General features: G+C 39.8%; 1 long non-coding RNA gene across 1 annotated transcript; it reads left to right on the forward strand.

Moving 5' to 3' along the window:
- The first annotated feature begins 297 nt into the window (after positions 1 to 297).
- On the forward strand, positions 298 to 45,373 carry LOC118213719. The gene is made up of 3 exons (XR_004762498.1): positions 298 to 573; positions 40,739 to 40,860; positions 41,993 to 45,373. It is a non-coding gene; the product is annotated as an uncharacterized LOC118213719 (long non-coding RNA).
- Positions 45,374 to 72,089: the final 26,716 nt, after the last annotated feature.

Here is a 72,089-nt window from a genome sequence, read left to right on the forward strand (position 1 = left end):
ATTTGGGACCGGGTGAATGTACTGTACTCATCCAGGCCTTGTCCCCCGTTCACTTCCGTCACGAATAATTTTCCGCTTAGTATGTACATTGCATATCCCCGTCATCTGTCTACTCGGCAAACAGAGTTTAGCAGTCGTGGCAGCGTGGGCATGGACTCCAGGCCCCGGCTGTGTTTTCGAGTTGAGCGGGTTGACCTCCGTACCCAGCGAAGGATCTGCTGGGGCGACGGCAGAGACTCAAAGGGGCGCGACGGAAAGACAGGTTTTTAACGTCATTAAGAGGGCAGTGCTGGGAGGCTTAAATGACTGAGTAGAAAAACAAACAGCAGGTGAATCTCGTGAGCCACAAGGGCCTGGGTGACCTCTGAGACAGGAGAGCCGCCGTGCTCCTCACGCGCAGTTCCTGGGGGGGAGCAGGGGGGTTCCAGGAGAAAACACAATCCTTGTTTACTCGTTTGCAGGAGGCTTATTGACCCTGCAATGTCATCGAACGGCTTCCTCGGAGGTCTCCGGCTCAAGGCGAGGCGCCATTCCCTCAAACGGTACACAATGGCTGTGCAAATAGGCAGAAAGGTAATTGATTTCCTCATTTCCAGAATTGATTTTTTTTTCTCCCCCTCCCAAAATAAATACATAAATGAAATGAATAAACAATAGACTTTGGCTGGTCGAATGAAAATGCAGTAATGCGGCGTGACGATGAGCTTGTTGCGGTGGCAGACGCAGCACTTGCAGAGCACAGTTTGGCTGGTGCTTAAATTAGATGACATTTGCACAGGATATGAGTTCTTCAGTTCTTTTAACGAGTGCAATTTGAAGTGAGTGGCAGTAATGAAACCCAACTCTGAGAGCGACAAAACAGGAAGGGCATGTTATTGTGCCGTTGCTCAGAACACTCTGCAGCAGTGCCTTGCGACATGTCAACTTCAGATGAGCAAGCGCGGGGGGGGGGGGGGGGGGGGGGGGTTGTGGGTTGTGTCCCAAACCAATCATTCATTGATCTCTGATCAATGCTTGGCTGTCAGTAACCTCATGACATTCTCTATGCTGATCCCAGATCGGTGTAGTTGATGGAAGTGTGGCACATGTGTTTGAGTAATCATTTTGATTAGGGGCTTGTCAGACGCTCCACATGATCAAACCAAATCAAATCAAAGGAGTTCCTGTTCTTTTTTCAAGGGCGCTATCATTTGAAAAACTGACCTTTTAGTACGGCGAACCAATTTATTCCATGCATCTTTGATTAGCTCACTGAACTGAAGCTTGCTTTGTTCATCAACATTGCACAAATGCATAGCTTATACGCTTGGCATGCCTGCCTTTGATATATCCCGGTTACATCCGTTGACTTTTCGCCTAATAGAAGGATCATAGATTTTACATGGTGTCCATGATTTCTGCATCCTGCCATCACCTGGACAGTACGTGGAAGCTTGAATAAAAATGAAAAAGCAGAGAGAAAGATTTGCCCTCACCAGTGTTGATTTTTACACGGAATGACATCACTCTTTTTTTACTCTTTCTTTTCGAGCAGTCTGCTTCATGCCCGTGTCGGCCCTTCGCAGTGTGGCCCCATTGACAGAATGCATACTGGCGTGAAAGGCCAGTGCTCTCCTGTTACTCCTCCAGACAAAAAGGACCCCCATTCAGCCCAGATTCCATGTTGGATCATGTTGCGGGTCCATGTCCAAGTTTGTTCTGAAGGTATCTGTAGTGCGACTGACAGGCTGATGGGTAAACAATGGCTGCTCTTACAATGTTCATGGCCTCGCGTCTCTCAGATTACACGAGCCTGCTGGAGTGGCACCGTCTTTTCAGTGCAAATCAATGGGTGTCTGTCAGCTGAGAAGCAAACTAATTGCAGGAATGTACTTTTGACAGATTTTCTCTCTTTTTGTTGCTGCTCCCTTCAAATCCCTTTTCAGTCTTAACTTGGCATCCGTTACGATGCAGTGGTTGGTTTAAAGTTTGATATTCGAAATAGGCGAGGACAACTTGAACATTTTAGTTTGAGAATTTTATAGTGGAAGGCTCATTCTTGCATAAAGTGGATTGATCCTCTAACTGCTTGATGAATTTAAGGTTAATTAATGATAAAACATTGACCTTGAAATCATTTCTTTTGAAAAAGACAATTTTTGTTTAATACTGGTCCCTTCCTGTGAAGATAAAACTTTTTTAATCCTGCTTATTCCACTGGTATGAAAGGAATGCAGCATCTTCCAGTCCAGATGGTAAACCATGCTGCCTTTGAACCATTAAATTTCTGGGGGTTAGAATTGTGTCATGGGTGGCAAAGCTGCATCTGGTAGCAGGAAGCAGCACTATATGGACAGCGTCAAGGTCCAATGACCGTATCAAGAAATACTGGAGCAGAAAATTATCCCATGTGTTTATGAACGCGGTGGTTCTGGCTGGATATTCTCTATCTAAGACTGCCAGCATTTCTTCCTGAGGAAGCATATCAGGTTTTTTTTTTTTTTAATTGTAAGAAAATTAAACAGGTTTAAAGGGTAACCATGGTTACAAAAATATGTACACATATACATAGATTAAATACATAATGCATACCTGAGCCTGAAAGATTTCACTTGGCTTTAGATCATGTGGGGATATCTCTGCCAGTGTCGGTGACAACATGTGCAGAGAAAGATTTAATCAGAAACCCCTGTTGGCTACATCTGCCTCAGACAACCAACAAATTTGTTAACACAAAGGCCGAGATAAAATTATTTTCTGTTTTTTTTTGTTTTTTGCTTTTCCCCTGCAAGTTCTGAAAACCTGCAGCTCAACCTTTATTGAGGTAAATGGCAAGAGAAACATTCCTGGACCCATGTAGTGAGCAGATTTACTTTTCCTGCAGTGGCAGTAACGACTCGCACGTTTACGGCCATCAAAAATTCTCTTAAATTGAAAATCCTGCAGTCCTGGCCTAGGAGGGGAATGTATTACTTGCAGGCTGTTTGAGATGGGTTTTGCATCAAGTCTGAGGCGTGTAGCTCAGGGTACAGAGCACTCAGCTTTCCCTTGAAGAACATTGTTTCTTTATAAATACTGCACCGTAGGGGGGTTTTCACTTTGTTCACTGTATCTATATTTACTGTAGGCCGCCGCACAAAGCCGCCATCCCGCATGGCTGTCTGCACACTGACAGTCCCGCACTTTCCCAAGCATCGTTTTGAATATTTAAAGGCTTCCCGCTTAGCTTGTAAATTGTACCATCGCATAATTCCTTACACGAAAGAGCATTGAGTCTGCTTTAAACTCCATAAGTTCAAATATGATCTGTAGTGTCACTATTCACTTGTGATTTATATGTATGTTAGGGGTCAGCATTTTGCACAATGCCACATTTAATACAGGGTATGACTATCTTAGACTTGAAAAGATGTTTGCTTTGTTCCCTGTCAAAATTAGGTGCTACTTTTTTGGAATGCAGGTAGTATTCACGTTTTACTATCAAGGTGCTCAGCGTGATAGGCTGCCAGGTATAAATGGATGTAATTCACACAAAATAAGTCTGACAGTTCCAGAAAGTGATGTTTATGCTGAACGCACACTCTGAGAAGTGTTTACACAGCGGGTTCAAGGTGAGCTGGCTTATACCTAATATCACGGCTTATTTGGATAGAACGGGAGAGCGGGAGAGCGACGGGGTGGGGGGAGCCTCCTCTCTAAGACCCAATTTACATAAAACCTTTGATTCACTCAGATGAATGCAGGGAGAAAAAACAGTCGCTTTGTTGAGATTAAAAGAGTTCATTTGTCACATTAAGCAGAATTACTCATGTTTTGTCATTTATGCCTTAGTGGAGAAGGGCAGGCCTTCCTCAGTCAAAGGAACAAAGGATGAGAAGGGATGAGATGGGAAAGGAGGAAAGAGAGATTTTTTCATCTGCATGGAGGCTCAGATACCTGCATTCCTCCAGGAGTCTGATGCCCTCTTTCTTTGCCCCTGCTTGATGTTCCCTGACTCTTTGGAAATCCAGGGGGAAAAAAATCTTAATTTAACTAAAGACTGTTATGAATAACCTGCAAATTATGCGCTCACCTCCTCCATCACACCTGGTGCAATGTGGAGTTGTAATCTCGCCAGGCTTGGCTGACTCTACTTCCGCGGCAACCCACTCATCATATACAGTTTTGGTTTTAAAAATGGCGATATTTCCATAATATTGCAACTAATTATTTTTTACTCTAAATATTTTTCCTCCTTTTTAATGTATTTTTTTGAATCTATGGCTGTCTGTGCCGTGTGTGCATGCAAGAGGAAAATGGCACCATATGTCAGATCTGGCACTCTCTGCCACCTCCGCTGCTACCAATTGGTTGGGCCAGGTCATGTGATGAGGACGGACGGAGGTCACTTTGATGCCACTCGTAAACAACATTAGAACTGATGGGTTTGCTCATTTCTGCGGCATGCTATATCTCTGTCTGCTGCCCAAGCAAATATTGAGACAGGAGCAAGTGTGGTCAGGTTGCGCTCACGGTCGTGGTATTGATGGGTGTTAGAGGACTTGGGTCCGAATGAGTTGGAAGGCCTGCCGTGGAATGCAAACCCCCCCCCCAGCTCATGACCGCATATTATACTCATAACTGTATAATTTGTCATTTTAAGTGCCCATACAAGTAAAAGAGGATGTTGAGAACATAAGCCAAAAAGCCGAAAAACCAAAAATCCTTCTCTTCCAAACAACTTTTTCCAGTTTGCTCTCAATGTGCCAGCACTGCTGTGCCCTGTAACAAGCAGAAAAATAAAAAGCCTTCCCCATACCTTGGCGGTCCTTTGTGGTTGAAGGTCTGTTGGATGACCATGCTGCGCTGGGCTTCCTTGACAAGCGTTTGTGTGCAGGGTACAGAACCTGCATGCTCACTGGCAAGAACTCTCCTAGATTTCTGTCCAAAATTCTCTTGGAAGGCCTGAAAAGCCAAATATATCGAGCAGGACTGTGTTGCTGCCTGAATTCCACTGCTAACTCTAAGTGTTTCAGCAATCTGCATCTGAAACTTTACCACTTGGAAACCCCTGTATTTTGAAAAAATGTTCTCACTGGAGCTGTTTATTAATCTGATATTAATGTGTGCAATCGCTTGAGGTCAATCAAAATCCAGGCCCTCTCTTGTTGTTCTTTCAGTTTAGAATGATGACACGCATGAATGCACATTCTGAGCCAAATTCTCTCAGCCATTTGGAACTCCACCATCCTCCATCAGAGGCAGAAACAAGCTGGCCTGGGTACCAACCATTTTTCCAGCGAAATTTAAATAATTCTTTTTAAAAGTTCTCAAAGGTGCCCAGGTAGTGTTTTTGTTTTGTTTTTTGCTTTTGTTTGGTTCATCCATGGATACCTTGTTTCTCATTTCATTTGAACATGTGAATGTGTTGGATTGGTGCACAGAGAATTTTTACTGAGTGAACTGAGTGAATGGCTTAAGAGACAAACAAAACAGAAATAGAGGGAAGTGACGCGGACACATTCTGTCCTTCATCGGAAGCTCAGTTTCTTGCCACACACCACATATCAACAGGCCAGCATGAAGTCCGTAAATCTCCCAGTGTGAGGATTTGTGCTGCCAGTCTCTCTGTTTAATTCCATGATATTTTTGATTCTTTGATCTTTATATATATATATATATATAATATATAAGGACATATTTGTCAACCTGGGCTGGTGTTCATAAAGGGCTTCAGAATAAGAATGCATGCAAGGCCAAACTGACCCTGAATCTGAGCTCTTTGTCTGAGATGCTTTATGGATATAGGCCCAGATTTGCCTTCGGTCCGATTCTTCGGAGGTTGCATCATCCGAGGCGTTTGTTTGCCGTTTGTGCTCAAATGTGGCGGTGGGGGCGGTTGGGACTGGCTGCTGTCTAAGAGAGAGAGCGAGTAACAATGCAGATTTTTGCCCGGTTTGCAATACAAACATAATTAATCACTCTTCTGAAATGACACAGGCCCTTCCACTCCACGAGCTGCTGTGCTAACGCAGCCCACAGCTGCCACTGCAGCTCTGTGCAATCTGTGTTCCCCGTCACCGTGACCAAGTATCAGTCTTACCCTGCTTCATTTTGTAGGTCAGTCATGTTGATCAGCTTTTGGTGATATTGTCTTAACATGAAAAATGCCACACAGAATAAAGGATTCAACATGACCTGCTCTGTATTTTATGTTTTCAGTTTTATTACTTGAACTTAGCCATTGATGGGGTTATATTGTAAGTGTCTTTTATCTGTGCAGAAGAAATTATAATTATACATTTTACAGTTATATATATATATATATATATGCATATATATACATATTTATATATTTATAATTTCTTCTATATTTATACCTTTGAGAACCATTCCTTCCCAGTCAGGACCAAATAATGGTTGAAAAGGATGTAGCTGCAGATATAGCTCTACATTTGTGTCAGTCATTGCATCTCAAATAATGCAGCTAACACACTTACAAAACAGCAGTTTCATCACTCAAGAACTTTGGTGGGGCTTTGGGCTTTGTTTAAAAGTTTACATTAAAAAACTGAAGAAAGTTCCTGCATCCTGTTAGCAGACTTTAAAAAAAAGTATTGTGTCTTGGAATAAACTAACGACTTTAACACAAACATCTACTGCTCCTGAAATGGCTATAAAATAATAATGAATTAGCTCAGATTTGGGAAACTGCCATTAGCTTCCCAAGGCGCCACACAGTAGGAAGCAGGTCATTATTCAGTTTATTTAATTGATAAAGGGGTTAATGAGCTCAACAGGCTTGTAATGGGAATCTACTGTTCTTTTTTCCCATTGTGAAAAATGATAATGATGTATTTCATTGTAGCCAGTATGGGCTGTGGCCAAATTAACCAGCTAGGAAGGGAATATGAATAGGCTACTTTTGGTGCTTTTTATACAGTGTCATGCATGTCTTGACTCCAAATGGCAGGGGCTGGGTCAGGGGGGAGGGGGGGGGGGGGGGGGGGGGGGGCGGCAGCAAGGGTTGAGTTGCGAGTTGCTCAAACAATGTGTGGATTCAGAGAGTATGGGCTTGTGATGTAGTCGCCGTCTGTAAATAGCACCGGCCAGGACAGTGTGGGTCCAGATGTGACATTGTGCCGCGTCTAGCTGTGCAGGGTGGAGGGCGCTGGGAAGCAATGATTGTGGGACAGCCAAGCATTTAGAAGCTAATCCACATTTGAATAAACGAGCGGCGAGCGCGGCGAGGGCAGCCAGTCAGAGCGGCGGGGCCTGAATGCATGAGCGGCTGACGTGTGAGATATTATCCAAAGCGGTCACCCTTACGGGGAATTAGACAGACCATGCCGCGTGTACAAGGGCAGCCTGGCATGGCGGGCTGCCCAGGACAAAGGCAATGCTGACACGACCGCTGCTTTTCTTTGTGAGAGATGCTAAAGAGGAGTGCAGTGCAGGAAGGTACCTTCAAAGGAGAACTGCAGCCTAAAACACATTATTGGAATATGCATGTTAGCAATGTAAAATGCAACCCTGGTCCTATTTTCTTATTTTGTGTAGTATTTCAGTTTTCCTCTGTAGATGATCTGTGTTCTGTAGATGCTGTGAGATCACATAGTGATATTGCCACAGCAGGCAAAATGGCGTTTAATAGGAGAGTGTGTCTTGAAATCGCTATAGTGCCAACAATAAGTATCAGATATTCATTTTGGCCCATTAGGGACAAGTCAGGGGTTTTGCTTTACATTACATTACATTACATTCATTTGGCAGACACTTTTATCCAAAGCGACGTACAAAAAAGTGCATTTCATGGTCGTAGACAACTGCTAAACACGGGTTCAGTAAGGTCTTTGAATCACCGCCAATCAATTTTCTGCAAAACTCCTACTGAGAGAAATCTATCATTTATCAAGAGGACATATCAACTTCTTCTGTGCTAGCAGACTCCAGAATGCAACAGCATGGCTTTGTGGGGGACTGGGGGCATGGTCACAATATCCAACTTTGCTTTTAGTGTTTTAGCTAAGTGCTACTGGTTAGCTAGCTGATGTTAAAGTCAGTCTCGCTGGCTGTGTATGCCATGGCCTTTATCACATAAGGGGGTGTTTAAAGCAGGGCTGGGACCACTTTTCAATTTATTGATAATTAATGCTGTGAAATCTATAAGCAAGATAACTGTTTTTCATGCAAACATTAACGTTCTGCACACAAATCACTTCCAAACACTAAGCATCAGTTTCTAACAGGATGTGGTTCCCTAATAGTCACCACAGATGTATGGACAAGGCTATGCTAAGAAGCATATTTGTCCCTTCCAAAATAGCATTCAGTAAGGCAGGACTGATTGTAAACAAATTCAGGTCTTATTTGAAATCGAAGAATGTGGACACAAGTCTCTTTCTGAACAAAAATGCTTAGTTGCGGATATGACAGTGAAATTTTGTTGTTACTTTGTTTTTATAAATGTGATTATGTCAGAAAGATGTTGTCATGTCATGCTATTATCTGGGTTTATGTTTGATTGTAAATGTTCTGTGAGTTATTGTTGACTTAATTACCATAGGCTATTTAAAAATGTATCATGGCTTAGCCTCATAGCACCATACAACTCTAAATGCTAATAGAACATGGATAAATTGAATATGTTAATTGAATACATTATTATTTTAAGGAGATTTATTCTAGTTTCACGTTAGTAGTAACTAATGCTTAAAAATTTCATTATTTCAATGATAGCTATAAAACTTATTCAGCAAAAACAAAGCTGTTTGGTTTTTAGTGGTACTAATTATGGTGTAATTAGATTTTTTCCTGCCAAGCCACCAAGGGAAAGACAGCGGTAGTCATCTGATGCAACACATTCTGCATCATGCAGAAGGTGCTGTTGTTTTTACTCTGAAGCTGTTCCTTCTTTCTCACACATCCTCTTTGTCTGTGAAATGCTTCTCTCCTCCCCGCCATGCTGGGAAGAGCTCTGGAGCAAAAAGATTAATGATCCTTTTCACTAAACTGTCCATGTTTGTTTTTGTTGCTTTTAATATTGCTCTGTTATTCAAATTTTTGAATTTGTGGGTGTGCATGTTTGCATACGTGCCTCAATGAGGATGAATTGGATGGAAATGGAATTTTCCTCTAATGGAAAGAGTATGAGGTTACAGTCAGTTAAAGAAGCAGCAGAAATACAGAAATAATTCTGAATTTCAATTCATTTCCATAACTGACTGAAATGAAATGGATCAGATCCCAACCCTGCACTAATATATCATATATTAGATATCAGTGACATGCTGATTTGAGCCAAACATTGTACTTTGCTGTGGCAAGCAAAACATTTTTTTTTTCTTCTTTTTTTTCTCAGTCGAGTAAGTAATTGACAGGTCATCATAGTTCCTCTTCATATGAAGTTTATGGGGGGCCTCAGTGTCTAGCACTCTCGTCTCACAGCAAGAAGTTACCTGGTTTAAATCCCAGCCTGGACTTCTCTGTGTGGAGTTTGCATGTTCTGCTCATGTCCACATGGGTTTTCTCCGGGTACTCCGGTTTCCTCCCACAGTCCATTGACATGCAGGCTAATTGCAGAGTCTAAATTGCCCATACCACAAATATGAGTGAGTGAGTGTGCCCTGCGAAGCATGGGCAACCTGTCCAGGGTGTATTCTTGCCTCATTGCATGTTGGGATAGGCTCCAGCACCCCCTGCGACCCTGTCCAGGAATGCGTGAGTTAGATAATGGATGAACGGGTGGACGGATTGAGTTCATGAAGCCTCATTCTTCCATCACCAGTTGTGAGCAAATGTCACTGCATTCGCTCAGCCTGCTGAAGAATCCCACCTTTATTACCAGGTACAGCTGACCTGAGGGGACTGGTGGAAACCTGATCACCGAGACCATTTGTGGTGTCAAGGTGTAGATGTGTTTCCAATAATTATTTTAACAGGTTGCTATTTTTTAGTTGTATGTGCTTCTCCCTTTCACCCCCTTGACTGGTTGGTGAATTAGAAAAATAATTGGTTTGGAATGTAGTCCACATACAGTATGCACACACTTGTACATATACACACAAGCATATATTCTCAAATTCACAGGAATCCTTCCTGTTTCACAGTTTCTGCATATTTTGATATTCCCAGTGTCATTTCTTCCCCTTGCACTTATCTCCGCGCAACATGATTTCTTGATTTAAAATGATTATCCAATCAATCACCCATCTCCCCGTAAAACATGTTTTTTACGAGGAGATGACTCCAGCATCGCATGGCCAAGTCCCCTTCTCTTGACAGGAAAAAAGGAAACTCCTTTACTATACATCTCCACACAGGAAAAGCTGCCTGCTCTCTGAGAGGGCCCTCGGGACTTGATCAAGTGCATTATATTTAGCTCTTTGTGGTGATGTTAAAATCTCTTAACAGAGCTGGTGATGTTCCCTTCCTTAAATTCATCTGGACCTGGCTTATATATATTTTTCCTCAGGGCACCACTAGGAATTTATCATTTTTTGTTTCTGTAAGTCTGTAACCCTTATCACATCGGATTACCATAAACCATAAACCCAGACACAGCATCAACTGTGTTTATTTCAGAATAGTTAGAAGCCCATAAGTGAGAATTAGTGTAAAAACAGTAATTTACTGTAAACATTAACATTTGAATCTAGCTTTCATATACCATTCTTTTCAAGATATAGCACAGGACTCCATACCTATCCAGAGAGTTAATAATCCCACTTCGAATCATTTTTATAGTGTTTCATAAGAGCAACCCTTTACAATAATGTGGGAATGTATCCCAGATGCTCACCTTCAATAAACCGAGGAATTGACCCAATATCCCTTGTTCTTCCTTCATCAGCACTTTGGGGAGTTGTTCCTGAACTTTACTGCCGCATGCTTTTTTCTGGACAGCAACAGACATAGCACCGTTTCAGTAGCTTTCTGAGTAATAAAAGTGGGTTGACGGGATGGTGGAAGCGGGTTGTGGTCATTAGCAGGAACACCCCCTTTCCTTAATTTGCATATCATTGACACAATTCATAGAACTAAATCTGGGTTTATAGAAAAAAGAAAAGTAAAACACCAACTCAAATGTGATTTGAAATAGGTGGTGATGCAATTTTTTGTAAATTGCAGTATAGAACTTTTTGTTGTGTTTTGCTTTAATCGTTTTCTTAATGATTGGATTATTATGATCTCTCAGTGATCATGACAGATTGTCTTTCTCACTGAAGTTAATGGATCAGAGAATCTACATATGACGCAGATCAGTCGATAGCTCATAGACCACGCCTAGGTAATTTGGACATTGTGACATTTTTTCAAGGCATTTTCAGCAAAGGCATCTGAACAAGAACTATAAGACTGCCTTTTGTCCACTATGGTGTTTTGTTTTCAATTTCTGGAAACTTACTCTGTATTTTTTATGTTATATGTGTTTCAATGACCATCCACCTCCTAGGAATGTATTGGTATCATGGGTGGGGGAAAAAAAAGAATAGTGCTTGTTCAGATTTATTACTCAAAGGAAAGGACAGAACATTAGTGGTTGCTTGATTGAATCTCCCCCAGAATCAAGTTAATCTACCATTACTTATTTCCAATCGACTTCCAGAAAACTCATCAGTCACACAACCATGCAGACCATACTGCTTTCAGTTCATTGCGTAGTAGTCACATTTTTGGTGTTTTTGGTGTGGGACTCGCAGGGACCGTCCATTTATGCAGATTGTCCGAATTATTCATTTTCTTTGGTTCAGCTCACCAACCAGGACAAACAATGGAGTAATGGGGAGAAATCGGCATGTCAACACCATTGACTTGTGGCATGAGTGGCCAGCTATGGTCCTGAAGAGCTGCAGGGTGGGAGTCTTTCATGAGCACATTAAAATCAGCAACTATAGTTCATATCCAAGCAACAATGTGAGGTGAAGTAACCCTACTCAGCTGCTTTAAATAAGTGCTGAGTAACAACAAAAGCCCACCAGACCCTGCAGATCTCCAGGACCAGAATTGGAGACCCCAGACTTATGGTCTAAGGGGGTGGTTGCCATAGATACTAGTTTTTTTTCAGTGTGAGCAGAGAGGCTTCAGAAAGAGAGAGTGATCATATAGGTGGATATATCAGAGTACGAAAACAAGGGCCACTTGAAACGAGGGCCCTGGATTACGTTCAGCACAACTTGGGGAAAGCAGCCTGCTGACATAGGCCCATAGCGAAGGTCAGGTGATGCGGAACAAGGGTTCTGAAACTGCAGTTTTTCAGGAACAAAGAAAGGATAAATGGCAAGTCACCAGAGCGTGGGAGAAGGGACACAGTTTGAGCAGATTTTATGATATTGCTTTTGATTAATGGATGGATTCTCCTTCATGAGCGTAGAATGCGTGGTGTCAGAAAGATGTATGACCAGTTGAGAAAACGTTGTGCTGGTTGTGGGGTTTTTATTGCTTACATTTTGATGGACGATTAGAGAAATGCATAGAAGTCGTTCCATAAATCAGACTTGGCTCAATCTTGGCTGAATATCTATCCAATGTTTATGTTTACTAATTTTCCACATGCTACAATAAAAATGTGAAAGTTAATGTTATCGGCAGTAGGCTGGCTTGCCCCTGTTAATGGCAGACTTCACATGCAGGCACAAAAAGACATCAAAAGACTATTAACCTATAATGTGCACAACACTCCACTGGCTAAATTGGTTAAAAGAAATAATACACAATTGCGATACATTTATTTTGTTTCAGGTTAAATTACTCTGCATTTTTTATTTTTTATTTCTACTCCAGACAGCTCCTAAAAAAAAACAGAAATCATCCAATCACTATTCATTCAGACTCAAATGAGTTAATTACCAAGTAATTAATCACCCATTAAGTAGTCCAACAAAATAGGTGAATACACATTACCCAGTGAGGCTTTTATTTAAACACTGTTTCCTGGATTGTTTGATTTGGACGCATTGCATCAAAGCCATCAGGACGTATACAAATGAACAAACGGTGCAGACGCTCTACACTATGAATCATCATCATACAGTCCAAAGTGAAAAAGAAAAGCACACCTTGTTTGGCGAGGTGCCATATTTTCCAACTTTATATTTTTTAAATCATGAAACAAGAACTTTTCAATCATTTTTTTCATATATGTTTGTGTTATTTTTGAACGCAAGTGTTTCTATCTAGATTTCAAAGACATCACATCATACTGTAATAGTAACTGTTCTATATTAAGGTTTGTATACATCACGTGATTTTGATTGTCCATCTCACAGGTGAATTTAATGTTAGCAACCTATATGTATGTGTGAGATAATTGTTGTGTTAAAGCCCTGACAAAGGGAGCGTGCTGCGGGAACGTTGGCTATTATATACAGCACCGGAGAAAAGAGTGCACGACCTTACTTTCTTTCGACCTTACAGTTTTCTGATCATCATACACTAACATTAATGAGGCCAGGATACAGCTGAGTGAACACCCACACTGTGATCTACATCCAGTATGAAATGCAGACTTACATATTGTCATGTGAACGTCAGTAGAAATTGATGTACAGATTTTTTTTTCATATTTATCTTGTTAACTACCTTAGCCCCTTCTCACAAGCCTTCCTACTCCGTAGATTAGAAGCTGCTGTATCAAACAATGCCATGGTATCCATGCTGAAGCTGTGTTGCTCATTAAAACAGTGTGGTTGACCACACTAAGAAGCATACACATTTACTGAACATTTGAAGAGTAAAATGAATTTTTAATTCAGCTTGTAACAGGGCTTATTGAAAGTCTAGGCAGGATGAAATGGGAACAATTAGCTCGACATGAGCCTGATTCTGCTCTGCAGCTAGGAATCATGTGTTTAGAATAGAAGTAGAGCCCAGTTCCAGAAAAGCAGAAATGTACCCTGCAAATAATGACGCATTGGTGTACTAAATTAAATACAAACTGACACAGACATGGACAGGCTGTGTGTGTGTGTATGTGTGTGTGTGTGTTTGTGTTTGTTTGTGCATGTGTGTTTGTGTGTGCATGTGTGTTTGTGTGTGTGTGTGTGTGTGGGGGTGTGTGTGTGTGTGGTTGTTTGTTTATGTGTGTGTGTGTGTGTGTGTGTGTGCATGCCTAGTTTTGTGTGAAGTGAAGCCACACAGGGTTTAGTGTCACTTTGAATGGTGGGAAGGCATTATGGTAACAGGCAGTCGGTCATACATGGTGCTGTGTCCTTAATTTGTTTTGAACCTGCAACCTTCTGGTTTAAGTTTGATTCACTGACCATCTTTGCAATGCACCACAATACCATTGTAATGTATAGACTTTGTGGTACTAACCCTGGGAGTCAATAACAGAGCATGACTTCTACTTACAGTTTGTATAGAAGTGGAATGTTAAAATTGCATTTATATACACAGCTACTGAATAACTTGAATCCAGTATTAACTATTGAATGACAGCTCTCTTGTCTTCAGTGTTTGGTTATTGTGTGTAAATATACCATAGTTTTCAGCATATTCTGCAGAAACAAAGAAATGATCAGTACAACACAAGCCTTATATTCTGACTCTGATTGCTGAGCTGATGAATAAGGATTTTCTTTCATTTATTTGGGGACTATTTTCTATGGAACCTTAAGGTTGGAAAAAACAACAAAATAAACATCTTCCTTTCTTTGAGCAGAGGGTAAAAAATAATTGTCTAATAGTTTGTTAGGCACTCGTTAACATGTTTAAAGACTAAGATGTCCTCTGCTCATTGGTCGTAACTGAAATTTGAATATGAATGCCGATACAAGATTTTACTGATGCTTCACAGGTTAATTTGAAACATGAAACAAGGTGAATGGTGGCAAACTAAAATACAATACATTTTTTAGGTTTTTGCTTAAAACTGTTAATAAACAAATGTCATGTGACCTATCAAAGTAGGACTATCATTTCCATTGAGAATGATTTAAGGGAATTGTGCGAGAAGCACGGAACCCTCCAGTTCTCCCTTTCCGGAGTACACTGCTGTGTTTTGTGATTGCAAACCTGCGTGTGATTTTGCACTGACAAACAGGCTTTGATTTGTTGCAATCAGACAGCACACAATAGACAGCCAGAGTGACTGTACATTGCCAGCAGTGAAAAAGCTGTGGACCTTGGGATTGTTCTTTGGTGTCTTGTTTTTTTTTTCTTCTTCTTCTTCTTCCTCCCCTCCACCCCCCACCCGTGCCAGCAGCTCCTGTTCTTGGTGCCGTACCATTTGTCAGCAGCGGCACTACCTCATTTGCATGTTACGGTGAACTCCCCAACACCAGGGAACATACACAAAAAATGTTATACCTTTCAGAACATTCACTCCTTTTTAGCTCTGTGGAATTGACTGTACTCATATTGCAGGTAAATGGTATACATGACGGGATAGTGCAGGGTATTATGTGTTTTTAAAATTTAACCTGGACAGTCTGAGATGCAGATGAGCAGTTTGCACACCAGTCCCAGCAGATCCAGATCAAATAAACAAATAAATTGGATTGGGCTAATTAAATAATTGCCCACAGATGTTGGTGTGAAATCTTGAAATCTTTACAAACCCCCAACTTATCCTTTTTAACTGGACAGCCCAATAAAAAACCATCCTTAGATGAGACAGAACAGAACTCATAGACATAGTACCTTGAATAAGAGCATGTGGTATTATCCGATCAATACAAACCTGGACTTCACCGTTTTATAATTAACTAATTTGTGATATTGCAATCTTATACTCCAATGTATTATTTTTTTTTTTTTGCAAGCATGCCAAAGGCAGTGGAGGTGAACAGCACAGTATATTGATCTTCTGTCAATGCAAAACAATGGACTGAATGGTTTTTTTTTGTTTTTTTTGGGGGGGGGGGGGGGGGGGTGGTGAGGGTTTGCTGAGACTGAGATGGTTAAAGGCAAAATAGAAAAAAAAATATTTAGCTTGGGAATGCCAATTCAATGCCAATGCAAATAAGGGGAAGAAATCCGAGGCTTTCATGGAGGTCCACAGTGGCTTGTTGCGTAAATGTTGACCTCTGACATGCATATCTTTGAAGCAGAGTATTTGATGTACAGTTATGCTTCTGGCTGTGTTCAGCCATGCAGAAACAAGCTGCAGATTGGGACGTGGTATCTTTTACTGTTATTAGGCAGCACATATATTTCTTTATAGGGAGTCAAGACAGAATATTTATTCCATAAAAGTTACTTTACTCACTTTTCAAATTTTTCATAAAGCAATAAAAACAGAAATGAATCCGTTAAAAGTAACTATTCTACGGAATTATTTTATTTTATCCATTTTCGTGTTTTATTTTCTTGAATGCTCATATATTGCAGAGGGTCCCTTGACAAACCTTTAATGAACTTTCTCCTCTGCAGTAAGAAGAATGGGAATACTTCCCTGAGATTATGCTTCTTATTTTTTATATATTCTCCCTGGTGGAAACCTAAAGAAACCGCAACCTAACTAACCTCTTCTTTGTCACAAAACAACTTGGATCCCAGGCAGCATTATTTGGTCAGAAAACAAGTGCACATAAAGTAACATTTACACAAGTGAGAAGCACTGTTTAATTTGAATGAATGAACAGCGACCTGAGAGAGAATCACCTTCGCTGCCGTCAGCATACTCTCTGACTCGGTTACTGGAGAGCCACCATAAACAAAGCTGTCTGCTCTAGCTAGCTAATATAAATTCTGCATATAAACACATAAAGCAAAAAGAAAAAAGAACTGTTTATCAGGCAACCAGACCCAAGCACATGTTTCTCTGTCCTCTGTCTTAATCAGCAAAGATAAATATCTACAGTTAGCAGCTAACACAAGCAATTCTGAACACAGCAAAGCAACGCACATGGACAGGCTTTACATTTCTTTACTTTGACTACATGCTAAATGTAATTAGCTAGCTAGCAGCAACAAATCTGGAAGTCAATAAAAATAGGTTGTTTGACAATGTTTAGCCAGGCACATTTGAACAATGTTGGCCATGGCTGAATGCTTTCAAAAATGAACTTTCAATTTAAACTTATTGCAGAATGTTACACTGAGAAGTATTGTATGTATTTCACTAAATGTAGTCCTGAATGCTGCCATGCTCCTCCCCTAACTCAGTTCCAGTGGTAACCTCAGTGCTCTGTGCATGGTATCTTAGTTAACAGTCTATCCAAAGGCATTCAGACTATGCCAAAACATCAGCCTGCTGGCCGAATTTATAATGTAAAAATTGAATGCAATAAATTTAGTGCTTCTAAAAATCAGCATTATTGGTGGGATTTATGCCTTTTCCTGTCATGCAGGAGCAGAAATGCAGGTTGATTAAAATAGGGCTGTGTGGGATGGTTATCTTAACTATCTGTGTGGATAGGTTATGAGTTTAACCTATGTTATGACTGCATCTAGTGGGCAAAAGTACTCACATGCTGAACTGATATCAGTCAACATATCAACATCAGACATGATGAAAATGTGTCTAGTACTAAATAAATGTAAACCTATATGTTTAACAGGAAAACTGCTTTTTCTCCTTGTTGAAGAAATTTTTGAAAAAATAATTTTGTTTGGAGATGTGCTGGATAATTGAGAGGCTATAGGTGTTAAGACCCCGTGTGTGTCAGTGGCACCAGTGCCTTGCAGTGCTCAGAAGGGGTTTGCTAGTGCAGTCTTTCAGTCACATTTAATCTCAGTGGGCACTTACAGAATTTGACCATCTGGCCCTAATCATGTGCTTCACAAACTGATCTGCGGAGAAGCCAGTGATGGTAGTGCTGTGGTCTGCAGTAGGAAAAGAAATGGATGACTTTCTGCTGTCATGGTTTTTACACTTCAGCTGCCAAATGGGGGAGTGGGGGAGGTCATTTCACTTTTTAAAGCATTCCAGTTTCTTAAATATTTTAACTTGAATACTTGAAAAACTAATGATTTGATTTTAACACAAAAGTAAAAATTTACAACCTGATTATTTTAGCATGATCACATTTAAATTATTCTGTGTTTGCAAGACTAGCTCCAGGTAGATAAAGATACAGTGACAAACTCCGCAAAGGTCCTTTAAATGTCTACACAGAGGTAGGATATATTCCAGAACTCCACCATTCACTCTCAGGGTAAATTGAATAGTAAATTCAATGATGTGACCAGGTTCTATTTTCATAACAGGCCTCAGAGCAGGAGTGGTGATCTAGGATCTGATGTTCCCTGGAAATATCATCATCTATTATGAGCTAAAATGGCGAACCTGATCCTAGATGAGCCGTACTGCTTTGAGGCTCTTTACGAATATTACGCCAGGAATGCGATTTAAAATGAAATGGGAATCTCCTTGGACACGAGTCTAATCATTGTTTTTTGCCTCCACTTTCTGTGGGTGTCTCTAAAGCCATGTTTTAAGAGTTCCTCATAAACGGACGGGGCTACCAATCGCAATAAGCGCCCTCACAAAGGGAAAAGAGACAGACCAGCTGTTCTCTGTGAATGCTGTGCATCATTCCAGCACGTTTAAAGGAGTCAGAGTTCCTTTCACGGCGAGGTGGGAGGGGAGTGTTGCTGCTCTGCTCTTGGCAGGGTTCCTGAGCTTGGGCGATCACCTTCTGTGGTCTGTGTCTTTCAAGTGCCAGATGTGCTCTTCTGGAAGTGGGCCAAGGGGATTGTGTTGGCTCTATGGGGGGGGGGGGGGGGGTGGACAGAGAGACCAGCTTTCTTCCCCCGCCCCCACCAGTTGACTGAGCAACTCCTCCCTTGCACACTCCAGAGCTTTTTCCCCTGCACGCAACATTATATATATGTCTATCGGTGGGTGTTCGTGCACATGCTTGTGTGTGTGTGTGTGTATATATATATATATATGTGCGTGTGTTCGTCAGACCATGTGTATGTGTGTGTGTGCATGCGTGCAGGCCTGCTGTGATGGATGTGTGTTGGTGGATATGAGTGAACTTCTAAATATTAATTCTAAATTTAAATTGATGTGAGAGATTTGTTAAGTATTCATTTGATAATTGATTGCAGCAGGCGCAATACAAGCCTTACTCTTACAATGAGGCCATATGGAGGATGAACATATGAATTATGATCACATATTGTAAATGTATGATATATAGGTATATGGCCATTTTTACATTTCTTTACTATACATGAGTTTGAGTTTTTTAAAGAGTGAGATGTCTTATTTTATTTTCATGTAATTGTTTTTCAAATATTGTTTAATATCCTCAGTTTATTTTAGTTTGGTCTTTTGGTCTCAGGCACAGTCATTTGTATTACTGGAGAATAAATATTTCTTTGCTTGCGGGTGAGCACATCAAAGATACAAACAGAATGGACCACAGAACGTATTCCATTTGGTATGGATTTTCAGTTTTTTTTCTGTTCTGTGCATCTACAAAGCCGCTGACAAGGTCAAATAATTGGAATGGCAAACATATTGGAATGTGTTCTGCGCAAGCTTTAGTCTGTTTTAGGATGCCATATTGGATTGGCTCCATTGTCGGCGACATGTTGCCTTATAATAGTGTAACTGAATCAACAAAACAAGCTAACAATGTTGTCATTGCAATTGCGATGCATCCAGTGATGCAATTTGTATAATACTGACTGGTGACTGAACTCACATGAAAGAAATGCTGACTTACAGCCCAGCTTTTGTTTTTTAATCCAGTAAACTTTGTCGCATGAAACAATGTATTCTTCCAATCAAAGAATTTTGGCAATGAAAAATAAATTCATTTAAAGATAAATGATGAAAGAAAACTTACAAATATCCTTATTGAAAGACTTGGTCAGTTGTTCACTAACAAATTAAGGGAATGAGTGTGCATTAACTTGAGTTGTTTGAGCATTAGTGCTAGAACTTTTAAGAATTTAACTTGTATGTTTTCTTGGAACTGTGACACTAATCATACATAGATACATCAAATAGCATTATCAAATCTTAATTACACGGTACTGGTAAATGGTGAGACTATATAGGCTGAATGACCAGTTTTTCCCATTATGTATTTTTGTGTCCTTATGGTCTTATGTGTGTCTGTATTTGGATTCACACATGAATACAGGTAAATTAATATTTAATATTTACACCTAACAAATATGTGTTTACCTGCATTCATGTGTAAATCCAAATACAGCTTTGTAAAAATACAGCACATAAAAGCATGGCTCCTGTTTAGCACATTTACACATTTGCACAGGAGCAAAAACCACCTTGCCCTGGATTTCATTGACTTTTCAGTTACTTTCTGTCAGTGGATTTGGTGATGAACACACCTTACACTAGCCTGACATCTGTCCTCATCATATAGTCTACGTTTGTAGCTTATGTAAGGGAGAAGTCCGTAAATCTCTAATGTCGTGTTAGGTAAGGAAAATAACTGCAACCTTTAGATTTTTTCCTCTTCCAGAGAACTGAATTTGCTGACGCGCATGAAAAATTGGGAATCATCTATGTCCCAGTAGGAGAAAATGGGACAGCTTGACAGGAAACCTGTTTTCTGACGCATCAGTAAATTTTCATTAATTGCACTTGTCGTAAATGGTTTGCCTGCATGTCATCAACAAATGGCTGAAGCGCATCTTGGCAGTTCCGCGATAGCCGCCTAGATTGACGGACTGAGCCGCACGAGGGATTCTGAGCCGGCTTTCCGTTGACTCTGTAAAAAATAAAAAATAAATAAAAAATGGAAAAGGCAGTAGGCTTGGGGGTGGTGGGGGATACATTTTGTGATGCGTCTGATGGTTTTCAGTCTTAGCATCGCCTTTTTTGCCTATTTTTCTGGAACAGACTTCATTTCAACTATGTAAAGCCCTCTCTGAAGAACAATGGCGCCTAGCTCAAAACCACAAACAATTTCAAAAATAGACCAGTAAATATGTATAATCATTTACTGCACCACATGCTTGTGTTTGGCCTGTACTGTTTCAGGAAACAATTTTGAGCACCATGTAGGTGGAGAGAATCCTGGTTAAAGACATTTGTTACTTAATATTTAAAACCCTGCTTTGTCTGTAGAGCACAATTGCAGCCCAATCCAATCAGAGGATTATTTTTGTTCCAAAAACCAGTTTTTATTTATTTTATTTTTTTGTTCGTCTTTATGTTTTATTAATACTCATGTATTTACTTTCTAATCCTTTTCAAAACAAAAGCGAGAAAACAATTTCTATCCCTTGAGAGGGAGGATTGCTGATGGATGATTCTTCTTTTACTTTACACATCTGTTTCTCACCATTCCTTGCCCACTCCTTCCCTTTATCTATGTGTCCCTGAATGCTCCCTCTTTTGAATTCTTTTTATTTAGTTATTGTTCTTGTTCTTTCCTGTTACCCCCTCCCTTGTACTGGGGAGAAGAGGAATATGGCACATGGGCACAGTCCATACTGGCTGCTCTGAAATTCTTTTTCAAATTTATGCATGACTGTGAATCACATGCTGGTATAGTTATTTGTTCTGTTGTACTGAATGCTATTGCCCACATGGATTTGTTCCCTGTTGACTCTAATAAGCTGTGATAAGCATTTTTGGTAGCACTTTTGAATCCCTTGAGACTCAGTGGAAGAATCTGAGTGGTGAAGGTACGCATGTAGTCTTACCTGGTGCTACTGGAACGAGATTAGTTTAATGTTATCTCGGTTATCTGACTCCGAAATAATGTTTTAACATTTCCTCTGTGCTGGCAGTTATACATAGGAGACTGCAAAAAGCCTATTTCCACCAGTAGTGTGGCTCCATATGCACTGATCTCTATCTTGGTAGATGTGGATGTGCCTCTGACTTGCGTAGCCTACAAAGATACAATTGTTTATCGCGTGACTCCACTAGTGCATATGCAAGTGACTATGAGGTGCAGATATCCTGAGTGCTATGACCTTAAAATTGTCTCTAATGGTTTAGAGTGAAAGTGGGATACCAGGTCCGAGTGAATGCAATTTATTATACAGTGTGTTCAATGGTGCACTGCAAAATGTGAGCAGTGAAATGGCTGTACCCGAATGACGCACAGGTCCTTTAATCATTTCCATTTCCTCCCTATTATAACCAAGGATCAAAGAAAAACCCCAAATCACCAATAAAAGGCACAACCACAACAAAACCACAGCAACATCAATGACCCTGCTTGTGCTATCTCTGTTAAGGCTATCAAACCAAGTTTACCTTTGTAGCACAGCTGGCTGCTGACTCATAGGTAACTTGCATGACCTGCTGTTCACTTTTGAATGGTGTTCCAAGATCTTTATTCAGCACCCACTGTACCACACCGGTGACACCAACTTGTTCCCCGTGACATTGGCTTTCCAACAACATCAAACACGATTGTAATGTGAAATATGTGTCCTCTTTGATGGCTACATGGACCTCTAATGTTTTCCCTGTCCAACATGATGATGAAGAAAAAAGGAATTGCATGGAGAAATCATCCCTGGTACTTTGGCCGGTGCGGCTACGTGAAGCCCGTAATGGGTGGAAATGCCGTGTGCTGTCAATCGCTGGCCTGGTTTAACCAAAAATGCTGCTCTCCAAGGCCAAACACTTCTGGTTTAAATCAGTGACCAACTTATAGTACATGATATTGCCACGTTTGAGGTTTGAGAAGTGACACCTTTCAAGTATCTGAGTCTGAATGGTGAAAAGCTGAATCCCTCCAGCACTTGGTCACTTCCATTCATTAAAGCTAAAATTAATCTAATTAAGTCGTTTGTGGTTTTGGATGGAGTAAAAAAAAAAATTTTTTTTAAGAAATATCTCTGGTACTCCATATTCAAGGCTTAAAGGGATAGGAACATGAGCTGTCCCTTTAAATACATTTTAAGCATCCCACCCCTTCATGGTATGTGAAACTGAGATGACGAATTTAAAACCTCTGAAAACAGTATGTTTATTTACATTACACATTATTTGGAAGAATTCTGATTTTCAGTGGTACAAAATGCTTATACGTTTTGTTAAATTGATGCTGTTTGATGTTTCAAGGTACCCTATGGGCTATTGAAACCAAATAAGCATCACAAAGTCAACAAATTCCACCCTGCTGATGACTTCCTGGAACCCAAAGCTGTTTGCCTTTGGTTTCCACTTTCCCATTGGCTACTTTCATCGTGGGCTTGTTGCATGATCAATATTTATCCTCCCATGTGGGTTCGTTGGCCTGACCCAGTCTGGATCGATGCCGACCGCTCCCGGGGGCATTTAAGGGCAGGAAGAGGTGGTGTGGGGGTCGGAAGAGGTTAGAAGGGGCAGGTGACGGGGGTGGGGATGGAGTCACAGTTAAAATGACCTTTGAAGTTTGCTTCACTGGACTCAGCCTCCTCACCCAACAAGCCCTGACTGCTCCCCTCTAACAAGCACACAGAAGATTATTCAGTATAGAGATTCTACTGCTTTGACACTTCAATGTTTCTTTTTGCTTCTAATTGATTAATATTTTGGACTTTCCAGAGTGTGTAATTGGGGAAGAATTATCAGCAGTAATCCATATATTGGCAGTCTTTTAGCCTTTGCAGTTGGATACAACATGACTCATTTAGTAGATAAACGTTATTTCTGCCCCTCTATTTTCATTTCTGGATCGAAAGACGAGATGTGGCCAGGTTTCACCCGCTGTATTAAGCAATTGTTTAGAGTAAGAATAAATTAGACTGACTGCTGTTTTTTCTGACGTGTGACAGTTGGATTGATGCCTGTAATGTCTGAAGCAATCATATGGTCTCTATCGGATAGTCATTTCTTTTGATTTTTCACAATGTTGCAGAAAGTATCGAAGCAAAAAATGAATTTCGGAGTAACCATGGATGGATGACTTTACAAACTGTCTCAGGATCCAGGTTCAAGGGTAGTCATCAAATATGAAGCTTTTCCCCCCTCTTCTTCATTCCCCCCCTCCATCACCTTATTTTAGACAGATGCTTTTGTGATTTATGGATAGAGAAGTTGACCATGTTATCGGAAGGGCGAAGTTACAATCATCATAATTCACACCCTCAGGTTCACCTTCGGAGAGCCAGGTCCACATAGAAGCCAAATGGGGGGTAAAATTCAATCTGATTGATTGATTTGAGCAAAATGGCAAAAGGGGGATAGAATCTGTCTTCCCTCTCCACAAAGCCACAGATTCCCTGCCACATGCTGGAAAATCCATTAACTCCCCAGCTCATAAATAAATGATAAAATTATGTTTTTTCCAGGTTAAGGATTTGTGTAAAAGATGACATTTACGTCATTTTCCAGAGCTGCTGTAAAACAGTAGAATTATTTTCACCATGTGTGAGCCCTGTGTGATGAGCATAGAGCTCTCTCTGACTGTCAGCGAAGGTCACTGTTTCTGTTTGCACACTCACAGAGCGCTAGCACACATGATGAAATCATTTTGCTCACTGGTTAATTGTGTTCTCCAAATTTAGAATGTGATTTGAGTTGAAGCAGACCGGGGTCAAATACAGTGGGCCTCCTTTGATAAAGATAAACAAAAATGGCCGTTGAAACTGCACAGCTCAGGTAATGTGTTATATTGTATGCTGACAAAATGTTGAAAGTTATATGCTTTGATACAATTAATACAATTGCTTAGAGAGTTTTTTTTTTTTTTCATGTTATTTCCCCAAAAAAACGTAGGTTTCAATATTATTGCCACCCCTGTTTTCAGTGCTTTTGTAGCCTCCCTGTAAGGATAGTGTTTTCATGAGATTGGTGAACATTCTTTGACCAGTGCTTCATACAGAATGTATTTCAAGAAGCTTAATTCTGTGCTCCTCTGTCCTCTTCAAATCGAATGTCTGATCAAGCCTTGTCTATCCATTAGCTGAGATGCCCAATTTAAAACAGTCAACAGTCATACCTGTGTTTAGTTTATCCAGCCTTATTTGCTCATCTTTATCAAGGGAGTTAATTATTTTGGAGCCTGGTATATTTGTTTAAAATAACTGTTGAGGTTCTGGTGATATTAGGAAACTTACAGATCCCTTAGAATCATTCCTAACTAAATACAAATATCACAGTAATCAAGAATTTAGTTCTGATTATTGGTGAGAACACATTCCTTTTGAAAAAGGTCTGAAACATTGGTATCTAAGACATTCACAAAGACATTCACATATTTTATGTGACTGTAACATATTTCAAGTTACCTAGGTCTGATTTGTCAGCCTGTCTCAGTACCACTTGATCAGGGGAGGGTCACTGGTGTGTGATGAGACTAAAGACGGCGACTCCTCCTCTCTGTGCTGCATTATGGCCAGGGCTGTGTCCGAATCAGCACCCTTTCATACTATTGAGTATGCTTGTTAAGTACACTGGATGAGAAAGTTAACATGATTTTAACACAGCCCAGGTCTGCGGGGAACATTCTGCATTGACACGTTCAGAATTCCAGACTATAAACTCCAGAATGCAGTGTCCTAACAAACATCCAGCTGCCAAAAAGTTGGAGCTGATTTAATGCACTTACTTGCCCAAAACACGCTTCATACGCCCATTCCAGTTAACTTCAGCCTTACATTTGTTTGTTAGACATGCTGGTTCAGATGTTCTATTTCTAATGTTTGCACAGATCGGAGTAAATCAGGATGTCCCAAAGCTAGTCTGAAACTATAAATATTAAGACATCTCTGGCATCTCTTCAACATTTTCTCCCAAAATATTTGAATTTTATAGACAAATGACAGAAAATGAGAAGAAAACTGCTGCCTTTTATATGACATTCTCTATCTTGCTGTGATATAAAGGAAAAAACCTGCCACACCTCACAAAAATAAATCCTGATGTATCATCAGGCAGTTAAAACTGTGTTTGTTTTTGTAATGTACCGTACATGTGTATTCTCAGAGGTAAATCTATTGGATTGTGGGACTGGTGATTCATCAAAGCCTTGTGTATGGTGGCACATTGCCTGCCCTGCTGTCGATCACCTCCAGGCTTTATTGGCTGTTCTTTTCATGGGGCGTGGTCATCAAATGGCAGCACCTCTTCCTCAATATCCTTAGGAATACAGAAGGAAAGGCAGACTATTTTGGTGGACGCTTTCAATTGCAGGCCTATGCAATTCAAATTATGTTCCATGCCTAGAAATCTAGATTTGCTGTCATAATTCATAAATAATTATTTTCTGTATTAAATTGTCTTTGTGTTTTTTTAATTATTTATGAATTATTTTATCCCATTTAATTAGTAAATAATATAGTAATATAGTATAAATCTATTTTCTGCTTACAATGGGTAAATATTAATGACATCATATCTGCACAGAGAAGTGTGTGTGTGTGTGTGTGTGCCTGTGTGTGTGTGTGTGTGTGTTTGTGTGCATGTGCATGTGCATGTGCTTGTGTATGTGCATGTGCATTTGTATGTGTGTTTGTGTCTGTGTGTTTGCATGTGTGCAGCAATTTATACTGTATATGTATTGGTGTATATATTCATTTTTTAAAGACTTATTCGAAATACATAGCTATGTGTTGCATATGAAATGTCAGTCTGGATCTCATGGGTTTTCTGCACCTAACCCAAATCCTTCATTTAACATGAAAAATGGCTTTCTGAGCCCACCCTGGAGACTGCAGTGAAACGGCTGCCGGGCTGTATCAGTTTACTTATTAAATATAAGCTCTCTCTTACCCGGGCCTCACGGGGCCACACCGGGGCCCTACCCTTCTCCCAGGAGCACAGAACTGGACTCATTTAGAGCCTCTGCAGCCACGGTGGCACTGTGTAAATGGGATTTCCCAAATTCCATGATGAAGAAGGAAAGAAACTATGGAGGAGGAGGAGTGGATTAAGATCAAACACTCACTCCCTCCCTCGGTTTCCCTTGCCCACTCCCCCGTTTCTTCTCCCACTGTCTCAACTCCTCTTGCACATTGACCCTGATGTCTTGCATCCTGTTCCCCTGTTTCACCACTTGTACCCCTGTCTCTCCTGTTGTGGTTTAGGCACCTTGAGGGTCGGCGGTCCTTGACAATCTTACAACTGCACGTCTTTCCGGAACCCTCTGCAGGAGCACTTCCCCCCCCCCCCCCCTCCCCCATCCAATCGGTGGCCGGTGTCAGCAGAGTCAATTAAACGCTGGTGGCTGCATTTCAGGGGCAGCTGTGGAGTGATGTGGCTTTACTCGCAGCCTGGCAGCACTGAATACAACCCTGGGGAGTCCTGGGGGTGGGGGGGGTTGTTGTGGGGTGGCAGGCTGCTAATCTCAGAGGTGTGGGTCTAGGTAGATAAGCCAGTGGATTAGGAAACCTCTGCGCTGGTCCATCCTTCCCTCTGAGAATTACGGCCGGTACTTTTTCAATAATCAACAAAGGTTGTCCTGGAAAAAAAAGATCTTTGATGACCCCAGGGTTTGTTTATTATATAAATACATATTTAAATACATTATCATTTGAATATACATTTTAACTATGTACAAAATTAATATTTAATATATACACAATGTTTCTGTGTGTATGCATGTATGTATACTTCCCAGGAGATTGGAGGTTGTTATAGCTGCAAAGGGTGGACCAACTCCATATTAATTCCAATAATTTTGGATGATATGTTGGATGTCAGGTCTCCATATACTTTTGGCCATGCAGCGTAGCACGACCTCAATAACCTCACTGCTTTTATATAATGGAGGTAATATCTTTAATGTTATAGCTGAATAGAAAAAAATGTTCAATATGTGCAATCATTTATTCATAAAAAATACAATGCCATTCTTCCGCCAAGCAATATAGTTCTATAACAACATTACTGAATGGTTTCCAAGCAATACAATAACGCAGTGGAAATATTAACGCAAGTTAGCTTGCATTCAAGTTGTTCGATACAATCATACATTAAGGTGGGGCAGTGATTAGAGTAGCTATTTCGTTAACTTTGTAAAGCTATGCTAGATGTGTGGACTGCTTTCTACATAATTCATGTAAGCTTATTGGAACTTATCACACCCTGGACTTGAAGCCATTATCTTTAGTGTGGCATTTGAAAGCAGAGAAGACAGCCCAGGTAGCCTAATATTAACTAACATTAGCTATTTGAAATGCTTGCTTACTAATTTTAGCAAACTAATGTCACTTCTAGTAATGTTATGTCACATACTCAGATAGCTGGTAATGAAAACTCAACAAATTACTACATTACTACATCTTTCTAACTTGTCAACCACTCTGCTACTATAAAATAAAGATGAAAACTAGAAACAGTCTAACTAGCTATCTTCACGTTTGCATAGGTTATATTAATCTGGTGGTTAATGTGCAAAGCAGTGTAGTTTTTGAAGCAAACGACACACCATGTCATATTTTGATATCATTAATGATAAACCATGTTTTGTTCTGGTTTGTAGCACCATATTTTTATTGCAGGTTTTCTAAAATGTAGCTTACACTAACATAAAACATTTTCATGGTAATTACAGTCCAATCTCTTGTTGGTGATATTATACACAGTAAGGTAGCTGCTGCTACAGTATATCGTGTATTATAGCACAGCTGGTTGATTGAACCTAGGTCCTTGAACTTTTACAGAAACTTTGGACTGAATTTTATGATGTCATCATTATGCACAACAGGGCTGTTGTGAAATTAATTTTCACTTCAGAAATGGGTGTCTGAGGGCAGCAGATGGGTCCCTGATAAAAAGAGAAAAAATCATATGATTCCACAAATGAATGTCAAGCCCTTAACATCTTTGTTCTGGAATTGCAAGTTTTTTTATGATTACTCTGATATCTATTTTTAACCAAATACGTCTTATGTTAATAATAGTTGGCAGATGTAGTGATTTTTATAGATTTTAAATATTTCTGAATTTCTTTCGTGGAAGGTGTTCATGAGAGCAAACAAAAATGTATTTATTTATTTATTTATTTATTTACACACATCACAAACTCAAATGTCTGTATATCTGTATGTCTGTAGCTGCCATCACCGTAATACACACACAATTATTTTTGTATTTGCATTTTATCTGAATCATGGATAGGCTGTGTGAAAATGAGAAAAGGATGATTTTTTTCATGATCATGAGACAATGCATTTGGAAAATTTGACAAAAACATTTATTTGTCCTCTGTAACAAAGGTTTTTACAAGTTTCTCTGAAAATTATCTGGGGGAACTTGTGTTTATGCATTTGTGGGGGGGTGGGGTTCCCCATCTGCTAAGTCAATCTTTAAAAAAGAGTGTGAATATTTTGTCAAAGAGAAGACATTGCATTCAGTGAATAATATAATTACAAGCTCCTTCCAGCTTGCTGTGGAGTATTTTACATCTATGCGTCAACCGGGCAGAAAACTCAGGAATCGCTCAGGTAAAGATCAAGTTTGTAGTTGGTCAACATTCCCAAATCATTAATACTGATTGTTCTGCAGTCACATGACAACCGTACCTTGTCAAGCCATTTGTAATTGATGGAACCCCAGGTATGTGATAATTGTGTTAATTCCATGCACAGTAGTACATTAGTATAGCATTTGCAGAAGTTTGCTCGTTCAACTATATTCAAACTTGTGTATTTAAGTACAGAAACGTAACTACTTTTGGCCATATTATTTGACCAAATAGTGCCTCCTCTCTCTCTTTTCCCTCTAAAGCTAGGATATGAACAGAGGAAACCAGATCCTGAAACTAAAAAATATACCCTTAAATAAAAGCTGAGAATGTGCATTTTAACCACATGTGAATTAGTCTGATTACAAATCTGTGGCATGCAGAGCCAAATCAAGAAAAAAAAATGTCCCAAACATTATGGAGCTCACTGTATATAATTTTTTATTTTTTATTCTAACCTTTGTGGGGCATGCCTACATAACTATTTTCCTTGCTCATATCCCAGTCAGTACACAAAAATATCACGAAAGGAAATTTTGCTGAAATGTCATTTATACCAAAAGATGCCAATATTGTGTAAAGGCAGCAACAACAGCAATAAATGTGATTCTCATAAATGGAGTTATGCATCAAATTCCTCAAAGATTAAAAAGCTGCTGTACTCTCTCTTATGGAAATAAGGGATTACTTTTTAAAAATCCATTGCAGTGAGCGCTCATGACTAATCATTATCATAAATATCTGCAGCAATATCTTAGCTTCCAAGGGGAGGTCAAACAGGTTAGCCAGAAATGGAATTGCCCCTCAGTTGTAATTCAGAAATCGTGTATTATCTATTAATAGCACAAAAAAAATCAGTTTTTAAAACTTAATGGCAATAAGAGTCTACTAAATTAAAGCCCTGCCTTATCGTGCTCCTGACGTTTGCCATCCCGTGTAAACATTAGCGCTGAAGGTAGCGCGTAGGCTCTGTTTAGCTTGCGCTTTCTCGGGCCGTGCAGATCGATGCTGAGGGAAAACCTGATACTCCAGCCAACTGGGGCCTCGCCCTTCAGATCCACAGTCACAGTGCTCCAGAAATTCCCTCTGTGGTGCAAACAGGAGATGCTGAGCGATTTCCATAACATGCTTTGCAGGGAGGCGTAATAACCTGTTAGCAGCTAGCCTCGATGTTCTCTTTGCCCTTGCACGCAAAGATTCTTGGCTTTTGCCTCACAGGCAGGTACAAGTGGTCACTTGAATTTTTATGATTCTTATACACACTGTGAAAATGGCAACCAACTGTACATATTTGTTACCCAAACCTTTAGAGGATTAGAAAAAGCTTTAAATGCATAATACTGTTTCAAAATAGTTATTTCTCTGCACAGAAACTTGATGAGCACTATTTGGAATTCTGAGGGTTGGGACTACCTCACACCGTTGACTGTAGCTACACTTTGCTTTGATGACTGCATTTTCTTGGAGGTGTCAGGTCTGTGAGCATGCTTTAAACTCTAGTGCATGTAAAATACAGGCCCAACAAGGCTGCAGCATGTTGCAGGTATAACTCATGTCCTAGAGAGCCACAGTATTGCTGGTTTAACTCCCATCCTGGAGGGCTACAGGGCCTGCAGGTTTACTTCCGGTCCTGGAGGGCCAGAATGCCTGCAGATTTAACTCAGGTCCTGTAGGGCCGCAGCGTTGGTGCGTTTTTGTGGTTTCTTTTCAGTTAGCTTGAAAACAAGATCTCCTGATTCTTTAGCTTATCAGAGATTTAAATTAAGCACTTGTGTGATGACCAGCAAATGCTGTTTGAGATTGCTATTGATCAGGGTGCCTTTTCTATTCTGTGTCTATTGGCCATGGAAGATAATTAGTGGCTATATATTTTTTAATTATGTAATTAATAAAAATGTAATGTGAAAATTACTTTTACTACCCTCTGATTTATAGTAAAATGTTCACCCAAACAGGAATTTCTTTCAGTAATACTGGCATGTTACAGAAAAAAAATATGCATATGAGATGTAATTTAACAACTCGTTGGATAATGAATAACAGTCTAGCACATACTGTACCAGCATTAGCAAGTGTTTGTTGAGTTCAGAACATCGCACATTTCCAGTGCATGCACGGAATGGCATCGACCCACTTAAGGCTGAATTGATGGTGGAAGTAGAATTAATGTCGATCTGTGGAAATGTGTATGCTTTTCATGTGTGCAGAGCTGTTTCAGCAAATGGATCAGCTGTCCACTGTTAATGGATCTTTACCCTATGCTCAAAGGCCAGCACTTGACCTTAATTAGGTTTTCTACAGCAAGATAAACTTGAAAAAAAAAAAAAACTGGCCAATGCCCTTATTACTCTAAGTCTTGTCACTTTATGTGTGCAGAGATGTATCAATGGACTAGCAGAGAAAATTAATATGAAATGCAAATCTTGTATAAATTATGTAAGGTTGCTGCTTCGCCCTCCGGCTGTTCCCAAGTGATTGCTCTGGTTTACAATCACAGGTGTATGTGTGGTTAAAACTTGGTGTTCAATGATATTAATTATTATTATTATTATTATTATTATTATTATTATTGTTGTTGTATTGTTGTTGATGTTATTATTATTATTATTATGATGCCTTTGTCAATCACACTACTATTATCTCACAAATTATTCTTTTTTATTCCACCCATTTTTTGGACCGCTACTCCTCCCAGAGTTTTCGCACCACATACAATATGTCAAATCGAGCGGCTTCATCAGGAATGGTGTGCTATTACTTTGTGGTAAGTTTCGGTGCACGGCTTCTGAAAAATTTAACTCAATGTGGGCAATTATGCCCCATAGACAATCAAATGTAGAATAGTGACACTCGTGACATCACAATGCTGAAGGCAGAGCATTGTGACATCACAAGGGGGAAGATTCCGCCATACATTTAAATTGCCAGTATTGATTATTTCAAAGCTTTTGCACTGCTTCTCATAGAGAGTTGTGGGAAGACACATTGGACATAGTAGAGAAAACATTGTTCATTGGTGAAGAACCCTAACCCTACCTGTAACCCTAACAATAACCCTAACCCTAGCTGTAACTATAAACAAAACCAGAACCCAAGCTGTAACCCTAACCTTAACTGAAACCGTAACCCGAACCCTAGCTGTAACCATAACGCTAACCCTAGATGTAACCCAAACCCTAACCCAAGCTATAACCCTAACCCAAACCCTAGTACTAACCCTAACCCTAACCCTAGCTGTAACCCTAACCCTAACACTAACCCTAGCGGTAACCCTAACACTAACCCTAGCTGAAACTCTAACCCAAACCCTAACCCTAACCCTAGCCCGAACCCTAACCCTAACCCTAGCTGTAACACTAACCCTAACCCTAGCTGTTACCCTAACCTTAACCCTAGCTGTAACCCTAACCGTAACCCTAACCTTAACTCTAACCCTAGCTGTAACCCCAACCCTAACCCTAACCATGGTTGTAACCCTAACCCTAACCATAGCTGTAACCCTAACCCTAACCAGAACCCTAACCGTAACCCTAACCCTAGCTGTAACCCTAACCCTAACCAAAAACCTAACCCTAGCTGTAACCCCAACCCTAACCCAAACCCTAGCTGTAACCCTAACTTTAACCCTAACCCTAACCCTAGCAACAACCCTAACCCTAACCCTACCTGTAACCCTAACCCTAACCCTAACCCTAGCTGTAACCCCAACCCTAACCCAAACCCTAGCTGTAACCCTAACCCTAACCCTAACCCTAGCAACAACCCTAACCCTAACCCTACCTGTAACCCTAACCCTAACCCTAGATGCACTCCTAAACCTAACCCTAGCTGTAAATGTAACCCTAACCCTATTTGTAACCCTAACCCTAACCATGGTTGTAACCCTAACCCTAACCCTACCTGTTACACTAACCCTAACCCTAAGCATAGTTGTAACCCTAACCCTAACCTAAGCTATAACCCTAACCCTATCTGTAACCCTAACCCTAACCCTAGTTGTAACCCTAACCTTAACCCTAACCATGGTTATAACCCTAACCCTAACCCTAGCTGTAACCCTAACCCTAACCCTAGCTGCAACCCTAACCCTAACCCTAGCTATAACCCTAACCCTAACCCTAGATGCAACCCTAACCCTAACCCTAGCTGTAACCGTAACCCTAACCCTAGTTGTTGCCCTAACCCTAACCCTAACCATGGTTATAAACCTAAGCCTAACCCTAGCTGTAACCCTAACCCTAACCCAAAACCTAACCCTAGCTGTAACCCCAACCCTAACCCAAACCCTAGCTGTAACCCTAACTTTAACCCTAACCCTAACCCTAGCAACAACCCTAACCCTAACCCTACCTGTAACCCTAACCCTAACCGTAGCTGCAACCCTAACCCTAACCCTAGCTGTAACCCTAACAATACCTGTAACCCTAACCCTAACCCTAGCTGTAACCCCAACCCTAACCCAAACCCTAGCTGTAACCCTAACCCTAACCCTAACCCTAGCAACAACCCTAACCCTAACCCTACCTGTAACCCTAACCCTAACCCTAGATGCACTCCTAAACCTAACCCTAGCTGTAACTGTAACCCTAACCCTATTTGTAACCCTAACCCTAACCCTAACCATGGTTGTAACCCTAACCCTACATGTTACACTAACCCTAACCCTAAGCATAGTTGTAACCCTAACCCTAACCTAAGCTATAAACCTAACCCTATCTGTAACCCTAACCTTAACCCTAACCATGGTTATAACGCTAACCCTAACCCTAGCTGTTACCCTAATCTTAACCCTAGCTGTAACCCTAACGCTAACCCTAACCGTAACCCTAACCTTAACTCTAACCCTAGCTGTAACCCCAACCCTAACCCTAACCATGGTTGTAACCCTAACCCTAACCCTAGCTGTAACCCTAACCCTAACCAGAACCCTAACCGTAACCCTAACCCTAGCTGTAACCCTAACCCTAACCAAAAACCTAACCCTAGCTGTAACCCCAACCCTAACCCAAGCCCTAGCTGTAACCCTAACTTTAACCCTAACCCTAACCCTAGCAACAACCCTAACCCTAACCCTACCTGTAACCCTAACCCTAACCCTAACCCTAGCTGTAACCCCAACCCTAACCCTAACCCAAACCCTAGCTGTAACCCTAACCCTAACCCTAACCCTAGCAACAACCCTAACCCTAACCCTACCTGTAACCCTAACCCTAACCCTAGATGCACTCCTAAACCTAACCCTAGCTGTAACTGTAACCCTAACCCTATTTGTAACCCTAACCCTAACCATGGTTGTAACCCTAACCCTAACCCTACCTGTTACACTAACCCTAACCCTAAGCATAGTTGTAACCCTAACCCTAACCTAAGCTATAACCCTAACCCTATCTGTAACCCTAACCCTAACCCTAGTTGTAACCCTAACCTTAACCCTAACCATGGTTATAACCCTAACCCTAACCCTAGCTGTAACCCTAACCCTAACCCTAGCTGCAACCCTAACCCTAACCCTAGCCCTAGCTGCAACCCTAACCCTAACCCTAGCTGTAACCGTAACCCTAACCCTAGTTGTTGCCCTAACCCTAACCCTAACCATGGTTATAAACCTAAGCCTAACCCTAGCTGTAACCCTAACCCTAACCCAAAACCTAACCCTAGCTGTAACCCCAACCCTAACCCAAACCCTAGCTGTAACCTTAACTTTAACCCTAACCCTAGCAACAACCCTAACCCTAACCCTACCTGTAACCCTAACCCTAACCGTAGCTGCAACCCTAACCCTAACCCTAGCTGTAACCCTAACAATACCTGTAACCCTAACCCTAACCCTAGCTGTAACCCCAACCCTAACCCAAACCCTAGCTGTAACCCTAACCCTAACCCTAACCCTAGCAACAACCCTAACCCTAACCCTACCTGTAACCCTAACCCTAACCCTAGATGCACTCCTAAACCTAACCCTAGCTGTAACTGTAACCCTAACCCTATTTGTAACCCTAACCCTAACCCTAACCATGGTTGTAACCCTAACCCTACATGTTACACTAACCCTAACCCTAAGCATAGTTGTAACCCTAACCCTAACCTAAGCTATAAACCTAACCCTATCTGTAACCCTAACCTTAACCCTAACCATGGTTATAACGCTAACCCTAACCCTAGCTGTTACCCTAATCTTAACCCTAGCTGTAACCCTAACGCTAACCCTAACCGTAACCCTAACCTTAACTCTAACCCTAGCTGTAACCCCAACCCTAACCCTAACCATGGTTGTAACCCTAACCCTAACCCTAGCTGTAACCCTAACCCTAACCAGAACCCTAACCGTAACCCTAACCCTAGCTGTAACCCTAACCCTAACCAAAAACCTAACCCTAGCTGTAACCCCAACCCTAACCCAAGCCCTAGCTGTAACCCTAACTTTAACCCTAACCCTAACCCTAGCAACAACCCTAACCCTAACCCTACCTGTAACCCTAACCCTAACCCTAACCCTAGCTGTAACCCCAACCCTAACCCTAACCCAAACCCTAGCTGTAACCCTAACCCTAACCCTAACCCTAGCAACAACCCTAACCCTAACCCTACCTGTAACCCTAACCCTAACCCTAGATGCACTCCTAAACCTAACCCTAGCTGTAACTGTAACCCTAACCCTATTTGTAACCCTAACCCTAACCATGGTTGTAACCCTAACCCTAACCCTACCTGTTACACTAACCCTAACCCTAAGCATAGTTGTAACCCTAACCCTAACCTAAGCTATAACCCTAACCCTATCTGTAACCCTAACCCTAACCCTAGTTGTAACCCTAACCTTAACCCTAACCATGGTTATAACCCTAACCCTAACCCTAGCTGTAACCCTAACCCTAACCCTAGCTGCAACCCTAACCCTAACCCTAGCCCTAGCTGCAACCCTAACCCTAACCCTAGCTGTAACCGTAACCCTAACCCTAGTTGTTGCCCTAACCCTAACCCTAACCATGGTTATAAACCTAAGCCTAACCCTAGCTGTAACCCTAACCCTAACCCAAAACCTAACCCTAGCTGTAACCCCAACCCTAACCCAAACCCTAGCTGTAACCTTAACTTTAACCCTAACCCTAGCAACAACCCTAACCCTAACCCTACCTGTAACCCTAACCCTAACCGTAGCTGCAACCCTAACCCTAACCCTAGCTGTAACCCTAACAATACCTGTAACCCTAACCCTAACCCTAGCTGTAACCCCAACCCTAACCCAAACCCTAGCTGTAACCCTAACCCTAACCCTAACCCTAGCAACAACCCTAACCCTAACCCTACCTGTAACCCTAACCCTAACCCTAGATGCACTCCTAAACCTAACCCTAGCTGTAACTGTAACCCTAACCCTAACCATGGTTGTAACCCTAACCCTAACCCTACATGTTACACTAACCCTAACCCTAAGCATAGTTGTAACCCTAACCCTAACCTAAGCTATAAACCTAACCCTATCTGTAACCCTAACCCTAACCCTAGTTGTAACCCTAACCTTAACCCTAACCATGGTTATAACGCTAACCCTAACCCTAGCTGTAACCCTAACCCTAACTCTAGCTGCAACCCTAACCCTAACCCTAGCCCTAGCTATAACCCTAACCCTAACCCTAGATGCAACCCTAACCCTAACCCTAGCTGTAACCGTAACCCTAACCCTAGTTGTTACCCTAACCCTAACCCTAACCATGGTTATAAACCTAAGCCTAACCCTAGCTGTAACCCTAACCCTAACCCTAGCTGCAACCCTAACCGTAACCCTAGCTGTTACACTAGCCCTAACCCTAGCTGTAACCCTAATTCTAACCAGAACCCTAACCCTAACCCTAGCTGTAACCGTAATCCTAACCCAAGTTGAAATCCTACCTCTAACCCTAACCATAGTTGTTACCCTAACCCTAGCTGTAAACCTAACCCTAACTCTAATCCTAGCTGTAACCCTAACCCTAACACTAGTTCTAATCCTAACCCTAACCCTAGATGCAACCCTAACCCTAACCCTAGCTGTAACCGTAACCCTAACCCTAGTTGTAACCGTAAGCCTAATCCTTACCCAAGCTTAAACTCTAACCGTAACCCTAGCTGTAACCCTAACCCTAACCCTATCTGTAACACTAACTCTAACCCTAGCTGTAACCCTACCCCTATCCCTAGTAGTAACCCTAACCCTAACCGTAGCTGTAAATCCTAACAGTAACCCTAGCTGAAACCCTAACACTAACCCTAGATGCAACCCTAACCCTAACCCTAGCTGTAACCGTAACCCTAACCCTAGCTGCAACCCTAACCATAGCTGTAACCCTAACCCTAACTAGAACCTTAACCGTAACCCTAACCCTAACCCTAGCTGTAACCGTAACCCTAACCCTAGTTGAAATCCAACTCTAACGCTAACCATAGTTGTTACCCTAACACTAACCCTAGCTGTAAACCTAACCCTAACCCTAACCATAGTTGTAACCCTAACCCTAACGTAAGCTATAACCCTATACCTAACCCTAGCTGAAAATCTAACCCTAACCCTAAACCTAGCTGCAACCCTAACCCTAACCCTTGCTGTAACCATTACTCTAACCGTAGCTGTAACCATATCCCTAACTCTAGCTGTAACCATAACTCTAACCCTAGCTGTAACCTTATCCCTAACCCTAGCTGTAACCATAACACTAACTCTAATCCTAGCTGTAACCCTAACCTTAACTTTAACCATAACACTAACCCTAACCCTAGCTCTATCCCTAAGACTAACCTTAACCCTAGCTGTAACCCTAAACCTAACCCTAGCTATAACTCTTACCCTAACCCTTGCTGTAACCCTAACCTTAACCCTAGCTGTAGCAACCTCCTAGAACACCCTAGCAATCGCATACGAAACCCTAGCAACCACCTAGAACACCATAGCAACCTCACAGAACACCATAGCAACCACCTATTAACACCTTAGCAACCCAACACCCTAGCAACTGCCTAGGACTCCATATCAACCACCTAGCGACTCCACATCAACCACCGAGCAACACCCTAGCAACCACCTAGAACACCCTAACAACCGCCTAGAACACCATATCAACAACCTAGCAACACCCTAGCAACCGCCTAAATCTCCCTAGCAACCACCTAGCAACACTCTAGCAACTGCCTAGAACACCATATCAACTACCTAGCAACACCCTAGCAACCGCCTGGAACTCCATAGCAACCTCACAGAACACCATAGCAAGCACCTATTAACACCCTAGCAACCCAACACCCTAGCAACTGCCTAGAACTCCATAGCAACCACCTAGCAACCACCTACAACACACTAACAACCGCCTAGAACACCATATCAACTACCTTGCAATACCCTAGCAACTGCCTAAATCTCCTTAGCAACCACCTAGCAACACTCTAGCAACTGCCTAGAACACCATATCAACTACCTAGCAACACCCTACCAACCGCCTGGAACTCCAGAGCAACTGCCTAGAACACCATATCATATACCTAGCATACGAAACCAGATGATTCAGAATGCCGCTGCCCAACTCATCTACAACCTCCCCAAATTCTCCCACGTCACCCCTCTGCTGCGATCACTTCACTGGCTACCGGTCGCTGCCAGGATCCGATTCAAAGCCCTGACCCCTGCCTACACTGCCGCCAACAGGACAGCCCCCATCTACTTGCAGGACATGACTCAATTCTATGTGCCTGCTCGACCACTCCGCTCTGCGGCAGCAGGGCGTCTTGTAACCCCTCCCACCCGCCCAAAGGAATCACAGAGCTTCTCCACCCTAGCTCCCCAGTGGTGGAACGAACTCCCCGTCCCTCTCCGAACCTCCCCCTCACTATCCATCTTCCGCCGTGGCCTGAAGACTCATCTCTTCAGACTATACCTAGACTAACCACCACCACGCTGTATAAATATTTTTTTTTAAATAAAAAAATAAAAAATACCCTTTTTCCTGTCACTTGTTACATGTTGCCCCATCCCTGTACTTCTTGGTAAATTGTATTTGTCCTAATACTGTAGCTTATTCTTCTGCCTAGTTGGCTTTGCAGATGTTAGACCAGGATAGTGTTCATTGTTCTCGGCTAGAAATGGCTGTACAAAATAAGTAATTGTACCTTACTTAACCCGTGTTCAGCAGTTGTCTACGATCATGAAAATGCACTTTTGTACGTCACTTTGGATAAAAGCATCTGCCAAATGAATGTAATGTAATGTAATGTAATATGTTGTCTTCTTCCAAAATAGTAATACTGAATACTTATGTAAGAATAATGTTTGCATATGCTTTTTTTTGTGTCATTTCCCTTTATTTCATAAATGCTAATTTGGGTTTTGGGGACTGAGAAGACCATGATATATGGATGACATCAGTCAGCCTCCGTGGGCAGGTGCCTTGTCTTCTTGAAAGACACTCCTCTCTGCAGGAAGCGCTTTAACGTGGGGTGAAGTTGATCCCACAGTACCATTAGGTGATTTGTCTTTTTCTTCTGTGGGTATCGGTGCACCCAAACCATATCAGGAATTACAGAACTGCCAGAGCCATTATGTGTTGGAACAGTTTCCATTTTCATATTCACATCCTGTATATGCAAAATACACACCATATACTTTAAATGGGAACTTCAACCTAAAATCTATTTTTGATGATAACCTGAATTGTTAATGCCTTATGGTTTAAAAGAACTGCTAATTACAACATACTACTTTTCTAGATATGTATCTCCTTCTAGAAAAACCTGCTCAAGTGATGCATTTTGTATGACAGGGGAAGCCACACCCATTCTCAATGTAATAATGATGCAAAGTTGGGTCAAGAGGTGTACTCTACATGCAGGATGAGGCAAGCGAGACATCTAAACAACCACAACTTATAAAAATGTATGATTTTTTTTTTTTTAAAACCTTCCCACACTGGAAGGATCAATACAATACACTGCTGTAACTTTAAATTAGGGTATAGCCCTCCTTTATCATAAACATATCTGTTTTATATGGAAATGTGCCAAGATCCATCACCATCAACGATGTGAAGAAGTACAAACTGAACCCTGTGTGTCAGTGCCCCCCACCTCCCCCCATACATCCACTCCCACATAGAGCAGGCAGACTGCCACCCTCATTTTACATGAAAATAAAAGGGAAGAAACACTTTGCTTCTCTGCTATCTTCAGATTGCAGCTATCCATATTGATCTGTTGTTCTTATATTTCCTTTTTTCCCCCTGCTTTGTGTTTTGTGGCCTAAGTGTTTTTTTTGTTTTGTTTTGTTTTTTTTTCCAGAGCAGCTGGGAGACCAGGCGAGGACAGAACTGTGTGTGCGTGTGTGTGTGTGTGTGTGTCGGTCTGTCTGTCTGTGTGTACATATGTCTGAGCGCCTCTGGATGAAAACAGAATCCAAGGCTGAAGAGCATACTGACCGTCAGCCATCTGTCTGAGAGCTCAGATTTATACCTTCCCCTATCTTCATATTTCAGCCACAGCCCCTGTTCCCCCCTGAAGAAAACATCGCCTTAAATGCGGGGGGCCATGCGGACAGGAGCGAAGTGCAATGATATCTGAAGGTCCTCCTCTTGCCAGCTCACTGTCTCCCATCTGGGTGAGTGATGTGTGTTTTAGCCCCGTGCATGGCTGTTATTGGAGCCCGGGGAGAACCGGATCCCAGCCTCCTGCAGCCCAGAGCCAGAAGGAGAAAAAGAGAGAGGGGCGGATGGAATGAAACAGATGAGCAATGCCAGTCAAAACAGAGAAATTTACAGATATCAGGCTTTTTTTTTTTTTTTTTTGGAAGATTGCTGGTTTGCTATCTGACAGTCTTCCTGTGATGAAAGAGGCACTGGAAATTAAGTCAGGAGGCCCCCGTGAATTATATTCAATCCATGCTCCAGGCAAAGCACTTGTCAATTTCAACTGCTTTTGCAACCTATTACTTACAAGGTACACGGACAGCAAACTAATGGGTTTCTAATATTGGTGGTGGTGTGCAGGGGGTCAACCCGTTAATAACAGCAGGGAAATGGAACAAAAGACGAGGAGCATGAAACGGACACCAGGATATCGCCGGTCCCACAGCGAGCCTGGCTGTGTGAGCCTGAAAAGAGAGAGGGAGTATGGAAATGAAGAGGGTAAATTAAAATAGAATACTTTTAGAATAGAAGGAGATTAGGTTTAGAGCAGAAATGAGCTTGCATGTTCCCGATGTGGCCCTAAATCTGAATCAGCCCATCAGATGCAGAGGAGGCACGTAGCTTACCTTTGCTTGATGGTTATCAAGTGACCCATTCCTGCCTGTTCTGCATAATTAATATACTGCCAGCTTAAATAAGGATTGCCCATTAGACCTGTAAGTATCCATAAGATTCACCCGTTATAAGTTATTTACTGTAGAGTACATACAGGTAATGCTACTGTATTATAAACTATTAACTGAAAAAGGAGTCGTCAGTAGTTTGTGGTTTGTCCTTATTAACATCTAATCATTTTATTGCATTAAAGAGACTCACATTAAATGTGGGATCATTCATTCCTCTATCCTCTAGTAAAAATTATGATCACATTATTATTCACCTGACATTTAATGTCCTATGATAGCAATATGTGTTCAACATTTTTCAAGGTCAAAAGCCCTAGTCATAACACCTTCAATGACCTTAATAGAGAGAGAACGGTGATTTACAACCAAGTTATTTTTTCCTCTTCATGTTTGTTTGTTTCTTTCATTTTTGCTGCAGTTGAATTTATCTACAATCTGAAACGAGCAAGATATCAAATGACTCATTTCACAGTTGGTGCAGATCGTATTCATTTGTCAGGGGGAGACACCTGAGAGCATATGGCGACAAACCAGAAGTGACGGAACTCCACAGTAAAGTCTGAATGTGACTATATTAAAAACCCACAATGTAAGATGGCAATCTCTTATGAGCAGCATTACAAGATTGGATTACATGGAGACATTCTTAAATCATGTTGAAGGAGTGGGAGGAGCCAGGGGAGAGAGCCCAGTCAGCAGCAGGAGGAAGACCATTTTAATACCAGTTTAGGGGAAGACAACACCTGCACAGAGTTTTAGAGTTCTGTTCAGAATGCTAATCGCCTCAAAGATGACATAAATTAAAGTTTGTTTCGCTAGGGAGTCTGTAAACAGATACTATTAAAATTGTTTTAATCTGAATAATATTTAAATTATAATCTGGTTGGTCAAGATGACATCAGTCGATACTCCAGTGGTTGGTCACGTGTCAAGCTGCTAGGCAATTACGCATACTACTTTATTTCATGTTGTATATGTAAGACATCTCATTAGGTGAAAAAATAAATGTGTGTCCTCTTCGGCAGCCAGCTGAAGCATTATCTCTTTTACCTTTCTCCTCCTGTCAGGCACAAAGCTGGAGTGCAGAGTTAAACATCATAAATCCTGTATTCAAGTTGAAGCATCCAGTATTGCATGTACCTCAAAAAATTGCTTGTATGAGCAATGGTGGAGGGTTAATGCGTGCCGTTCACACAGACATGCATACCACGAGGTGCTTAATACAAATACCTGTGAGTGGTGCAGTGATTAATCAGAATGAATATGAGGAGGGGGTGGGGGTTGGATAGATGCAAGTTGGCATTTCAGTCATAGGGAAAGTCATGTCCCTACAATGTTATTTATGTAAAAATGAGGGTACAAAATGAAAAGGACACAAGAATTATTACCTCTGTTTCACTTAGCAGTTTGCCCCCATAAGACATGATGAAATAAAGTGCTGTCTGTGCAGATTGATTTTCTTTGTTTTTTTGTTTCCTTTTAGTACTGATGGTAAATTAAATTAAAAAGGCCAAAATTTCCGTCTGCAATTTTATAAATAGTCAGTGAATTCCTCGGACCATAAAATGTTGATGATGAGGATGCAGAGAGGCAGATGGCACCTTCCAGGTTCAAAAAAAGACAGAGACATTTTCTGGGTGAAAACAGAGGAAGAAACATTTGTTTTTATTTATTGTTTATTTTACCCCATTGAGATTGACATCTCAAAGGAGAGCCTGACATATACACACAGTTACAATGGCAACATCACAATGACAAGACACACAGGCAGGTGAGAATGAATGAATGGGTATGCCTCTGCATTTCCTCTTGTTTTGTTGGTTCAGAACTGTCTCTGCCACCTCTCTGACCTGTGAGTGTCAATTATTCCCTTGGGGCAATCTCAAATGGCCACCACCTAAAGTCCAGCATTTTTATAGCCCTGGCCTCAGACAACCTCTCTCTCTCTCAACAGCATCTGAGAGTTATAGTTTGTCACAGTTATCGTCTGTGAGATGAGCTTCCCTGCAGTCTGATTGGTTCAACTTGGTTTTAGTCAGCATTACGTGAAATGGTTGAGTTGAGTGGGCTCCAATTTTCACTTCCAGTTGGAGCCTGATTTATGCCAGATCATAGTTTGTCAGAGGATGTACACCATTCTCAGAAGGTGGGTGATCTTATCCTAATCAGCCCATACATATCCTATGGTTATGAGCCTGACAAGAGAGGCTAGTACTTTTATAACAGCAAGTTAATTTCACATTTATGTGCACTATGCTTTTTCCATTTAGAAGGTCACGCAAAATTAGGGCTCAACCTTCTAAAGTTGCATACATTCTTGCTATTGGAAACACAGATTCTATTAAATTGTACCTGACATTATTAAATAAACACACACAGAGTGGAAGGAAAATTTCCCCTGTGAAACGTTTATGTATTCTTTATTTTCTGTCATGCTCTTGCATTATATAAAACACTGTATCCATAGCTCATATTTAATTGTATTCTATATCTCAGGCATAGGATCAAACATTGTAAAATATCCAAGGCAATATACTGATTCTATTTAGACCAGTGGTTCTCAACTCTTTGGACAATATTGTTGGCAGGTCCTGGACAGATTGTGTCATGCAGGCCACAATGAAAAGAAAAGCCGTACACACAAATTTTACCCCCCATAGAAATTACATAGACCGTAAAAATCTGCCTACAAACAGATAAAATGATTAATTTCACCAAGTAAATACAAAGTGCAATGCCTGCATATACACAAATTGTGCTTTTATTTTCCAATCACATGTACGCATTATGAATCTGATTTATTAAGGTGTTCAGGATGTGTTAACCCTTTAAGCACATGCAAAACCAACAAGACAATCAAACATGGGACACATTATTTGTTTTCGTTGGTCGTTGTTTGTGTTATAAGGTTTAGGTGTGCTAAAAGGTTTTGCACATGCTAAAGGTCATAGTAAACCAGGCCCTATGTCTTTTAAGTTTGAAGATAACCTTTCTGTAAAATGATCTGGGTTGATCCAGCACATTGTTTTGGTAGTGTATGGTCTCATTTCGAGAAGAATGCAGATACAAATATTAATCTCACTTTATTAGCTAATGCTTTTGACTAGTTTGCAACATTAAACAAACTGAAAACCATCCAAGTCAGCAGCCATAATAAATCCCTGAGGGCTCACTTTCTAGGCACACGTATAATTGGGTCTCCTCCACACCCGCTCTGCACACGAATGGCTTGTGGCTGAAGTATGAAAAGAAGCTGCTGGTGCCATGTGTTTCAGCGAACCGCGAGTCGTCCTCACTCTCCCGAGCCAGCAGCAGGGGGTGTGCAGTTTGTGAATTTGACATTCCAAATTCAGATGGGATTGAAGATGCCAAATTATTATGATTTTTTAAAAATCCCTGAGGGCTCAAGGCAGGATGTGAGCTTGGTTTGGGGCTTCAGTCTTTTCTCAGTCACGGTTAGCATGGTCATCTACATACAATAATTTTCCAGGTCAGCTGTGAAAGACCAGGTTTACAGTACACATATGTGATCCTGATTATTTTTAAACAAAAGAATCACTGTAAAAAATAATAATAATAAATAAAGGGGAAAAAATAATAACTATTGAAAAGTAGGATTACTCACACTAATGAGACCGCTGACATTCTTGGCACACTTTGTGAAGCCTCAAGCATTACACAGTTTGGTTGAAGGTCAGAGCTGGTGGTGGAGATCCTCATCCATCAGGTGAGCTTGGTAGCCAGACTCATTTCAGCACATTTCTGAAAACGACATTTCACTCAAGTAGGTCGATCTGAAAATTGACAGTATTTTGGCGCGTGTCGTTTGTCCTGAAATACTCGGCCACAAATTCTTCAAGGAATTTGACTGCTCTGCAGAACATGCTGCCGCCTTTGCATGAAGATTAGTGAGTTCATTTTCAAGTTCGGGTCAAGGCAAATTAAAAGTTGTGGAGAGTTGCTTTATTTTGATGATCATGTGTAGGTCCCTCAGGAAATTGCCTGCTCTGTTAACTTTCTGGGAGTCAGTGAAACGCAATAAGAGCATTCATGCAGCTGTCACAGGGCAACAAAGTATCTCTCTGTCTTATTACTCCTTAAGGCTCCCTTTTCAGGTTTCCTTCAGAAGTGGGAAATGAATTAGATCTCCATCCCTGAATAAGGGAGCGTGTAGTTCAAGTTTCAGCTTAAAACTCCACAGCGCACATCAATTTGTCAATATCTTTCAGCCCGTGTTGTTGTTCCAAATTCAGTCTATTCAAATTAGGTCAGCGAGAAATGCAACTTCCTTTTTCACCTGGCATCTGTCAATCCCCCCCCCCCCCCAAAAACACACACACGCACACACCATTGTTAGACAACAAATAAATTATGTGTGGGCGTAATGCCACGAACATAAGCAGCACTTTCCTTCCATTTAGCCACCTTACTTCTGCATCACTAGGTCACCATAAGGCAAGTGATATTAATCCAAAAGTTAAGCAGTCGTAGTAGTAGTAGCCAAAATACACTTCCCATAATGCTTCTCTGGTGTCCATCAGATAACCTACTACACAGGGCTAGCTGATGAACAATAGTGTACAGTGAAGGCATGGTAAATTGGGGTCATCCTTGGAAACCAGCCCGTTATGTTTGCCTGTCATACAGGGAGCTCTATCTGTTCTAATGTAAACAACAGAATTCAGGGGTGCATTTTCAGAGCAAACTTCATGAACTGCCTATATCCTCCATCAAGTTTGATCTTGTGGTGATTTTAGAGAGAGCGAAAGTTTATGTATTCACGTATTTAATCAAAATGCAGAGATGGGCCACATCCCTGTCGTCAGTGGATTCATCTGGAGCCAGCAGAAGTTCTTTTTCTATCAAGTCTGCAGATACTGTAGATCTGATATGTGTCTCATTTCAGTGTCGTTGCTGACATTAATATTTATAATACAATTTAAAAAGCACTTTGCAGACACCAAAGAGTAGTCTTTTACAAGTCCCCCCCTCACAGACCAGCTTCCCTTGTTTCAGTGGCAACCACAAGATTTTGTATTTTCTAAAGTTGCAACTGACCAACAACAAGTTGCTGTTTTATTGTACAGCTTTGCCATTTGGGCAAGCACAACTACACCAACATAAAACACAGCCATAGCAGAAACATCAGTGCTTGTTTGCAAATAACAATGTATTAACGTACATGTTTATACAGTTATTCTCTCTCAAAGTTTGACTGGTTGTGTTCTCATATATTGAGTGAAATGACATTGAGATTTACTTGGGAACAACTGTTGTAATGTTATGTTCTGTCCCAGGTTGTAACATACAATGCTGCTTTTCAAAAAAGCTGTCCCAAATATATGAAATCAATGTAAAATTCACTCAGTCAGTCAGCTGATGCATAAGCCTCTCCTTTCTATAATCAAATTCAGGAATGGAATTTAGTTTCTTTGAAAAAACTGTCAAAACGTCTGTGACTAGTAGCTGTTCATATCTATATATCCACAATTTACTCCACAGACATATACCTGTATATTTGCAATGAACGCTTTCAGTTCATCAGCACACAAATCCCATGTTTGATGCCCTGGAATTCTATGTGCCTTTGCAATTGAGCAGTCCCTTACGTGTAGCAACACATAAATGTTGCATAAGAAAACTGTCCATTTCACTGTCAGTCTTTGTTTTGGCAAAGTGTGTAGGTCCTGCTGTGTCTATTAGAATTATGTACAGGCAGTCTACTGGGCTATGCATCGCCTTTCTGCTAGTCCAAACAGTGCCATCCCGTGTTGTCTCCTGTCTCGACATGGAAAGTGCAGATGAAGAAGGTACATTAGAAGTTTTTCTTGCTATTTTGCGATGAATTGGAGTTGTCACACTCAGACTCGGATGAACACCCCCAATCGTCATAAGCAATTTCGAACCCCTGTCAGCCTCCATTGGGTCTGGATTGATAAGCCTTTCCCATTTTTCCTCAATGTGTTGGTCATTCAGTTGCTGAATACCATTCCAGAAGAGAACGCAACACATTCATACCAAACTTTTTTTGTAATTTTAAAAACAGTTATTTTAAGCGGAAATATTTAGCTGCATTTACAGTGTTGGAGTAATTCACAGTTTTTAATCTAAATGCCCAATGGCATGGCCTTCAGCCTTTTACATGTAAAATGTATATTTCAATAACAACAATAATTATAATAAGAATTCCAACGTATGTATATGACCATACATTTTTATTTCCCCCACCAGGATTTGGCCTTTATCTGTTTTCGACTTGAGCTGTTGAGAACCACTTTTTTAAAATGCTTTCCTACCTATGCAATGTGGGTCCGTGCAAACAAGCATGGCATCCTCTGAAGCAAATGATGTGAACTGCTGCTTTTTTTATAAAAATGCAGTTCACAAGTCGGGCTTGCACAGACATGAGTTGGAGGATGACACTTCCTCAGATGCCTAATCAACCAGCAGGGGTTGCTTGTGTGCAATTAAGACTCTGTCATCCCAGCCAACTGAAACCATCCCTTCCCTGGGTAATGCTAGCACTAATTGTGCATGGCTCTGCACAGCTGCTGGCCTCAGTTGACACTGGCTTCAAAGCCAGACAGTGGGGACCGCCCATGCATCGATTCCGAAGTTTAACTGGAACTTGCTTGCCGGATGCAATTGCAGGTACAGCAATTGCTGGCACATGGGCACATTTCCCTCTCCCGATATCCGACAGTGCGCCAATCCTTAATTTATCCCAGACCTCCCTGGTAAAGAAGTGTGGGAAGGATTAAAGATCGAAGAGGCAGTCACCATTTTCACCATCTGGCTGGATTTACTTTCTACTCAAATGAACCTAATTAGCAGGGTAGCATAACTGCTCTGTGGCTGACTGGCTAGTCTTTGCTCCTGTTGTGCTCTTTGTAATGTGAGGTTACACAAGTCCACTCAGCTCCTCTTTCTCCTTCTTTTTTAACAGAGCATGCTGAGGGCATGGCGGAGGTCATTGCGACTTTGTCCAAATACCTGACTCGCTTTAAACTTTACACAGTGTGTTTTCCGTTTTCTTATTTCTGCACTGGTTTATCATATATGTCCAGGTTTCCACAGAACCATATAGATCCAAGCATGATCAGAACACGCGCTGCAAGAATAGATCACTCGATTCCTGCCACCCTTGAAAGTGAAAGAAATCGGGGAGAAGGCAGCATGCTCAAAAATAACAGCTTGGAAGACAAAAGCCTTTTTTCACATCTTTAGTTACAAACATTTTTTTTTTAAATACAGTTATGAGACTGACATGAACAATAAGAGAGTTTTCCAGTCTTTCTGGGCACAATCTAATTTCATTAACTTTCAATCCAGCCAAGAAGCACTTTTTTGTATGGTTGGCTTGGCAGGATTATAAATGTTACTGTATGATAAATGATGTGCATAAAGGCAGTGAAGATTCAGTTTTCAGTCATATTTTGATGAAAATGCAAAATAAGTCTTGTGGTCATTCTATGATTATGATTTCGATCAGGGCTCCCCAGCCTTGTTACATAGGGCTGCTGGGTATGCACGGTGTTAAACCTATTACACGATTATTACTCAATGAAATCTCCTCTCCTGGTTTCATTTCTCTGTACTGGTCATTGATTGCAACTGTTGTTAAGGTGCACACAAAAACCAGCATACCCTGCTGCTCACCAGGGACAGGGTTGGGGATACTTGATTAAGGGTAAACCCCCAAAAAAGAGGGAGACAATGAGAGAATCATGGGATGAAATGATAAATAAGTAAAATAACAGCTAGTACTACAGGGCTGCTTCCATGGCTTGAACTAAACATCACAGTCTACCAGAAACAGTGCATCTTCAACAGGACAAATCTGATATCCATGGGATCTCTTTTCAGATAAGTATATTTTTAACAATAATATGACATGTTGTCAATACAGCGTGTCTGACTTGTAAAAATAAAAATGCAGTTGCTGCTTTTATAATGAGGAAAGGTGTCTTTCCTAGGGAGCCCATACTGGCTTTTTTCTCTCCCAGGCACATCTAATTAGCACTGGTCCAGCCAGCCTTCTGTAAGAAACATTATCAGTATATATTCACTTCTTTAATTCTGTTAAAGTGCATATTGTTCCTGTTCAACTCATATATACAGTTCTGGAGTTAATTTAATATTAGGAATTTCTTGGCTCCATAGTGTCAAATACGAATTGCGCCAGTTCTACCTGTGGCTGGTAGCTTCATAGGGCATTGTGCAATTGGCGATCAGATCACTCAGGATACAGGAGGGTTAAGTTGGGTGGGGCCACATTTCACCACTATTTAACAACCCCCCTGTTGAGCGATCGGTCACCCGTGGACTACATGCTAAAGTGACGTATGAAAGGTCCTCTGACTTTCCTTCCACTCTGTGCAAGCTTAGCTGGTCTGCAACATAAAAAGAAGCAGTTGGTGACTCCACATTTTTGGAAGCGAACCATGGATGTCTACATTTTCCTGAATCGGTAGTGGAGTTTGCACGTGAACAAAGTGGCAGTTGCAGGTAATTCCAAATTGTCTGTGTACAGCCCCACGTTGGGCACCAGATTTGTTTAAAAAATCTAAAAGAAGGAATTCCTCTTGGTATATACAGCAATTGTGATGTCACATGGCGATCTGCATTAGAGATAACTGAAGAATCACACTTTAAAAAGTGGTTACATGTGTTACATGGGGGAGTGTTGATACAATTGTATTTGTGAGGGGGATTGTGCTTTTTTTGTTCTCCTTCATTGCCCTCATCCCTCCTTTCACTCAGACAGTAGGTGCTATAGGCAATCACACTATCCAGGTATGCCTAGAACCTGCCCTTGCTATCAGTCAATGAGACCAGTATGCCTAAACTACTGAACTCTTTTGGTCATGAAAATCATATTCTTGCGCAAGTACAAGTCCGCAGATATAAAAAAAAAACTGACAGGTTCATGAGTCTGATATTATATTTGCAAAAAATGCCATCATTGTCCATCAACTACAGAGAGATACTGTGAGTTAAAGCTTTTCAAAAACTTTTCCATGTTACAGTTGGTGAGAGGAGTTGCAAACAGGACAAATCAGCCTGCAATGCATTTGCAGGCTTGTGACACATTTTTTTTAATTTGCACAATAAAATTAGCTTTTTTGTATGTTTTCACTGGAGCAAGTTTGCTTGATATTTGTTCAACAGTTTGACAGAGTGGTTAATCTCCCCAATATAGAATCAACCTGTTTTAATTTAGAATGTTTGTACAATATATTTTTAAGCCTCCCATTCATAACCATAAAGTGGAGGTTATTCATTTAGTATGCATGTGCAACATATTGCTTTTAAAAGACAGATAGATTTTAAAAATTTGCCCAGTTGCCAAGTCTAAGTACAAAATATAATCAAAAATATGATTATAATGTGACGTCGCTGTTTTGAACTTGCTGACCGCTGTTCATTATATTTCAGCTACTGTTTTCTCCATTTGTTTTCTGCTTAATTCTCATGGCATTTTTGCAAGCTGTCATTTTGTGGAATTAAAATATAAATGTTTACCTCAGAGATGCATTTTGGGTACAAGTGGAAGAGCTTCAGCATAACAGCATAACAGACGGAGCTAAAAGCAAATGTATTTATACATACGTCCTGTTATTACCAGGACTATTTGTCTCTAAATTCTCAACAGTAAGGACCCATTCAAGCAGTGCATTATGTTACTGCTTTCATGACTCATTGAATGTTTATGTACAAGTCTCTGTTCTTCTCAGATGTTTAGATGTTAGAAAGCATGATCAGTAATAATTTTCCCATAAACAATCCAAGGTAAAAGAACCACTTACCTTACCAAGCAATAATTCAGATAACTGTAATAGTTAGGTGTTTTTGGAGTATACCACTAAACTATTTTCGATATGACAATTTTAGACCGGCTATGTGATGAAGCCATAATCAGGACAGCCCAACAGCAGCTTTGTTGCTGGTTGTCATGGTACTCCAGGGCTGGATTATGAGTCCTAAATCAGGATTTGGAATAATTTGAGAAAACACTGACAATACATGAGTTATTTTGCTGTTCTTGTAGTAGGAACATAAGAGCATTAGGAATGCTTGATGACTGGAACAGGTTGTTCAGCCAGTCTAGGCTTGTCATTCTGCCTACTGTCTTAGGCAGTGGTAGGCAAATCTATAACTGGAGGGCCGATGGGTATGCAGGTTTTTGTTGCCAACAATTACCGAATTACATTTTAGTAGTTTTCATTCTGCACGTTTTGTGAATTGGTTTACTTGTGTGGCTGTTCTCACACGTAGTTTGTAGTTTGTGGTTATACCACATAAAATCAAAACAAAGCTATGTTTCTGTAATCATAGTTAAGGCATTTGGAATGGTAACATACCCTAAATTGAAAAACCTACCATTGACTGAAGTTAGCTAATTAACTAGCTGTGTGTTTGCTGGCATGGTAATTCCGGGAAAAAATTGTTTTTAATGAATGTGTTTAGGCATCTTTTCCTACACAGCTAAATTAACATCACAGTGTTTTTTTACATTATGTTACTGGCTAGCTAGCAAACCAACCTTAACCTTGATCTACATCAGCTTGTTTACTGTAACTTTGTTTGAAGTCAAGGACTCTTTGTTAAAATTGTGGTTATATTCCCCACTTATTCCATATGTGACAATTGTTTGTCTACTGAATACTTTTTTCAAGTTTCTAACCCAATTATCACCATTAAATTGCAATGAACACTATTAGATTATCAAGACCTGTTCAGCAGATAAGGACAGGGTGGGTGCCAATCCAGCACTCATTAATATTCACATCCATAAGACATTAGACTACCAGGCAACATGAAAGAAAACAACATTCTATGCTGTACCATCATATAATTAAACCTGCAGATCATTCAATGTGTAATAATGTTGTAACAGCTACGGCACACTAACAATAGACACAACAGCAGTCGACGTTACCCCCAGATAAAAAAAGGCTTTGAGCCCACATATCTAAGCTGTTTAATTAATGCTAGCTAATGGTAGGCCTACTTACCGATCCATCGCACATCTGTTCTACGGCTACCAGGAGTGTCACTAGCAGCAACAGTTGGGAGGGAGGTGAAGAGAGGGAAGGCGCTACACCATGCACTAGTGCTAGCTTTTTGCAAAGCCACATTGTTTTTGTGGATAGTTGGTGAAGTCTTCCTCACATAAATGGGCACTACAAATTGTTGTAATACTGCAGTGCCCATGGGCCTCCAGAAATGATGCCGATTTCTTGTGGGTCTCTTCTTTTTTTGGAAAAGAAAAAAGCTTAGTTGTTTTTCTGCATCCAAACAACACGCAATGTTTAGCAGGCCTGTACAAAAGTGCAGAGTACCATTTGCATATTAAAGGATTTTACCAGCGTTTCAGTGATATACATTGTGCTCACTTAATCCCACCCACTGAAAACCTGTCATTTAGCCAAGAGGGAAAGCAAGCCAATCTCAGCACAGCCTTTTCTCATTTTTTTTTTAAATTAAAAAACAAATTTTTTTTTCAAGAATGATTTAAAAATACTTCTGGGCCACAAAAAGTTTTTTGTTTTTTTTTTTTTTGTTTAAACACATAAGCAAAACATTCAGATTTCAGTTTCCTGGACCTTTAAATAAAAAACCTGATTCACTGCTTCAGATATAAGCAAGTCATTACATTTTTAGCGTGTTACAAATTGGACCATTTAAGAAAATCCACCAAGAAAATTGCCATCATAAACAAGTTTTTGACCCGTGAAATTTCAAGTATACCTGAGAAGCAAACGGTGATGATCAATTAACCTATAATAATAATTATTCCATCATTCATGAGCTCATCAAGATAATTAGCTAAATTATTGATTAATGATGATACTGTCTTAATTTCGCACACCTGGTCTCATGTAGTCTATTTGTACCTGTATCCCCCAAGGCTCTCTGCTTCAGCTGCAAATCCAGATCATCTATTTAACAGCATGTAAATGACTACAGCAGGTATGGACAGGGTTGCAGGCATGTATTAGCACTTGAGAACATGTATGACAAACTGAGTTAAATACTGAAAATGTAGCTGTAAATGAGCCGGATCTCAAACATCCATTTTCTAGTTACAAGGGGTCAAATACAGCTGCAGCTGCTGCAATACAGCAAGTCAGAATCTATTCTGTGTTATAAATTGTAACATTGTTATAATATTGTATCCCGTTTGCCATGCAATTAAGGGGAACATTCCATCTCAGTGTCAGCATTTTAATAGGCTTTAATAGTCTTGCATTAGTCTTGCTGGTCTTGCATTTCACAGATTCTTGCACAACATTTCATGTTACTGTAAAGCCTAGCTGAACCTCATGATGGGGTGTTAGAATTTTTTGGGGGAGGAGGGGTCAGGCTTAATATGACCCTCATTAAAACTGTGTTAGCGGAGATGTGATCTGGACTTGACCTTTCTCCGCAGGGTTTTCATTTGGAGGCAGTCGAGCATGGCACGGAGAGACGCTACGAGTGGGAGCCTGGAACCACAGTTCTGTGTACTATGACAGACTCATAGTAAAAGATTTAGGCTCAGGGGAGCCGAGAGAGAGGGGAGGCGGTGTCCAGGCACAGGCATAATGATTGACGCTGTGTGAAGACATTAGCATACACTGTGTAGATGTTGGCCAGTTGCTGGCTTTTTTGAGGCAGAATCATTTATGCCTGTAACACCCAGCAAGGCAGTTTGTATCTCAAAATAAGGAACATCACTTTGAAACCATGAAAAATCTGAAATCATGCAGTGTGACAAATATGGGATGTTAGAGGAAATCAGGAAGGGAGCAAATACTTTTTTATGGCACATTGTATTGATAGTGATTTATTGTTTTATTGATCCCTCCACTTTTGAAATATATATAGTTGGTTTTGTTAAGATATCTTACTTGCTGCATCCGGTATATCACAATGCACAGCTGCCAAAAATCATATGGTTGGAGATTAATTTGTTCATTATTGATTGGTTTGAGTTTTTTTTGGAGCACATTTTAATGAGGATTCCTTTCCCTCTGCAGCACAATGAATATCACTTGATGTGGGCAAATGTGGGCTCTCCCAATGGAGAAGGAATGGGGCATGTAACCTAGACATGGTTTGTTTGACTTCTGGGTTGGGAGAGGTTGATGTTTGGACTGTACACTTAAAGAAGGTACTTAACCTGAATGGCTGTAGCACTGATCCAGCTGTATAATTGGATGACATGTTGCCCTGGATACAGGCCTGTGCCAAGTGTATGAATAAATAATGTGCATTAGAACTCCAGGCTTTGAGGACAAAATTCTCAAGCACTGTAATTACATAAATGTTGCAGATGCATCTTTTCTCAATTTTAGAAAAAAGAAATATGCTATTATAAATATGCCTTTTAATTTTTTTTATCCATATCTACTGAAGACATCCACCAGAAGTTATGTGATTAAGATGACATAACATTTCATAAAAAATGGTTGACTACATTGTTGCGCAAAATACGCATACACTGTAAAACACTATTTAAATTGGCACCATAACCAAGATTGGTGATTCTTATGTTGTATAAATGAGTTTAAACTTTACATGACAAATTTAAATTCCACATTTAAAATGGGATTTATTGTTCATTAAATTATACATTAAATGTGTGTATATATTGTTCCGTATAAGACAGGTACACACAAAATTCTAATAATGTTTAAAGGGGAATTTCATTGTAAAATAAATTTCTGATGGTAAATGTATCTACTCAAAAATGCTCAATATTTACAATATTAACTTAGCAATCTTCTAGATATCCATATCCCATCCTGGAAAAATCTGCCTGACGGTTAAATTCCCACCCAATGTAGCAGCATGTTAATTTCCCTGTAGACTGAGTTTCTCATGTTCAATAATTCCACTTGCTGTCAGCTTGGAAAAATTGGCCATCGCCTCCATTTATTGACAAAAAATAAACAAACATTTTTGACAGGTTAACAAAATATCCCACGATGCTCTCTGTTTTGCACAAGCTGCCATTGTGGGGAAGCTAACTGTGCTAAAACAAATGGTAGAAGGCCTTGCTGATCTTGCTTACATTTCTAAGAAAATAAAGAAAAGCATTATCTAAGGATAATATACCTCCTACCCCTGTGACCTCACTGACAGCAAGATGCAGCATGATGTAAATGTAACTATTGTCTGCAATCCACTTTATATCACTTTGCTAAGGAGAATCAAGGCAAAATAAAATTTGGTTTGTATTGCTGGTATTTTTAATTAATTTAACTCTTGTTTGAGGAAAATGAGGAAAAATTTGTTTTCTCCAGTTGAATACTTGAGGCAGTCAGATCAGCACTTTGTAAAGAGTACTCACAGTGAGCCAGACCTGCTTGAAGATCAACTGCTGCAGAATAGCTGGTATGTTGGACCAGTAATAAGTTATTCAGAAGAAGAATTAGAGGAATTTTAGCCCTATAGACAGTCAAACCTCAATTATGTGAAAAGGGCACAGTTTGTGCAATCACAATTGGGTTAGTTATTCTGGCAGGGGAGATCATAAGAAAAAAATATTCAATTACTGTGCTGAGGTCATGACTTACGCACCAGATCTAGGGAAAATATGTATTTAAAACACTTTTTGAAAAACATTTTTTGAGGCTGGTAAAATTTGAAGGTACCCCTGCAGATCTGACAATGTCAAACTAAACATTTTACAAACTAGGGATAGTGATTTTTAATTATTCCACATTCCGAGTGATCGCATAATGCGCTCAAATCCAAATCAGTTAAATTCCTGGGGAAGAATCTAATTTTAGAATGCATCTTGGCTGGGTGGCACCACTGGTTATGTAGAAAATGCATTTGTGCATAGCAACGCACATCAATATCCAAGTTTCTCTATCCAAATGAAGTCTTATTGCTTAGCCAATTGTGTCAGTAAACATGAGCAGTCAGATATGATATTAAAAAAATGTATTCTGGACTTTTAGCTTCTGTTTAATATAATTCAATAGTTGCCTTGCTAGCTATCTGTGATTTTTTTTAAAATCATGCTATGAGACCATTGTGACCTAAAACCAAACAGAATTGTAATATTAGGTAACCCAGTTGTTGATTAGTGGTATAGGGTATGGAATATTTGCTGAAATACTTAAGTGTTCTTTCCATTGCAATAGAATCACATATTTTGAATCACATATTTTGATTACAGTTATGCTTTTTGTTGGTAAGCTGTTGTATAAGCAGGGCTGGGAATTATGCAGTATGAATGCCGACAAGGAAGCAGTAAATTAGCCTTGGGCAATTCCCCTCAGGGAAGGGCATTCAAACTGTGCAATGCCCAGCCCCTTGCTCATTATCCCGCTTATACAACAGCTTACCAACAAAAAGCATAATTGTAATCAAAACATTCATTTCAAAATATACATTTGTTTTCTTCTATTCATGTTGAATTAAGAAATGCCCTTATTTGAATGTTTCTTTTTTTTTTACGTATGTAGAATTAATAATTAATAAATGGAGCCAACACATAGTTGGAAATGCACAGCCTTTGTGAGAAAATGAAAAGATCGAGCAGACACTTATCCAACAAGTAATCAACCTTTCCCCATTACTAAACAAAATGTACAGTCCTTTGGAGAAAAAAAAGAAATGTTCTGAATATTTTGTGAAAATGATTCTTCTTAAACCATTAGTAATATTGTCTACAATGTTAAAGGTGTAAAGGCATTTTAACATAGTTTTTTTAAATCCATGCTATGTATAGCTTATATCTTACTTAGCAGGTTTACTCTTGTTCCCTGTAAATTGCTCAGTTTTTTTTGTATTTTTTTCAGTCCAAGAAGGACAGTGGCAGAGTAAAATGTACTCAAACAGAGTTAAAACTTTCCCTGCAATTCAGTTTGTTCCAAAAAAGAGAGAGAAAGTGGTGCTTTATGATTGTATTTTTTTATATTTTTGTCAGAAGACACCATGCTGTTGCTGCACCTGTGCCCTGTGTGTTATTTTCTGTGGGTGTGCCGTAAGTGCTTGGAAGGTCAGTCACAGTTTTGATCTAATCCGACCCCTGGATCACCTTATAACTGTGAAATTATACAAAAATGACTTATCCGGGCCATGGCAGTGTGGCACAAGCATTAATAATTATACATTGAGAGTCTGAAATATTGTATCTATGCGGCGGTGGACTTGTTACGTCAGACCTGAAAGAAACACACTGGAGGGAAAAATACCACTCTGAAAACTGCTGATTGAATATGCTGCCCCCTTGACACTTATTTCCTGGCCTGTTATTGTAAAAATGCATGGAGCTTGCAGATTAAAAAAAAAAAAAAAAAAAAAACCCACACACACAAAAAAAAACAAAAAAAAAACACTGGAGCTTGTTCGCTGCAGGGACTGTTCACCTTTCATTCTTTGTGACCATAAAGTGAGTGTTAAAACCTAAGAAGAACCATACTTGATTCTCAAGGTCCTTGTAATTACTGGATGTTCTCCACTCATAAATATAAGTGATAATCCACAGTATGCATCTTTTCAGGGAGCTCAAACATTATTTTATATGTGAATTACTGAATTCATGATCTTTGTTTATCATCTATTTAAAATGAGTTATCAGATGTTTTCAAAAGTACTTATGGTTTCAATTAGGTTTTAGGGCTCAAATTAGGGTTAGGGTTATGAAAATAGTAAGTTTGAGGGTTGAGGCAAGTTTAAGGCTGTGTTCAGCAGCTTAAAGAAAGGTTAGGACAGGGTTCATTTTTGATTTTGTTTGTGCCAAAAAAAAATTATCTCATAGCATGGGTACCTATAACCATAAAAAGTTGTCAAATATATGCATATTTTTTCAGAGAAACCTTTTTTTTATTTTTTTATTATTTTTTTTTAAAGGTCTGGAAACAAAAGTCACCATAAATGTCCTGTATATCATAACAGCAGTTATGCTTGACGATAGGTGTACCGCAAGTCCACTTGTTGAGCTGCACTTCAAGTGTCTGCCTCCAAGTTGCGGTTATGTGAGCCCTACTTGGGAACGGCAGTGCGATAAGCAGCGGCGACTGACATCAGGCGCTTCAGAGCATAGCATATGGTTGCCTGCAATCTCCCAAATTGATAATATAGGTTGCGATGAGCACTGCTCAGTGATGATTGGACATTGCCAAATTGGGAAGGGGGAAAAGCTGAAGAATACAAAATCAACCATCTGGCCGATCTGGAGTAATATCTGATAAGCCCCTCTGTTCAAGCTCTTCCTTTTCTCCATCCCAGAATTAGTTTTCCCTTGACTGCTGTGTCTTTGTCTCTACTTCACGTTGTGGTTGACGATTTTTGTTTTCGCTTTTTGTTTTTTTTTGGGGGGGGGGGGGGGGGATAATAATTATGATCACTTTGGCTGAATTCTGAACATTCAGGCAGGCGGACTTCAGTCCCAGTTCAGCCGCTTTATTGTCTCCCTCCCAGCCCATGCAAGCATTAGCATTATCTGCACAGTGTGCATATTACTTGGTTTTGCTTTGCTAGCGGCTGAGACTATATAAATATGTTCAATACTGAATTTATTTATTTATTTATCCATTATTTATTCATCAAAAGGTCATATTTTGGAAATCCATAATTAACCATAATTAAAATGCGTAAAGAGGTTAAAAATTAGTTTAAGAGCTTTAACAAAACCTGACAAGCCAAAAGAAATGGGGAATTCACCTCAGACAGTTGCCAAATGGAATCTGAAGTTCTATTATTTTATTGTGTAATTATTAGTGGCACGCATATAATAATGACATCTGTGCACATTCACAAGACTAATGGGCTTCCTCCCCAACCCAAGATAATCAATTTCAACCGCTGGTGTGTGCCATTTCACTCCACCCTCTGGAAACAAGTGGGTGTGTGTGTGCGTGCATGCCTCCCCCTTCCCCTCCCCACAATGGCCACGCCCCTTGGCTGTGTCAAGCACACATACAGATGGTCAACAATAGCGGCCCCCGCCCCAGGAGACATACTCTCCTTCATATTCTGTGCAGGGACAGATTTCCTTAATCAGCTTCCTCATTAGCAGGCTATTTGTCCTCCCTGCCTCCACTGCCTGTCCACTTTCAAGCAGGAAGGGGATCCTTTTCCTGCTCTGTGACAGAGTAGGGGGCTTTTAAATGAAAACACACATTTTCACTCAGCCAATGGCACTCAAAGGGGGCTCCTCCATTCAAAAATGGCAGTTTGATTGTTTGTGTTTATGTCCTTACATTTGAACGGCTTATGCAAAGGCAACGCATGTGCAGGGGCTTGTGCCATTAATTTAAATTTAAAAAAAACTGGCTTGCATTGAGCAGTGTGCATTTTTTGAAAGTGCATCCTTTGAAAAATGGCTAAATTTTAAACCAGTAATACTTTGCGAGTGCTATACAGTTGTGATACATACAGTATGTATAGGGAATCAGCTTGTTGGGAAACTGTGCAGGAGGCCAATGTGACTAGCTTAAAACTATTGTATTATTATTCATTAATTTATATAAATAATTATACAATGATTGATGTACAACAGTACTAGTAATTTGATAATATTTGAAATTACAATATTTGTAAATAGTTGCCCATGCCTTAGATTAATTTACTGATCTCTGCGACTTATCAGTATGCTATAATTCATTATCAGCCAAATTTATTTTCAATCATTTTAAAGAAAACATTTCTATACCATCAACTTCCATTGCAAACACAATAAATACATTGCATTTGAAAACCTATGGAAAGGCATGAACTAAATAAGTATGTATGTGCGCTTTATTCGGCTTTGCTATTTGCATTTGTTTTGACTCTGTATTCCAGCACATTGAATATGAGTTTAAAGTGCAGACTATCAGCTTTAATTGGAGATGATTTCTATTCCACATTCGGTGATTCGTGTAGGAATTTCACTGCAAAAAATGTTTGTTTTAACAAGGGTTTTAGTTTTGTAATGAGACTTTTTTCTCTCCTGTAGACAATATTAGATTGTTTTGAGTTACTTTTTGCTTGACAAGAGAAACTGTCTTACCCCACTGGCAAATCTTGAAATGAATAACAGTCACACCTCACTGACAATCTTTCAGTCTTATTTAGCACAAAAAAAAAAAATAGAAATAAGACTAAATATATAGGATATATTAAGTACAAGACTAAAATGATAATGAATTGGAAAAAAGAACATAATCTGAAATAATGTTGTCATACTTAATACTTGGTTGCACATCCCTTGCATTCGATGACTGCCTGAAGTCTGCAGCCCAGAGACGTCAGCAAACACTGGATATCTTCCCTGATGATGCTCTGCCTGGCCAGTACTGCAGCCATCTTCATTTCCTGTTTGTTTCTGGGACATCTGTTTTTTTCAGTACTATCTTCAGCTAGTAAAATGCATGTGCAGTTTTATTCAGGATGGGTGATAGAGTTAGTCAAGAACATCTCACTTTTTGGCACTGAAAACCTCCTTGGTTCCTTTACCAGTATGTCTGGGGTCATTGTCCCGCTGCAAGGTGAAACACGGTCCAATGAGTTTTGAGGCATTTTGTTCAATCTGCGCGGGTAAGATGTTTCTGTGCACTTCAGAATTCATCCTGCTGCTGCTGTCAGCAGTCACATCATCAATGAAGACAAGTGAGCCAGTTGCAGTGGCAGTAATACATGCCCAAGCCATTGCACTACCTCCACCTTTTTTCACCGAAGAGAGGGGGTGCTTTGGATCATGAGCAGTTTGGAAACTGACAGTTGCCATTTTCACCTTAAATTCATGATTTTATTTCAAATCCAATGTGCTGGAGTACAGAGCCAAAACAACAAGAATCGTGTCACAGTCCAAATACCTTACGTACTACAAAATATACAGTGCCCTCCATAATGTTTGGGACAAAGACTTTTTTTTTTTCTTGACTTGACTCTGCAGTCAAACAATTCACATGTGGTTAAGTGCAGATTCTTATGTTTTATTAAAGGCTATATTCTATGCTTTGCTGTAGTTATTACAGTAAGCATATGCATAACTATTACAACAAGCACATTTTTTATGTTATCTTAGACAAGTATGGTTATGATTTTTATTAAATATAATTTCCAATATAACAAATATTTACAAAAATGTTTTTTTCAGGACTAGTTTTCATCTTAGTTTCAGCTTTTGGTTTTGGGTGATAACGCTGGTTGTGACGTACTGTACTGTTAAAGACTGACTATCTGCCTTTGTAAGCCTCAAGAAGAATGAAGAATTTGTTTCAGCAACATCTTCAACCTGTGTACAAGTATTTTTAAATTGGGTATGTGTGTATATATATATATATATATATATATATATATAATGTGTGTGTGTGTATTCATAATTCTAATTAAGTACTTCTGTAAGGTTTTTTGTTGAGGATATTTAATAATATGCATGCACTAACGGACATGATATAAATCTATTTTAGACTGTAACAGGTGGGGTAATTGTGTCACAGCATGCAGCCGTCTGCTGCTTTTGTTCTTGAAGGAGTAATAGTGAGCAGGTCAAAGGTTAAATACCACATGCATTGTTTTGGTGGGTTTTGAATTTTAAAAAATGCCTCACTTTTCTTGTTTGAGTGTGATTGGTTTGGGGGACAGACTACAAGTGTTTGTGTTTGAATGAGCCAGTGACACCCCAGTGCATTCAAATACAAACAGTGATTTCGTGGAAGCAGTGTCAGCTGTCAGTTGACTCCATGAGCTATGTAATTAAAGTTAAACAGCCAACTAACAGGAAGCGTCCGTTTCCTGATTTGCTGATGTGCATCGGGTCCTCCTCACAGATGAGAAGAGCAGCACTTCCAATTGGTGCATAAACCCACCAATTGGTGTGGTGTTAAACTGATGATTTGAATATGTGTTTCAATGGCTTGACTTTATTTGAAGATTTATTTTATCTTAATGATATATAAATACTTAATTTCATGTTTAATATAAGACTTTGTTATCAAAACAACTAAATTTAATTTCCATACAGCTAAATTATCTTAAAATACATTCCACCCACTCAAAATGGCATAAACTCTCTTTATTAAAAAAAAATTATTGTAAATTACTTTTTTTAAATAGGTCAACAAAATAATAATTGTAAAAACATCTATTTGTTAAATATATATAATTGATGCAGTGTTCCCTTTATGTCCTCATCCTGTGGCATGTGGCTACAAATATGGCTGCTTGAGGGTCTGTAGGTATTCTTCTAATATCACTGATCATTTCTCATATTCTCAGTCACTCATATTTTGGATGCTGAGGAAAATAATATTTATATTTTAAAATAATTCCTTCCTTTGCTGAGCTTAATATGTACAATACAAAAAGAAATGAATCTCTGTCTCTACCTGTTTGCTTGTGCACTGATCGCACAGCCTGTCCTCCCTGGCTAGCCAGGTTTTCCTATGCCGGCTCTTTCCAATGGCCAGTGCTGACACGATATTTGGTCAGGATCTCCCTTTGTTTTAAATTTTTAATGGTGACTAGATTCTAGATATATTTAGGGCCCAGTAGCATTCCAATTTGTTTTAAGTTTTAACAATTGTATGCCAATGACCCACATAAGAGTTTTTGAGGTGACTGATAATTTGGTTCACTCTAATTGATGGTGTGCCTGAGGTATTGTCCTGAAGCTATTGCCTAAAGTAAACTGGAACTTATTTGCCTGAGATCTAGTTTTTTCCTGAAATATTATGACACTAGTCTCATTCATGTTCACTGTCAGGGCCCAGGTCTGGCAGTGTTGCTGCAACAAATCCATGCTTTTCTGAAGCCCTTTTTCTGTGGGGGAAAGCAGGATGAGAGCATCTGCATAAAGCAGGAATTCCTCTCTCTCTCCCTCTTTGCTTCCTGAAAAACCACTTGACATGCTGTATGGAAATTTTCCACATTGTCTGAAATGACATGATTGTGTTTTTCTTCATTCATAGTCAGTGGAAACTGACAGAGCAGTTCCCTCTTGATTACAGTCAGTTCACTGGGTAATCTTTGTTGAAATCATAAAGCTCAAAAAGCTATTCATTGTGATTACCAATGGAGAATTCAAATGCCATCCTGTACAGTATGCATGAGTGTTGACATTCAAAAACAGAATGACAAGGGCTAAAATTCAAAGATCTGAAAGATTTTTATTTCTCCTTGACAGAAACTTGGATTTTCTAACGCAGCAATCTCGATGTGAAGGGTGTTTCATTAGATGCACCCCATGAAATATTGCCTTTATGAAGTCCACTGTGGAAAACCATGTCAACCATATGAATTGGTCATAACCCTACTGAGGACCCAGCCCCCTGGCAAACCTCTATTTATTTTATGTGTGTGACACTTTAATGATTTTCCTGCTGATATTACCACTGTATAAAATAGATGTCACTCATGTCATGTGTGCAGGAAAAGGAAAGAGGAGGGGGGCGGGGGTAGGGGCGGGTGAATGGACTGGCTGTGTGTCTAACCCAATATGGTATTTGATCTGAAGGGGAAAAATAACAAACATAATTTGCATTTACATTATATTCTGTCATTCTTTGATGAAAAAGCTCACCTGCTATATCTGAGAATAGAAAAAAACCAGAGTGCTACTTTTGTGCTTTGTTCATACAACAGAATGGATCATTATCATTTACGTGCTGGTAGACTATCAATCAACCAACCAATCAATAAATACATTTTTTATTGTGATTTTCACTCCAAGGTGCCCTAGGGCATTGAACAGGTAAAATAATGAAAAGAAAAGTACAGACAAAGCACATTTTACACACATAACAGATTACATAAAATTTCCCCCAAAAAATAACGATAATAATGAGTTTTTTTAAATGGCCATTGTTTTTGCTTTCTGGAGGACAGTTCCACAAATGGGGAGAATAGCTAAGATCTAAGTTCTCCGGTCTGAAATCTCTGACTCTATAAAATGGTGTTTGATATCACAGAATAATAGCCATAGAGGACAGCATGTCAAAATGACATGAATATACATCTAATTTTGACTCTTCGAAGCATGTAATTATTGGCCTGTTACCACAATGAAGTAACTTGTCTTTTTTTGCACTTGAGGATAAATCTGTAGTGACTGGTTCTTGATGCTGTCTGTCGACCATAACTAATTTAATTGAACATGATTCGTCTCACACAAAAAGTCTTCATGAGTAATTAATGCTACTTACATAACTAAGCCGTGTTAATTATTCAGTGAGGCTTCCGTCTGTCAGATGTTTACAGTTTCAAATACTTGAATGCGTCAATTCATTCCATCCCAATGTGTGTTTTACTAAACCAAGGTGGCAGAAGTTTCTGGAATCATTCATGCAGCATCATTCTACATGCTTTGTATATTACAATATACTGCACCTGATGAAAAATCTCAGAATACTTCTTAAGCGTCAGTGTAAACTTTGTAGTACAGCTCATGGTAAAGGGTCAGTGTAAATGTTATAGTGTACCTCAAACTAAGAGTCAGCGTAAATCTCACAGAAGGCCTAACTGTATATCTGGTGTCAGAATTCTAACTTTAGCAAGCTTAGAAAGATTTTATAGCTTCCAAAAAGTTTTTTTTTTTTTTTTTTTTTTTTTAAGTTTTACTTGGAGCACTCTGACATGAAACTAACCCATAGCTGAAGTTTTATAGCATATCTTGTTTTAGTCCACCATCTTTAGTGTGCAATCTCTCTGATGGAAGTGTCACATTGAGGGGTTTTTAGTTTTTCTTAAGATTGCTTTGTTATCTCTCTTTCTTTTTTTGGCAAAAGGCAACAAAGGGATACTGAAAAACAACTATTTGATTCAAAAGAATCTTTGTTACTAAACGAATAAAGGTGTCCATCCATCAACCACATCATTCTGAGCTAGAATGGGTTTTTTTTAAAAGGAAAATCTTTCATTATTTTGTTTGTTTCATGTAAAGTGCCAGGTGTAGCTCGATTTTGTCCCAAATTAAGCATTCCGTTGCTATTATTGCTATTTAACAATCACATTGCATTCCCTGGCTTGTATACATAATTAGCTTTCACCTTTTGGAATTTCAGCTTCGCTTGACTGATTTGAATTGACTTTGAATTGCCAGGTAGCCAGAAAAGAAATAACTACACGCTTAAAATCCATGCATTTGATGAAGCACGTTTCATTGTATTCAGACAAATTGCAGCAAAAGCAGTTTGTTTTTTTCTTCTTTCCTATGGAAGCGTTCTGTTTTGCAATGATAATTGGGTCGGCGGCATGTGATGTGGTTTGTTAGCAGAGGCCTGGGCTCTGACCACAGTAACTGCTAACATTAATCTCCACTGAGACACGTTATACGCCAGAGCAGAGATGGGTGTGTCCTGCTATGCCGTGTGAGTGCTGGGAGGCGGCTGTCTTTATGGGACCCCCTAACAGTATCACACTGCTCTTGCATAAAGCAGGCCAATTGCTCACTTTATCTTTTTGACAGCTTCAAGTTATGGAACTTGAATAATCTTATCTCATCTTATCTTATCATGGATATCAGATTTCTTCTTATTGTTTTCACAGACTGATAGCATATATATATATATATATATATGCTATTAGGCCATCTGTGTTTTTGTTTTTTTTTTCTTTAGGTACAGAAGACTTCAGTTAATATGTGTGCTTTTATTGAATAACAAACCAAAATAATAAACACAAAAAGCTGAGTTTTATTTAAAAATTATCGTAGACAGGACATTCCTCCTTTGGCTTTAATTACAATGAAAGTCTATCCAATCATTTTGCAAATGGAGGGGTGGAGGGTTAGTTAAATTGACTGAAATCTTATCTACCTTGCTTGCAAAATGACTGGATAGACTTCCAATAATTAATTTAATTGTAATTAAAGCCAAAGAAGGCTATTTCGAGGAAAGTTGTGTCTCAGATTATTTTAAAGTCAAATTTATCTTTTTGCATTATTGAAAAAAAAAATGTACTGTGGTTTGTTATTTAATACATGTGCATGTATGAACTGAATATTAACTGAATTTGTCTAAAAACACTACAGGTGCCTTAATACTTTTGGCCTGTACTATATATATATATATATATCACGGTCTCATACTATGGGATGAAACTGTCAGTGTCAGTATTAGGGTGGACTCAAATCTGGATTGAGTCCCTTTACTGGTGCTTCTTGGAACTCCCAATTTTTGATCCCCTGTAAATATTTATATATGTAAAAATTTATTTTTAAAATAATTTTCAATTTGCATATATTTACAGAACATATGCAGAACCTGCACAAGAACAACCAATGGGAAAAGGGCAGTCTAAAATAAAAAAAACTGCACATCCTAATCTTCTGAGTAAGGCTGACAATGAATTTTGCAGCACTCCACCAGCTATTCAGAGTGAGTTGATCTGTGCAACCTTGCTGTCAGCCTCTCCAAAACTAGAATGTCCAGGGACTGAGCTGACCAAATGGATTATTGGCAGTGTCCCACCCAGGCCCTTCAGTATTGATTTCTAAGAACAAGTCTAACCATAAAAAGAAGTGTATTCTGTATGATTCATTGGATTTCAGTGTGAACCCCAAAAAGGAGCAGCCCTGGGCTCAGAGACAAGAATGCTCGCTGGCTTGCTTAGTCGTAGGGTATAATCATGTTCATGGCAGGATAAATCGGGGAGATTTATTAGCTGTTTATATGTGGATCCTGTTGTTCTGGTTATTGTTTAGACTGTGTTTGTTGATTTGCATGTTTGTGGTGTAAAATGTGATGCATCTAAATCTTTGTTGGAAAAATACAACTTTTACTTGATTAAAGACACACACACACACACACACAGCAGCATGATTTTTAATACAATGAACTCTCTAAAATATTCTGACCAAACTTTCTGCTTGCCTAATTTAAGCCCCTGTGATATCAACATTAACCCAAAAATGTAATTAAACCAGCATTTAGGGAACAGCTAGAATGGTGTGTGACTGCGCATGAATTATTTTATTTCTCTGAGAGTCTGCTAATACCTTTGCACGTTGGGATCTACCAGATAAAATGGCAGAATATTTAATTTTGATGCCTTTCTAGTGGGCAGCGGCTTTAGTCTGTGACCACATCCAGAGGTGAAACTTGGTTTGTCTTTGTCTTGTAAGCGTTTCCCCACCGCGTTATTGTGTGCCTTCAGCATCAGATTAATGTGGAAGGTAAAATAAACACCCAGGTGAGGCTGCTTTGTAGACTAAGAGACTGGAACATCAATGCCATGATTAAAAACTCCAGGAACAGCTCTTCAAGTGTATGTACTTTTTCAGGGTTCTCTGTCAATGTGAATCCCACTAAATCGGTAAAACTCGGAGAGACAGGTGGTAAATTATAACATGCACATTGATATTATAACAACAAGGCCATTTTGAAGGGGGCTAAAGAAAAAAAAGAATGAGCAGGAATGTTGTGATTCACCTCTCAGAAAGTCTTTCTGATTTAAATGTCTTATGTGGATTTTCTTTTTTTTTTTGAACAACAGTCCCCCTTGTTCAAGGTGACTCTCATTTTTTATATGATCAATTTGTGTAGCCGGATATTTTCTGAAGCAAGTCAGGTTAAAGGGGAGTTTTTCTTTCTATCCTCCTGAATAAAATGAGCCAACTCTCTATCTCTAGTGAATGCAGAGATATAGCCCCAAACTACTGTGTATGCTCCAGGTACCTGCTTTACTGTGGGCTACCACAGGGTGGGCGCTTGGTGCATGGGTGGGGTTCAGACAATACCAGTCACCGTTTGCCACTGCAAGTGAAAACAAGCAGAGGGTCTGGGCATTAATACTTGCCATTCTTTGAGATTTTTGAGGGAACCATTAACCGCCAGCTAGCTAGCTACTAAAGAAAGAAAGTCTAGGTATATGCATTCAATTCTGTTTACTTTTATGTTTAACATCTATGGAAAAGTAAATGCTGTTTCACTGCAGTGTGGAAAATTGCAAGGGTTTAACATAACTATGATTCAAATAACTATGTTCACTTGACCCGTTGAAAGAAATTTCAGACATGGTCAAAACTTATGCAATAAGTCATAAATCCGGCAAGAACAGACATTTTTATACAATACCGGTGGTGAGCAAAAATGGGGTAAGCCAGATTTGGAAAAATGTATGGTTAACATTACTGACATTCACAGGCGTGTTTATGCAGATATTCTTCACATCTATGTTAATACATTTCAGTGAATTACCTGACAAAATTATTACGTTTGTCTCTTATTCATTCATTGCCATTTTTCATTTCTCATTAGTTTTTCTGAACGACACATCAACAGCCAAACACACATGACCTGCCCGGGTAGTCATTTTCAGAGAAATAAAGACAGAAGTATGTTGGTCTGAGAAATCAATTTGTAGTATTACCAATTCTATTGTCAGTTAAAAATGATATGATTTCAGTGTAGGGTTTTTAGTCACTTCACAAGTAGCTACAATATATACAATGTTTGTGTAAGGCAGAAAACATGGGCTACTAATTCTTTATTTTATTCTTTGTTAAAAAAGAGAGAAGTCAAGTTAGCCTTTTGTTGAGTGACATCACAGAATTCTATGGATACGGTCTGTGTTTCCTAGCTCATTGAAGGGCAGTGAAGCCTCATCAAAAAGGAGAAAGGGTAGATGTGTACATCATTATGACATATAGCCTACCTCTACCAAACGCACACCTTACGCTACTAATATTTCTGTGCAAAGATTGCGTTGGCCAGCCGCAAAGAGAGGCTTAATCGGTTACACCTTGATCAGTTAAATGAGATGAATGTTGTGTTGTATTGGAATTTCCCTTTACAGTAAGTACTTTGCTCAGGGGTGCAATGGCTATGCCTCATATAGGAATCAAACCTGCTTCCCTGCTGTGCCATAACACTGAGCAGCGAGTAAAACATGTCTGGAAATGTAAAAATAGATGTCCAACAGAGGATAAATAGACAGGCACATTACATAGGTTTCATCACTCGCTCTCTCTTTCTGCATCTTTTTAGTCCATCTTCAGTTCTCTTTCTTTGTCTTACAATTACTTGAGTGTGCTTGATTCTGTGTGCTTGCATCTATAAATGCGGAGGCTACCATGTATGGCTAAACTTTGCAAATGTGCAAATGCTTTTCTTTTGTTTTGTTTTTCAATTAAAACCTTTTCATTCGCCAAGTATAACTCAACTCATATTCTTGTTACACAAGGAGGGAGTGAGTGAGTGAGTTTAGTTCAATTTCTGTTTCATCCTCCAGGTATGATTCCTTGTACACTTCCACAACTCTGAAGTACATGAATAATAACAGCAAATAAAAACAGGGCTTTAATGGCAAATTTACACTGCTGGTATGTGAGGGATTTACAGCCCATTAACCTCTCAATATAAATAATTATGCTGAAGAATTGGCAGAAAATACAATTTACCAACCTGATAAAGACACATTATGAACCTGCAGGAAATGAACAGACTTATGCAGAAGGTTTGCTGTTTAATATGCTTGACAAATTGCTGGGCTTTGTAAGTACTTTAGTATTAAGGACTTCTATGAGGATCACTAAATATTAAGAAGCCTGTATTTTTAGATGCAATAGCATACTGTGTGTATAGGAAGGTGTTTACACATGGCATTTCTGTTATTCAGCACAAACAGCTCTCATGTGTGTATTCATATATATTTATTTGTTATATACATTAAATTATGCAGATTCTTGGCAATATTATATATCAATTTGGCAAAAAAAAGTGTGTACATACAAAGATGCTGTGGTATCCTTCAGTGTATTTGTTGCTGACCATATTTTTTATTTTTTTGTCAGCATGAATTAACAATAATTAATAATGATACAATAATTGGCATTTAAAACAATTGGAATTTTATGCAAAGGAGTGGATTCAACAAGGACAAAAATGAAAGATTTATGTATGTTAGTAGTAAATCCCATGCTACCTTTATGTAGTAGCAGCAGCAATACCTGATGCAGGTTAATTGAGATGATGCTACCTTTGAAGCACAGAAACCTAATATCCCAGCTTGGCTGCACTGGTGTTCGCTAAATTACACAGTCAGTATTTGTAAGACTATTTCAACAGTATCTTTTCAGGTGTTCCTTAGACTGGTCAAATGGGCCTCCATTTCTAATTAAAATCTCCAGCTTAATGTTCCAGCTTCTATCTTCATTGCATAGGCTTAATTTTAACATTGGTACAGACACATTTGACCATTGTCTTACAGGCTACTCCTCCAGCACCCATCATGAGCAGATGCTTTACATACGTCCCTTCTTTGATTCTTCAGTGAGAAACGCTGTGGTACTGCTACAATTTTTTTTTCCTCTAATCAGTTTGAGGTGAGCTGGTACCAAGCTTAAGGTAATTAAATTAGCTGTTTTTGTTGTTGTTGTTGTTTTTTGCTTATTTAAGGGAGTATACAAGGGTGAGAGGGGCAAGAAGGGAATTTGTAAATGCAGTTAACCCTTTGTGGTGTAGATAAAAATGAATGAACAAATGATGTTTCAGTTCCTGCTTGTTGGTGGGAGTGTAAACATGCATTGTTTCTAAAATAATAAACCGTAACTTTTCCAACACACATGCTGAGAATATCATGCACTGGTATAAAAGCTCTTGAGACTTTTTACCTAATGAGGTGGTTTTTTTTATGACAAAAAATTATTTTGTAATGCCTAATTCATTTTGGAGACATTGGACGAAATCACTTGTCTCAGTGTATATTTCTGAGGAAGACAATGAAAGCAGCTCTGAATAAAGAGTAGGCCTCATTTTGAAAAATATATGTGGCATGTGAAATTGTGGGATATTGATAGGAGTACAGTTTTTTACTAAAACTTCAACCGATGAACCTCAAATAAGTAAACTAATGTAGTTGTGTTCTACAGCAGGGCCGGCCCGACCCAATGAACAAAGCAAACATTTGTTTAGGGCCCCGTGATTGGTTCGGGGCCCCCGCCCTCCAAGATAATAATTTTTTTTTTTTTTTTCCCAATCAATCTAATAAACAGTACACACAACTGTAACAATGAAATGTAGTATGTTTCATTTAGTATATTTTTCTAAATTTCTTAAACCTAATTTTGGAAGCAGGAAGGAGGATTTTAAATTGTGGGTGCTGAGCTGCGGACGATGCGCGCAGCACACTTTAACGTTAGATTACCGCCAACCGGCAGGCGAGGTTAGTGTCTACTGTTACTGCCTGTCGACTGCCAGCAGTAGCTCGGTGTCCACTGATTGGCTTTAATACTTACTTATTTATTTACTCTTTCTATGGAGTTTTTATCTTTTATTGTACTTTTATTGCACTTTTGTATTGTACAGTTTATCTTGTTTAACAATTTGATTTACAGCCTGTTGTTCTTTGCACGTTTTTCAAATCTGCTACATTAGGTTGTTTTAATATATATATTTTTAATAAATAATTGTGTTCCCTAAGATAATGGATTTTTCATTAATCTAAATATATTTCTGTTGGTGCCAAATCTTGCTGGCTGGGGCTTGGGGGGTGGTTTTCAACCAAAACAGAGGGCCCCATATAGACTTTTTGTTTAGGGCCCCCAAAAACCTTGGACTGTTCACCAGTCTTCCAGATCTGCTTCC

This window comes from Anguilla anguilla, chromosome 15 (genome assembly GCF_013347855.1).
Source record: "Anguilla anguilla isolate fAngAng1 chromosome 15, fAngAng1.pri, whole genome shotgun sequence".
Classification (NCBI taxonomy): domain Eukaryota; kingdom Metazoa; phylum Chordata; class Actinopteri; order Anguilliformes; family Anguillidae; genus Anguilla; species Anguilla anguilla.